This window comes from Pteropus medius, unplaced genomic scaffold (genome assembly GCF_902729225.1).
Source record: "Pteropus medius unplaced genomic scaffold, Ma_sr-lr_union100, whole genome shotgun sequence".
Taxonomy (NCBI): Eukaryota; Metazoa; Chordata; class Mammalia; order Chiroptera; family Pteropodidae; genus Pteropus; species Pteropus medius.
Genome location: NW_024355205.1, coordinates 29,581,160 through 29,653,248, shown reverse-complemented (window position 1 = coordinate 29,653,248; position 72,089 = coordinate 29,581,160). Strand labels below are relative to the sequence as shown.

General features: G+C 36.8%; 3 protein-coding genes across 3 annotated transcripts; all 3 read left to right on the top strand.

Annotated features, from left to right (window-relative positions):
• The first annotated feature begins 3,903 nt into the window (after positions 1-3,903).
• Positions 3,904-4,350, top strand: KRTAP11-1 (keratin associated protein 11-1). The gene has a single exon (XM_039857922.1). The coding sequence runs from the start codon at positions 3,904-3,906 to the stop codon at positions 4,348-4,350; it is 447 nt and encodes a 148-aa protein (XP_039713856.1).
• A 37,607-nt stretch (positions 4,351-41,957) lies between these two features.
• Positions 41,958-42,329, top strand: KRTAP7-1 (keratin associated protein 7-1). Its single transcript, XM_039858028.1, has one exon. The coding sequence runs from the start codon at positions 41,997-41,999 to the stop codon at positions 42,258-42,260; it is 264 nt and encodes an 87-aa protein (XP_039713962.1). The 5' UTR covers positions 41,958-41,996; the 3' UTR covers positions 42,261-42,329.
• A 14,041-nt stretch (positions 42,330-56,370) lies between these two features.
• Positions 56,371-56,565, top strand: KRTAP8-1 (keratin associated protein 8-1). The gene has a single exon (XM_039858112.1). The coding sequence runs from the start codon at positions 56,371-56,373 to the stop codon at positions 56,563-56,565; it is 195 nt and encodes a 64-aa protein (XP_039714046.1).
• Positions 56,566-72,089: the final 15,524 nt, after the last annotated feature.

Here is a 72,089-nt window from a genome sequence, read left to right as displayed (position 1 = left end):
TATTTTGCTGGTCTTTGCTTTCTTCTTTTACCTTCTGCTTTCTGCACTATAGTTTCCTCCAACTCCAAAGATTCAAACCTTCTTATGATTGATGCTTTTTGAAAAGAGTTTGGAAAATGAATTTTAGTGCAGTTTTGTGGTGCAAATCACTCAGCCTTTGGGGGTTTATGCTGTCTTGGCTAATAAGGATTCTGAAAATTCAACCCAGAGATCTGTGTGAAGTTGGAAGCAGAATAACTCAGCCAAGATTATTTAATTTTTAAAACAATCATTCTGCTCTGTCTTTAAATTTTTTGAATTCCCTCTTTCTGTTTCTTAAGAGATAATGAGTCGCTTAAATTTGAGAGTGTGAGCATCTTGAAAAAGTGCAGAATGACCAAATCTCATTTTATATTTGTTAATTTTTCAGCAGGTTCACTATTCCTCTGTTTGATGAAATTGTTGTTGTTGTTGTTTTTTTGAACTGGCATTGGTCAACAGTGTGCGATGAGAAATATCCTTCTTGCATATCAAAACTTCAGCCTCCCACGCATGTTTAATTCATTTTACTTTCCAACACTTGGCCTTATGATTGCTGCGATTCAGTTTTGAGTGAAACAATTGCTCATTTCCAGTTGGTGATAATTATTGTACAAAGTTAAGATTGTTCTATGCAAACGAGGGCAAATTATCCATCAGTGATGAAGATAATGGACAGTAGTTCTTTAATCTCTCCTTGTCTCCTCTTATCACACCCCGCCCCCCTCACTTCGTGCTCTGCAGACACCAGAATAATTTTCCAAAGCCTTTCACTGAGTTGAAGTTTCATGTTCCATAGAATCACACGGTGATAGCTGCTGGGCCATGAAATTTTTCTTACATTCCAATGAAAGAATGATTTATTGATTTCATTTAGCAATACTGCGGAATTAGTATTGTGAAGGGATTCTTCAAGCTTCATGTGGTTGTCAGTGCAAGTTTCTTCACTTTTATCACTTAGTGAATCCAAATGCAGAGTCTAAACACTTGTATCTAAAAATCGAATGTACCAGCATATTAAATAGCTTTCCTAACTCTATATTGAATAGTGTAAGACACCAGACTCATCCATATTCCAGAGAGCCTGCCATTTTGCAGACATTAAATAGAAAGCAATCCATTGAGTAGATCCCCTAGATCTAATTACCTAAAGAATCTATTTGTTTAGCTTCTTTTGTGACTAGAAGAGCACTGTTTATAAAATGTCATCTTAACCTGATTTCAGAATCTGTGAACCCTGTTCTTTCAGAAAGGTCTTGCCACCTAGACCTGAAAAATCAATTCACTTCTCTGTTGTTCTCTAGCAATTAGTTGTATGCATTACTATTATAAATAATTGCAATTTCAAATTATAGCTTCGAGCTATGAAGGCTCTTTTTCTCTTCCTGCTTTGTATGAAGCGACCTTACATTTTATTTTAATGAGTAACAATTTTTAAATGTATATAGAATGAAAAAAACGTAAAGCATAAGGATAGCAGTGCTTGTAACTTACTATTTTAAAATCTTATTTTTATTTCTGTTGCGAGTCAATTGATAAAACAAGAAGAGAAATAAAGACTACATCCTTTGTAGTGTCATCCGTGGAACATTGATTGATTGCTTTTTAAAAATAAAAGTTTTGCTCTAACTTTAATGAAGGAATCTCATCATATTTAAATATCCCCAATGAAGCTTGACAGTTCATGGCTTTGTTTTATTTTAATCTCAACTTGGTCAAATATAAACAGTATCACCTTGGTGAACCATTCAACTTCCCTGAACTTTGGCTCTTTCATGTGACATGAAACCTACCTACCCCATAGAGTTGCTGGAAGCACACATTGTGATGGATATATGTGAAGCCTCTCAATGTCTGGAAGAGAGTCATGTGATCAAAAAAACTATGTTCATTTCTTTTTCTCCTGAAGATGATGGAAGATATTTTCTAGGATCCTTCTGTATGTAATTTTTAATATTCAGTGGAAAAGAGAAATCAAGACCGAGTAATGACTTATAAAAATCTCTGCCATTCCAGAAATGTGGTGATGGGTTTTGAAAACTTCCTCTGTAACTTTACTACTGACTTTGCTTTTTTCTTCAGTCACTTGATTAATTTACAAGATTCAGTATTTTTCTGCAGTAGCCTATGAGTTCATGGCTGGTGGAAGCCTGTAAACTACTTATCCATTTTAAAACAAACAAGCCAGCTCCTGTGGCCAGGGACTCTGACCTTTAAGTGCCAACTGGGACATTTCCCATGGTGGGAAGAGCATAGTTACAACATTGTAGAAAGCAGTCATCTTGTTAATTTCTCCCTGTACCTAAGAACATGCTTCGAGTCACTGAGTGAGAGACTGGTCTGATCCCTGGGAATTATAATACAGCTCACAACATAGCATCATCTTGTTTGGGTATGTTATTAGCTTCCAATTAGAGACTTGGGGAATTCCCAACGTGGCTTCAGTAGAAAGAATAGAGATGAATGAAGCATTTTGCAAAGGGACTTCTGATGAGTTCTAACATAAAGCTATTTGCTTTGTGGATGTTTAAAATGTAGTCTCCCTTTAGTTCTTAAATATATGGAAATCGATTTTTGTCTATCTTTCCTACCCCACGTAAGATAGTTTATGAAGTGAGTCAGATTTTATGGTGGTTTTGATGTGTAAATATCATTGACCCCTTAAATAATATTGAGTGACTTATTTTGCTAGAGTTGAACTGCTTGTGTATAGGTGGACAAAAAGGATCAGTCATTTTGATGTCTAGAATTGACTATATTGTAGTGAGATGACATAAAGGATAATGATATCCTTTATCTGGTTTTTCCAAGAACAAAAACAATAGTTAAATATTATGGTACACTGTTCATATGTTTATTCATTACCAAATATTAAGTGCCTGCTTCCTCCCACCCTTATCCCTGATGGAGATAATGACCTTGAAGAGACTTTGGCTTGTCCATGATAAAAATGCATCATATCTATAAGTATTTTTGTGAAAATAAATATCTTTCGACTATATTGGGCATCTCGAGAGAAAGACATTGCAGCCTTTTAAATTAATGTTATAATAATTTAAAAAATTGACTAAGCCCGTTCCACTGTCATATTAATTCTTATGGGTCATGCTTATCCATTGTTATTAGATTACAGTTATTGGAATAAAGTTTATCGAGTTTATTTAGAAAGAGACTTGGCTACAAAAACTACTTATTAGCTTCTGATTCGCTTTGGTGTTTGAACATAAAGGGTGAGTCCCGTTGTCCTCTGAAGTTCCTTCTGGCATCATGCTCTGGTCACATGGTAACTTTTCTGAGTCAGCTTATACCTTGTATATGCCTTTCTGGCCTTTTTCCTTACAGGCGTTACCATTGTCATCTTAAAGCATGTTCATGTCCCGTTAGCTATGGGAGAGTGACTGGTTAAGTTCTGCTTAAAACATTAAATGCCAACAAAAAACCAAACAGAGCATGGGTTAGTAATGAGTCCTGGTCAGAAGGGAGAGTGTGTGATGGTAGGATGGTGGTATTTTTGGTGCTACTGTCAGATCAACAATCATCTTATCCAAGCAAGATGAGTAAGGGATGAAGTGTGGGCTGGGATGACCAATAGCTTTGAAGCCATCAACTAACCTTCTTAATCCTGGGACTAAGTATGGAAGCCTTATGATTTAGTTACCAAACTACTAAACTTTCTTTATGAGGATGAAGGCTTCTCAAGAGACAATTATCCTGGAGATTCACAAGGTGTTCTGAGGCAAGCTGGTCTGAGCCAAAGAAGCTCCCACCCCAGTTTTCTCAGCCCCACCCACCAGCAAGGATGTATAAAAGCTCAGTAGCCTGAAGTGACATTCACAACTCAGGAACTAGCTTCAGCAGCTTACCCACAGCTCTCTGTCTGGTACCATGTCCTACAACTGCTCCATGAGGAACTGCTCTTCCAGGCCAATTGGAGGACACTACACTGTCCCAGTGGCCCCAGTTGCCACAGCTTCTACTCATGATGCCGACTGCCTGAGTGGCATCTGTTTGCCCAGTTCCTTCCAAACTGGCTCCTGGCTCCTGGACCACTGTGGTCAGGAGACCTGCTGTGAGCCTCCTGTCTGCCAGCCAACATGTTACCAGCAAACTTCTTGCAGCTCTAGCCCGGGAAAGGTGACCTGTGTCTCCAACCCCTGCTCAGCTACCTGCAGCCGGCCACTCACCTTTGTCTCCAGCAGCTGTCGGCCCGTGGCCGGCACCTCTGCTGCATGCCAACCAGCGGGAGGAGTTTCCTCTGTCTGTCAGCCAGCCTGCAGTGTCTCCAGGACATACAAGCGGTCCTGTGTGTCCAGCTGCCGAAGAAATTGCTAACTGTAGGAGCCAGTGAGTGAATCAAGACTCCATGACCTGCCAGCTGTGTTTCCAGGATCTTCCAGCTTGCTGCCTGTCCCTGAATAGCTCTTCGTTGCTGACACCTATTCTGACTGCCTGATTGCTGGCTAATAGCCCTAAATAGCTGCCTTTGGCAATCTGTGATTTTTCTGGCCACCACCAAGCTTATTTTAAGTGTTTATCACTGGTGGCGCATATGCTTCTGGATGTTTCCAGAAACTTTACAACCCGCGTCCCGGTCTCTGGTGGTTTTGGCATGTTTTGACCTTGTTGTGTCTCTGGGCTTCTGATTTTTTTTTTTCCTCTATAAAGGGAAACTTGTCTTGCTCTGTATTTTTCAATAAACCTGTATCAGTTGGCATGGCACTTATATGTCTCAATAGAGTTCTTTATTTGTGAGGGTTTTTGCTGTCATCAATCATCCTTTGCTGGTTGGGGTCTGAAAATTCTCTTCTGAGAGTAGAGTATGAGTTCAGTTATTGTGTTTCATGAGAAACAGAAGATTATTTCATATTTTACTTGGTTAGAGAGTCCTTGGCCATGTAGTGAGGCAGAGTGACTTGTCTGCCATATTTCCTCCAATTTGTAGAACATAGAAAAGCTACTTGTGAAGACAGGCAGTTTGGGGAATGATACGGCGAAGGGGGCAGTGGAGTTATTTAGAGGTTCGGAGTCTTACTTCACCAAAGGAGCACAGTGGAAAACTAAGAAGATCCCATGCGATCAGACAAAATGAGGGGAGAGGAGGGAGAATGATAACTCAGTTTTCTGGCCCTGAGACTCATGGCATCAAAAGGATGGCTCCAGCTTTATCTTCTTGCTGCGGCATGCTCAGAGTAAATTAAAGCTTTGTGTTTTTGTAAATCTTGGCAGGAGAGACTTAAAAGTAAGTTTCCAAAGCCTGTCGGTTTATTTTAAGACTTATGGTCTTATTTTGTGCTTGTTCCCCCCTGGAACCCATATACTGATAAAACAAACCATCTCAATTGGTGACTGACATGCTAACTCCCTTTGTCTTTTTTAAAAAGTGAGAACTGGCTATCGATTGTTTTGCTTTTGTCTGTATCCTCTCCTGTATCCAGAAATACATCTTTGTATTTCCTTTTCAGAATTGCTCAGGAAGAAACAGAAGAAGTAGCTTTTTAAAGAAAATGGAGGCAGAGGAGGTATATATGCCACAGGCAATGGTGCCTTTTCTCATAATGGAGGTGCTTAGTGCCTTGTGGAGAATGATCATTTACCTCAGTTGTCAGCACAAAATAGTTTTCCTATTTCACTAATGGCTTTTCAGAGAGGCAAAATGTATAGGTGATTTTCAGACAGATGGAATAGCTAATTTTTTTCTATTGTTGACTCTACTCTTAGAATAAAGAGTCTCTCTAATCAAAGAAATGTTAGTGTGTGTGACTCACATTAACGTCTCTTTAAAAGCAAGACCTGCATTTTATCATACTTTCGTTCCATGCCCCTTCTTTTTAGAAGTAATACACTGGCTTTCAGAAATGCTCTGCTTTATTCTAAAATACAAATCACTAGATGACCCATTCAAAACTGTTGTTTACACGACTCTCACTTACTGTTCATTTCGCTCATTTCATGTATGATTTGGAAAATTCAAAGTTTTTCAGAGGTTGACAGATTATTAAAATTTTTTCCATTTATTATTCTTTAGCTTTCTAGGTTACAATTAAAAATTGTAAGGACAGATACCTTCTTTTTATTTAGATGACTAATCATCTAATATATAAGATTATATATTAGTAACATATAATATAGGTTTTGTGGGCTGATACAAATAAACTTTTGCTCAGACTACTTATTGTCATGGTGTGAACATATGAGTGTGTCATAGCTATCCTGCCGTGCTATTTCCTTGCCTTTATTTCCGTTTGGGATATCATCTATTTTGCTATTAGATCTCTTTTACTTGTACTTGAACTTTGAAAGTTTTCTTCATTCTTGGTTTGATTTCATAATAAATGATCAAGTTTCAAAGTTTGTGTTGAGAACAATCCTTTAAAACATAGGGCAGTGACGATTTCTTTTCTTGGTCCAGGGCCTAGAAATTCTTCTTGTGTGTAATAGCCTGTGGTGGTAAGGAAGCAGCCTGAGGGCCTTTAGTTAGTTAGTTAGCTTATTTATTATTTTTCATGGTAACATTGGTTAACAAAATCCAATGTTTCAGCTGTATACTTTAACAGTAAGGCATATATATATTTACACTGTGTGTTCATCTCCTATAGTTAGATTTCTTTCTGTCACCACATATTTGACACCCTTTACCCCATCTACCTCTCCCTCGCACCCCGCTCTGGTAACCACTAGTCTGTAGTCCATGTCCATGAGTCTCTGTTTGTCTTGCTCATTTGTTGCTTTTAGGTTTATATCCCACATAGAAGTGACATCATGCAATTTTCAACTTTTTCTGGCTTATTTTACTTAGCATGATTATCTCAAGGTCCATTTGTGTTGACGCAAATGGCAGTATTTCATCTCTTCTTATGGCTGAGTAATATTCCATTGTATATATGTACCACAGCTTCTTTATTCAATTATCTATTGTAAATACTGGTTCTGCTACTTGACTGCATGTGTGCTAAGTCCTCTAAACTTTAGCTCATTTGTAAAATGAAGATGATGATAGTATCTTATGCCTCTGTTTTCAGAAATAAACTCCAATAACATGTGTGTATCTCAGGTATCAGCCGAGGTGTCCTGTCACTTGATATTAACGTGCAGTTGACTTTTTCCAGTTCCTTTCCCTGTTTGGTGGGTCCTGGCATCTCTGAGGAATTTGAGAGTGGCTAGGTTGAAGAAAAGAGACTTACTGTTTTCTTTCCTAAACTTTTCTGGCTCTGAACTTTTACTTTAGAATTAGGTCATCACCTGGATCTTCTTATGCTATAGTCTGTTTCTGTTAAAACTGTAATGCTTCAGACAGCTCAGCACCTCTTTCTTCCCTTGATTTTCACAGAATCCACTAATACAGGCATTCGTGTGTCTAACAGACTTTACAGAAACTTTGGAGACATAGATGACATATATACTCGAGTGATGAAAACAACTTAAAATTGAATTTTAGACATTAAAAATTTCCTTGGCTATCGTCTTTGGAAAATTCCTTCCTTCCTTCCTTCCTTCCTTCCTTCCTTCCTTCCTTCCTTCCTTCCTTCTTCCTTTTCCTTCTTCTTCCTCTTCCTTCTTTCCTTCCTTTCCTTCTTCCTTCCTTTCTTTCCTTCCTTTTCCTTTTCCATTCTCCTTTCTTCTTCCTTCTGCAAATACTAGAGTACCTTTAATGTCCCAGTTTCTAGCTGGGTGCTGGTTATGAGGTGGTAAACAAAGCCATTATGATTTGTTCCCTCATGAAGCTCATAGCTTAGTTATGAGGAGCAATTTTTCTGGATCTTTTATATTTTCTTCTCTATCTTCCCCTTAAGGATTCAACATGCCTACCTTTACCCTACGCTTATAAGTGCTTGGCAAGGTGCTATATCACATAAGTTTTCTGAAAATGGTAGATTTTTTTTTTACACTTTTGCTTATATTGTGCTTTTTGTAATATAACTATGAAAAAAGCTGAGAATATGACCAAACTCTGGAACATTTGACTTTAAATCTTGGAGATATAAAGCTTTAAAAACTCAAGGGAGTATACTAATAATAAATTGAATGGCAAGAATGAACGGTTGACACACTAGGGTATAGACCCAGACCAGTGCCCTCTAGAATTGTACTCTGCCTTCAGAGAAGGTGGGTTTTGCCACTTGACCTTAGCCTTGATAAACATCTACTTGGTCTCTTTGGGTTTATAGGAAACTACAATTTGTACTTAGGAATTTATAAATGTCTCCATGCCTGAAGGCTCTGTGTCAGCTTTTATGAATTTCAGATCTTTATTGATTAGGATGTCTAACTCCAACTTACATATACTCCCCTTTCCTACATAAAACTGTCCAATCGGCATTTCTACAAAGATGACTTACAATAAAATTTTAAAAAATTTCAAAACTCAAATTATTCATAATGTAATTTGTTAATCAGGGATATGATTTGTATTGCATGCTTCAGATTATAAAACAATTATGACCAGGAACCAGCTCCCATTACACAGGCAGAAAGCTATTATAAGCAAATGCAATTTCTTTGCATAAGTTGTTCTGTGCTTTATTATAAAAATGAATGATGAAAGTGACAGTATAGTGTAAGAATTGTGTTAATGATAGTGCTAGTACCTGTTACAGAGGGCTCTGATTACCCCTGAGCAGGAGCTGAATGTAGTCGAGGGGAGGATTTATTTAGAGGTGTGCAGGTTTCATGGCCACATACTTACTACCATAAAATAGTTTATTAGTGAAAGTCCTTCATAAAAAGTGACTTTATCACTTTGGGCCTGAGAGTCGAGTCCCTTGAACCACTTTTCCTCTCCATTAACTATTTTAATGCACGTTTTCTGAGGAATACATCAATTGTATAATGACAAAGAAGACTTTCACAGAAATGAAATATTCTTTTGCTAAAACGTCTCATTGTACTGATTTTTACCTCTTGGTTAATGCTGCCGCTATCTTCCAAGACACCTAGGCTTGAAATTCTGTCATCATTTTTTACTCCTCTTCCCTCTAATTTCACACACTTAATTCCTCAGTAATGTAGCAATTTTTTCTGTGTTTTTCTTAGTATTTCCTCTATCCCTACCTACTCTGGAGAATTATTGCCTTACAGAGTTATTGCAATAAGTTCCTGAATTTTCTCAGTGTTTTCCTTTTCTTTCTGCATGGCACTATCAGATCTCTGAGTTAACCTGCCAGGGCCGCCATGACAAAGTATCACAAACCAGGTGGCTTCAACAACAGAACTTTATTGTCCCACAGTTTTGAAGGCTGGAAGTCTGAGATAAAAGAGTCGTTCCTTCTGAGGAATATGAGAAAGAATTTCTTCCATGCCCCACCTGGAGCTTCCGGTGGTCAGCTGGCAATCTTTGGCATTCTTTGGCTTTTAGAAGCATCACCGTGATATTAGCCTTCATCTTCACAAGACATTCTCCTGTGTGTGTGTGTGTGTGTGTGTAGGGAAGAAGAAAAGGAGAGAGACAGAGACAGAGACAGAGAGAAGACAGAGAGATAGAGAGAGAGAGTTTAAAGAGTTAGCTCATATGGTTATGGAGGCTGGCACATCTAAAATCTGCAGGAAGAGCCATTATACTGGATTCCCAGGGATGAGTTGATGCTACAGTTCAAGTCCAAGATTGTCTGCTTATGGAATTCCCTCTTGTTTGGGAAAGATCAGTCTTTTATTCTCTTTAGGACTTTGAGTGATTGGATGAGACCCACTCATATTATGGAGAGCAATCTGCTTTATTTATAGTTAACCAATTTAAATGTTAATTTTATCTAAAACACCTTCACAGAAACAACCAGAATAATGTTTGACCAAATATCTAGGAACCATGCCCCAGCCAAGTTGACACATAAAATTAACCATCACATGCACCTTAAAATCTATTGGGGAAAAAAACCTAGGTATAAATCTTAAAGAAAAAAAAGATTTAAAAAAAATTGTGATATTCTCACAGAAAAGTTGTAACCAAACTATTTTGAATTTTTTGTGAAGGAAGGTATTGAAACATATTACCTGTTATGGATTTGGGGGAGCTTAACTGAGTTAACTGCAAGAAAAACTCTATTTATAACTATGCATTGCCATAATTCTCCTGTTGAGAAAAACGGATTTGATGAACTGAGGTGTGGTCATGGTCTGTGTTTCTGCATCTTTTTACTGATCAGATTCAGGCAACTATACATTTAAAAAAAGGTAAAAAATTTCTGAGAACAGATATCATATTAATAAATAATATATTCAATAATCTGTGCATCCTTTTTAGAAAAAATTATTGAGGTAATATTGGTTAATAACATCATATAAATTTCAAGTGTACAATATTATAATTTGATATTTGTATATTGTTTCATGCTCACCTCCAAATTTTTAGTTTCTTTTCATTATCATATATTTGACCCTCAGAAATATAAATACCCCCACTAATTTGAAAAGATATATGTACATTCTTTTTTTCCTCCCCTGGTAAATGATGAAATATGGAAATAAACCTCACTAGAAAGTGAAGGGACTTTACCTTAAAACAGATCCATCCCCTGGACAAAAGTTACAGTATAAATCCTGGGGTTAAGGATTTCATTCTTTCAAATTGATTTGATTAAAATGAGGAAGAACTCCATGTCTCTGAAAGCTGTTGCCAAGATATTCATTGATTCTTCTCCTATCTCTGCAATATAATTCTAGAGTTTGAAAACTGTTACTTTAAAAGGCCACAAATGGTTTGAAAAACATATACAGTGTTTTTCCAAAAATCAGGAGATTTGGGAGAGAGGCGGGGTTGTTTTGGAAAGGTCACAGGGCTTAGAGTTATGTCTGGTATTGAATTCAGTTTTACCACACTGACAGGAAGGTAAATTGCCTGATGTCTCTCGTGTGTAAAATGGGTCAAATCACGCTAACTTCAAGTATTAACTAAAGTGACGATCACTGTCGTAAAAGATAAACCACGTAGTCTCAGCAGCTTGACAAAACAGGAGTTTGTTTCCTTCTCATGCCCAACCTTGAATGGGTTTTCCCCAGTGGCAAGGAGCTCTCCACAAGAGAAGATCTGGGGACATAGGCACTTTCTATCTTCAACACATGGCTTCCAATATGGCTGCAGAGAGATGACAAGTGTGGGAGATTACATGTGGGAAGTTGTGACAAGACAGCCTTGGAAATGTCTGCTTCTGCTCTCATCCAAGGCTGTCTTGTCACAACTTCCCACATGTAAGAGTGAAGGAGGAAGAAAAAAATGGGTTTGGAGAACAGCAAGCCTGTGTGTGCCACACTTCATAAAGTGGCTGTAAGAATGGAAGAGCATAATGTAAAAGTCTGGCTCATAGTGGGCACTCTGAAAGTGAGGGGGATGACTCTGAATTGGATTTCCATTTCCATCTGTCCACTAAAGAAGCTCTGCTTTGGGAAACTGAACATAAGGGGAGGGATCCACTTGCTAAATAATTGAATGTTATATTAGAGGTTGCTTACAACATTTAAGGATCTATCTTTCTGGGAGGTGTAATTTTTTAAAACCCAAGGAAAATACTTCTTGACAAATATTGAGATATAAGTTACTAATGCTTACATAAAAGGAGCTGATTCTGGTAATGGCTACAATGCTTAAGAAAACTTTAGATATTTCTAACATGAGATAAAACAGGAATTGATCTGGTAACACTCCATAGATGGAATTGAGGCACACATTTGCTAAATTTCCCTCTAGTAAGTGTTAGACACATAATATTTTAAATTATTCAGTCTTTCATTGTGGCCCCTATTCTTTTTTGTATAATAACTTTTGTAAGATATTAGTGCTGGAAGAGAGGCTAGAGATTAATTATATACCTCCCTTATTGAACAGATGAGGAAATTGAGAGAGAGTCACTTGCTCGTCCAATAAAGGTAGTTACGGTAGTGATGGACTCACTAATGGCTTCTAATGGAGTCATTTTTATACAAACATGCAGGCAACACTATTCAGATTATGTAATTCCTTATTCATTCTCATTTCTTGATGAGTTACTCTGCCAGTAGACGGTCCTGGGTTATCGTATGTTATGTTGCTACGATTAGATTCTATATTCTTTGACAAGAATATACCTTTTTTGTGTAACAAAAAATAATGTCATTTTTCTGAAATTCAAGTGTAAATGGGAGTAATCTTTTTTAATAGTTTCAAGTACTCAGTACATTGGTTAGACATTTATATAGTTTATGAAATGATCCCTCTGATTACTCTCTCTTCTTTCTGGCCCTACCTCTAGTCATTACATTACTGCTGACTGCATTCTCTATGCCGTGCTTCTCATCCCTGTGACCCTCTATCAACTACTAATTTGTACTTCTTTAACCCTTTGCTACTTTCTCCCAGGCACCCTTCTCTGACCTCCCTCCCCTCTGGCTGTCACCGGATTGTCTTCTATATTTGTAAGACTGTTTTCAATTAGTTTGTTCTTTTCGTTCTGTAGATTCCTCATGTAAGTGAAATCATATGGTATTCACCTTTCTCTGACTTATTTCGCTCAGCGTAATCAGCAAATGATAGGATTTTTTTTTACATGGCTGAGTAATATTCCATTGTATATATGAACCATAATTTCTTTATCCAATTGTCTGTTGATGGGCATTTAGGTTGCTTCCATATCTTAGCTATTGTAAACTGTACTGCATGAACATAGGAGTACATGTATCTTTATTCCTGTTTTAGTTTCTTTAGATAAATACCCAGAAGTGCAGTTGCTGGGTCAAAGGGTATATCCATTTTTAATTTTTTGAGAAACCTCCAGATTATTTTCCATAGTGGCTGTACCAATTTGCAATCCCATCAACAGTGTACGAGGGTTCCCGTTTCTCCACATCCTCGCCGACACTTGTTTTTTGATTTATTGATGACAGCCATTCTGACAGGAGTGAGGTGATATCTTATTGTGGTTTTAATTTGCATTTCTGTGATAATTAGTGATGTTGACCATCTTTTCATATGTCTATTAGCTATCTGTATTCCCTCTTTGGAGAAATATCTGTTCAGGTCTTCTGGCCATTTTTTAATTGGATTGTTTTTGTCATTGTTGTTGTTGAGTTTTATGAGTTCTTTATATATTTTGAATTAACCCCTTATCTGATGTATCATAAGCAAATATCTTCTCTCATTCAGCAGGTTGTCTATCTGTTTTGTAGATGGTTTCCTTTGCTGTATGAAAACTTTTTAGTTTGATGTAGTCCCATTTGTTTATTTTTTTCTTTTGTTTCCCTTGCCCGAGGAGATATATCTGTAAAGAAATTACTAATGGCAGTATTGGAGAGATTACTGCCTATGTTTTCTTCTAAAAGTGTAATGGTTTCAGGTCTTACATTTAAGTCTTTAATCCATTGTGAGTCTATTCTTGTATACAGTGTCATATATTTTTATTTGCTAAATCTGGCAATACTATGTAGGATACACTTAGGAATCTGCTCTTCACTCTAGAGGATTTAGTTGGCTATTTAATCACAGAGGCCTGACCAACTCCTCCTCGTGTTTGTCCTGTCCTGTTTGACATGATCTCCAGCTGTCCTCAGAGGCATACAATGATACAGGGAGGCTAAGCTGGCATTTAACTGACCACCTGCAAGCTGATAGGCTGTTCTAGGTGAAGACTCTCCCATGTCACAATCAATCACTTGTCTTTATCACCTCAGGACATCTTCACTGCAGTAGTCCCCATTTATCCTAAGGGGATACATTCCAAGACCCCCCAGAGGGTGCCTGAAACTGGATAGTACTGAACCTTCTATATACTATGTTTGTTCCTATACATATGTACCTCCGATAAAGTTTATTTAGGCCCAGTAAATGATTAACAACTAACAATAAAATAGAACAGTTGTAACAATCAAACAAGGGTTATTTGAACACAAGCACTGCAATACTGGGCCAATGAATCTGATGACTGAGCCTGCTACTAAGTGACTAACAGGCGGGGAGCATCTATAGTGTGATGCACTGGACAAAGTGTTGATTCTCATTTTGGGTGGGATGGAGTGGAATGGCTTGAGGTTTCATTGCACTAGTAAGAACAGCATGGAATTTAGAACTTATGAATTGTTAATTTCTGGAATTTCCATTTAATATTTTCAGATCATGGTTAACTGTGGATAACTGAAGCCATGGAAACAAAACCGCAGATAAAGGGGGCTGACTGCATCCTCCTCACTCTTTGCTGTGTCTAATTCTCACTATTGCTAGCTCTCTTTAAATATATATATATATATGTATTATATATTATATGTATAATATATGTGTTATATGTATTATATATATGTATATGTATTATATATATGCATATATATATATTAGTATAAGTATGTCCTATTTGGGACAAGTATTTGGGATGTACTTATACTGACATTTTGTTGTTTATATGCAATTCAGATGTAATTGGGGTCCTGTATTTTATCTTTAAAATTCTGCAGACTTGTTTGATGCGATATTAATTTTGGAATGAAAAAAAGAGTTCTGTGGGGCAAATATTTGAGAAGTTCAGATCCAATTAGTTTAACATGACTTATTTCCTCATTTCTCTCAGATTTTTAATATCGCTACTATGTATCGTGAATTTCTGCTGGAAATATGTTATTCAGATGTCCATCTATTTATCTATCATCTATCAGTCACCTATCTCTTCTATCTATCTATCTATCTAATCTATTATTTTAACCATAAAACTTTTTCTTTTTATCTCAAAGCATGTATTGAGACTATAATTTTGGGAAAGGCATTTTAGAAAGCACTGATAGAGAGCAGTGCCGGGTAACTCAGAGAAACAAGCGCATGACATGAACTTCACTCTCTAATGTAAGAAGGGGGTGAAAAGGCCAAGGCGGTGACATGAATCTTAAGAAGAAAAGTAGAAATATCCATACGTGTTACACAAGAGCAAATATAGCATAAGTTTTATAGATTTCTAAATTATTTTACCTTCTACATTCTGTAATAGGAAAGGTCATATAAGCTGGCTGATCAAATTCTTCTCTGATTCAAAGTTAAGGCGGCCGATCTCCAGTGTTCCGTATGTACTGTTAAATGAACATGCCTAGACCATGTTTTATATGAGTGGCTTTCAATAAAATTATTCAAAACTTCCCATATCTCTGGCGCAGAGGTAATTGAAAAGCCAAACTACATTTATGAGCAAATAGTGCTGACTGAGCTGTGTAATATTTTGATGAGTAGTTTGGGCCTTTCGAAGTACGATGTGACATTTGAATGCCAAATAAACCCACTGCGAACAACCAAAAACTTCTGGCATTTTAGAATAACTTTATGATTTTTTCCCCCAGAGACATTATTTCTGTGCAGAAACTACGAAGGGAATGATTTTTCAAAGCTGCTGACTGATCTCTTCAAGGTCATGGGGGAAAACTGATGGTTCAGAATTATGATTAGATTATCTTCCTATGCCTTTCCTTCTTTTGTTTCTTGCTCGATACCTTTGTTTTCTCATTTTATCTCCTGACTTTGCATGCATCCCTGAAATATAAGATAGCCTCAGGAGATATATTGAAAAGGGAGTTTCTAGTAACTCCGAAGTGTCATTTACACATTTAAAATCAGGGGACACTAGAATGACTTTATAGTTTAAAACAATTGTTCAGCTAATTGTTCATTCTTTCCTCTAATATTTTCTGAACACCTAAGGATAATTGGACAGTCTCTCCCTCATGAGAATTCTAATGCAGTAGGCTATAGAAACATCTGGCTAACATGAAATAATTATAAGGAAACGTATATAAAGTGCTATTGAACTGTAGGATCAGTAGGATCAATTTTTCTGTGGGGTGAAGACATATGAGAGAGTTTTCAGAAGAAAATAATTTGAACTGGGTCTTAGAGAACTGATGAGTTCACAAGTCCCCATTAGTTAAGGGAGAGTAATGGGGTTGGGTGGGATAAAATGAAGAAAGAAAAGGGAGGGTAGCTCCCTATGGATTAAACAGTAAGGCCCAAATGATGACTGCATGACAGCTTACAATGGGTTCAGAAAACAGAGAGTTCCAGTATGGCTCCAAAAATGCTTATTGTAGGTGAATTATGGGTGAAAGTATAAATCGAGAATCTTTTTGTCGAGTATTTTGTCTTGTGATGAGTTTAGATTTTTCATATAAGTAATTAAGAACCACAGAAGGATTGTAAGAGTTCTCCTTACTTGATAACCAAGGAAACTATTGACCGGGATGCTTTGAGATGAGCTCCAATATACTTGGTGCTCCAAGATGACTTTGAAGTTTTTATTCTGGAAGATTGGGTGGAGAGGGAACATGGTAGAAGGATAAATGAGGTGGTCTACAGGCAATGATTTTCATTTAGAGAATATTGCATTTGAGCATCTGCAGAACATCCAGGTAGGTATGATCATGTGGCAATTAGGTCTTCAGGTATAGGTTGTGCTATTTCAACATGAATTTTTCTGTGGGTGAAGGGACAGATTTGATTAAACTCATTGAAATTTATGTGGAGACTGTCTTATGACCAAGTCCTATATATTTTTATTGATCACTTGCTGTATCTAGAAAGAAATGTACATGATTTCTCTCATAAATCATTGGAATATTTTGGATACTGTGGATAATATAAAGCATTAGGTTGACAATGGCTTGGCAGTAATGCACGTACAAGGAATAAACTAAGTCATATAAACAAAGTGTGACTCCTTGAGAAATATTAAAGGTATATGAGTTTAATAGCTATCTGCTGACTTTGAAAATATCATACATGTTTTATATTATTTGTTGAGAGTGCTTTAATTCCTCTGCAAAGCAAGTAAGTTTCTCAACAAGCCAGGAAATATTAAGATTAGAAAGAAGGATTTTCCGAGCAATTAGTATGCATGATGAGAAGGAAGATCCTTGGGTGAGGTCACACTATTTAATGAAAGGAAGGATATAGATGTTCCTAGCCAGAAGGTGACATCAAACTCCAGGGATTTGTTCGTCCCTTCATCCCTTATCCTTCTCTCTTGACACACAGAGTTACAACTTTTTCTCTGGGAACTTGCTCTCGGAGTCTTAAAGGAACTGTAACCCATAAGGAGCTGGGGCTTTGGAGTTCTGCTGTAGGAGAAAGTGTGGGTACAGTATCTTTCATTGGTTTTGAGTTTGGATGCTCAGCTTCTGAGAATTATGGCTTTTGTTCAGGAAGTTATGGATCAGAGATCACAATTACAGTCGTGTCTTTGGGCTGTGTCAGTTTCTTCATGAAATCAATGACTATTGAACAGTTTGCAAATAGATTCTGAATCTTCACAATCTTCTTTGTTTAGACCTTGAAATCTAGATTTCTGCAATGTTGTTTCATGTATCTTTGTGCTTTAGTGCCAAGAATCCAGTGATATTCATGCAGAATATAGTCTGCATAATATTGAAAGACAAAACTATTTCCCAAATGTTTAAAAAATTAGTATCTTTCTTTTCTCTTTTCATCTTTTTTGCTTTCTTAGTTTCTGTGCATATTTTTATATTTCTTGATAAAAGTAATGACTCCAGTTGACGTGGTTGGCACATCCCGTAATTTATTTGAATCATTTCACATAATGTACCCAGTGACTGCTGCTTGTTCAAAGAAACTCTTTTTCTTTAAAAAAAAGTAAGCTCAGAATAGTTATTTCACAGAGGGAATGTTTACTCAACATGTTAGAACAGTGCTATGTGGAGCTCTAGTTCCATGGATTATCAAAAAGAAATAACTGTTCTCTTCCCCATGGAAAGCAAAACAAAACAAAACAAGCAAGCAAACAAAAAGCATCCAGGTAAGATAAATTTGAAAAATGCTGGGCGAGTGAAAGTAAAGTTGGTTTCTTTACTATAGATTTTATCTAAGCTTTTAATATGTTAATATGCATTGTGATTCTCTGAGTATGACTATAACCTGAAATGTATACCAAACATTTGTCCCCTTGAATATCTTGAAGAACCAGTGTCCCCTTAAGCACATTCTCTAAAGCCATGTATTAGGATATGTATACCTAGTTGGACATGGATAATTTTTGTTAAAAATGTAGCTTTCTATGTTATCTTTTTTTTTGTTTTCAAGATGTATCCAATATCAATATTTAAAATATTATTGTATAAGAAAGCAAGTTTCCCAAATTTCTGGGTTTAAAATCTTAGCCTATCCTCTCCATCACTCTGCTATATCAATAAATTTCCTACAGTCTCTTATAATATATATGGTATGGGTCATCAAGGTATTTTATCTGAGCTCATTTAAATACAATAGGTAGAGGTGATTGACATAAATGTGTGTGTGGTGTATGGGTGTGTGTGTGTGTGTGTGTGTGTGAATGTAACCAATTTTAATCCTAGGATCTTTTTGTTAGATTTCATATAGGCTAACTCCTGCCTCATGCGAACGTGAGGAGTTATTGCAAGTTCCTTAGGGGAAAAAAGATATACTATATTGTCTAGAAAATTATGCTAAATAGATAAGCAGGAAGAAGCATACTATAATTTAGTAGACACAAAGGCAATTAATGTTTGCCTTTTAAGTGCCTTTTAAAAATCCAAAATGGGAAAAGATTTAAGATGAGATGACAAAATTTGAGCAGCCATGGTAGGCACTATTGAAAATGTGTTGGCTCTTTCTTAAAATTTCTCTTTTGTGCTCTGTGTACTTGCATCTGCATTGACACCACCTTGCCTTAGACTCTTATTATACCATACCTGACCGTTACAATAGCTGGCTAATAGATTTCCCTAATTATAACCTCTTCTGCAAAGTAATATTCGTATAGGGCCATTATAATCTCATAATCAAATTTATTGTTACTAATCATTTATTAAAATCATCAAGGTGTAATGAACAGGATATTGGATTTGGAGTGAAAAAGTTACGTTTTTGAGAGCCACTCATGGGCTATTCAATCTTGAGCAGGTTACTTAACATCTAGAGGTGAAGCTATTTCTACCTATAATAATACCCTTGCTGCTTAATTCATAAATTTGCTATAAGATTTAAATAATATGTAAAGGGTCTTTGAAACAAAACAGTCATGTAAAGCACTGTCCTAGGCTAGCAGTCAAGGCCTTACCAGGCCACAAATACCTTTCCAAGTCTATGTCGACCACGTGCTTGTACGAATGGGATAATTCATTCAAAATAGAAAGTTATCTGTGAATGCCTTGGGCTTTCATATTTAAACATCGTTACTAATTTCTTGTCCTTCTCCTGCTGAATTTTCTTCCATCCTTCAAAGCGGCACTGAGATGTTATATTTCCATGACACCTTCTCTATTAGTTTCCTGGGACCACTGTAACAGATATACTGGAAGGCTCAAAACAACAGAAATTTATTCTCTCACATTCGTGGGGGCCAGAAGTCTGAAATCACAGTTCTAGCAGGGCTGCATTCCCTCGAAAGCCTCAGAGAAGACTCTTTCCTCGGCTTTTCCAGCTTCTGAGGGCTCCTGGCTTTCCTTAGCTCGTGGCAGCATCGTTTCCAGTCTCCGCCTCAGCCTTCACATGGCTTTCTCCTGTGTCTCTGTGACTTCTCCTTTTCTGTCACTTCTATAGGAATATTTGTTATTGGATTTAGGGTCCACCCTAAATCAAGGATGACCTCATCTCAAGCTCTTAATTACATTGGCAAAGATCCTATTTCCAATTAAGGCCACCTTTAAGGGTACCAGGGCTCAAGACTTGGATATATTTTGGGGGCCACAATTCAACTTGTTTCGCCTTCCTAGGCCATTCCAATCTGATTTGTTTGGCTAGCATTACATCTGCAGTTATGCAACCTTGAAATAGCTGAGAGAATTGCACTGAGAATGAACCAATTAAATGAGCAAATTGCAAGGATCACCTATGAAGAATTTAGCATCTTTAATTTAATTGTTTTTCAACCATAACTACATTTCACATAAAGAAGCAGCACTGTTTAACTTTCTGTCCAAAAAATTGAATTATTTCACTACTTTTTACAAGTTCGGAAACTGGGAAGAAATTTTCTCATTTTTAAAACACATAAATGGTAAAATGAAACTATATTGTAGATTAGAAACCATTTAAAAGCATTTTGGCTTAGCAGCTTAATTATTAGAAAAAAAAATAATGCTGTTACACTCACCAAATTATCTCTGAACTGGGTGTAGATGAAAAGCCAAACCTTGACACTGAACTCCTGTGGGGATAACACAAGACTGCATTAGCTCAGCACACGGCAGATTCATGTTATATTCTGTGAGCTTAGACGCAATGCAGTGTTGGCTAGAGCCTCTCTCTCCCTTTTATCTGTCCTCATCCCTCTCATGGTTTTATTCCTCTGTGGTGGCATTAAATGTCACAGAGGGCAATCATGGCAACAAGTTACCAAATTTTTCACATTCCAAGCCAATTTACGAAGCTCATAGGAGTTTTTCCTGGTATCATACAAAGATCATACCAGGTGGAAAAGGGTGTTCGTGAATGTTTATTTACGTGGACAATGCCCAAATTCTAGAATTTGCTGATCCACTGCAATTCTTTTTATTTACGATCCAGATTCATGATCTCACTCTTTGCTACTTCATAAACCCGTCCCCAGTTTCTTTTCCATCCTCTCTCAAGGTAGAGCTAGTTAGGCAACGTGTCTCAAGAGAACGAGGCGGTTTTTCTTATTATGGTAATTTTAATGTTGGATGTTGCCTTCATTACACTTCATCACGTTCATATTTCTTTCACACACAAGAATGAAAACACACAGCAGCTTGTCTTTCTCCAGGTCTAGTTAAATAATAGAGAATCTTCTGGATTTGCTCACCTATTTCTACTAATGTACTTCTGAGTGCTTTCCCAACTGTGCATGGACATATGATTTTTAACTTTAAAAATCCTCTAACTAAACGCTAATTGCTCTATTTACTCTAATTAAAGTTCCCTCTGTCCAATAATAGCAGTCCTTTTTGACCTCTTTTTTTCCCCCCTGCTGAAACATAGTGAGATGTTGGCCAGAGGTAGAGAGATGAAGAAGGGTGTCTGACCATTTGTGTGAATGGCACCCATAATAATATTTCCAGTTTGTTTGTTTGTTTGTTTGTTTGTTTGTGAGGAGTGGGTGACTAGAAAAGAGAGGTCAGCGAATATGAACCAGGTTTGTCTTCATCTGTGTGAGCCACAATAAAACTATGCCGAATCCCCAACTGGAGAACTGTGTGGAGTTTTATTCACATACCTTGAAAATAAGACATTATGTTAGTTTAACTTTGGGTTTCTAATTTTTGAACATTTACTTACCTTTATTATTGTGTTTTAAGATGTAACAGGATAGAAAAATAAAAGGCAACTAAAGTAGTCAAGGGATTGGAAAAATTTGCTTCTGAGGAAGGGCAGAAAAAAGCATTGTGGGTATTCTTCCTGGAAAGATGAAGTGTAGTAAGAGATACCAGCAAAGACTACAAGCACTGAAGGAAGAAAGACCAGAAACCATCTCAGTTTTTTCATGGAATCCTCAAATAGTAGAAACAAGGGTCAACATTTGAAATATTGAAAAATACGATTTAGTGACAAAAGCACCTTAAGACTCACTAAAGGAAGTTTGTAATAAAGTCTGTTGTGGAATCTGTTGGCGCAAAGAGTAGAACAAGCTGAAAATAAAAGTAATACCTTCATCTTTCAGAACGGTTGTCGTGAGGATGATGTATACATTCTCCTTCACGTTTCCTGGTGTTGCTATCTCTGACCATTTTCACCAACGGGACTGTCAACCTGGACAAAACACTGCTGTGAGCTCTTTCTGTTAAATTTTATCTTTCTACAGGTGTATGATATTGGAAATAAAAAAGAAAAAAAATGTCTGCTTTCGTATGTTGTGAATTTCATTTTATAAAAGGAAGATAAGATTTTTATTTCTTTTAAATCAAAGTTGCAGGGCGCAGACCATTGTCCATTGTAGCTATGGTGACGCAGCATAGGGAGACATGTCTGCCGGACACACCGTAGCCTTTCTAGACCCTACCGTTTAATTATTTACTCTCTCACAATTTATTTAAAAATAATATAATTACTACATATTCAAAAGAGGCACCCCTAAGTATTGGCATGTCTCTGTTTTTTTTGCACAAATAAAATACTCAGCAAGAAGTACAATTTTTAATGCCAGATCAGTTGTAATCTCTTCAAAAAGAGAATTTAATCCTCACTTTTCCTGGACGGTGCCTTGTACATCTTAGGTTCCCAATGAGTAGTCTATGTCATAGCACAATGATAATGCCAGTGTTTTAGCTTTTGATGTATCTTTCTTTTTTTTTTTTTTTTTGCCTTTCTCACATTTTCTTAGAGGGATGTTTGATTTTATACACTTTTGATATTTAAAAACTTTAAAAAATATATCAAATATATTAAACCTTAGTTATACACGTTGCAAATATTTATTCTACGTTGTGTTTCACTCTTTTAAATGTTATGATTTTTTGATATATGGAAGGTAAAATTTTTAAGTAAGTCCAACTTTGCTGTTGATATTTTCAGTTGGTTTTATCTATAAAAAGCATTTTAAAGTTTTCTTCTTATTTTTTCTTTTTTCGATAGCGTGAAATTTTTATTTAACTTTATGTTGATTTATAATTTAATGTGGTTTATGGTATAAGATTCTTTCCTTTGCGTGTCAACCTGTTATCTTGGCACCATGATTTAAGTAACACCCTCCTTTTCTTACTGATTTACAATTCCACATTTGTAATATATTAAACTTTTAAATGAGAGTAGAGTTGTGTGTTCTGAGGCTCATAATCTTCATTCATGCAACAATTGATTCTGTCTCTGTCTTCTACTGCTCTTCAACATTATAATACGATAATCAGCATTTTAAAAATCAGTAAAACTTTTACTCTCATTAAAATATGCAAACTGAACAATTAAATAGTACAGGGTGGCTTTTATTATAACGCAAAGATTCTATTCCCTACTCCTCCCCAGTCTTATTTCTTATGTCATTTTAGATAATTTCTTAAATAGTTACTACTATGTCCTTAATATAGTAGGCTGCTTTATGATGAATGAAGATTTAGCTCTCATACACAACCCACTCCCTGATAACTCCATCAACATGTTCTTCCTATTTGTTATCTAAATATTATTTGGTGAATCAGTAATCATTTTTATATTATTAAGACTTTACAGTTATTTTGTAGAGCCAACTAGCTCACCATGATTCTATTGCCTTTCTGAAATAGCTTTCTACTTTTCCTATGCTTTTTAATGATGTTGTTTTCCTGCACTATTAGCCTTTATTCTATCTTCGTTATTTTTAGTGTGTCTCTTCTCCCCAGAAACTTCATTGAGTTGCCCGGTTCTCATTGTTTACTTCTAGCAAACCACTTTCTTTATTCTATCTCTCTGCTCAAACCAAACTGATGCTTGGATGTCATTCTCTGTTGTTCTGGGTGGAGCTGTAGTTTGACTGATCCCATGTCTCCTGCTCTTTGGTTAAGTCCTTTGTTTAGTTGGAGAATATTTTCAAGGTTATCTCTAAAAGAGTGTGTACAGGATAAACATTCTGAACCATTGGATATATCTGAAAATGTCTTATTATACCTCGTGCTTGAATGATAGATTAGATATCAAATACTAGGTTGAAAATAAATTTTTATAACAACACAAATAATTTTCCTTCATTATCTTTAGGTCTTTGGATTTTTGATGCAATATCTGCTGTCAGGCTGATTGTGCTTACCAAGTTCAAAGTCATTATCAATTTTTTTCTCTGAAAGCATTTAGATCTTCCTTTTAGCATCGACATTATAACATTTCACAGTGATGTCTGCAGGAGTTCTAAATTTAAAGCATGGTCCCCAAATTTATTGACAGTTTTCTTATTGAGAGATTGGGTTTCATGTCCCATCTTCTTGAATCTGGATAGGCTTGTGATGGCCTTGACAAATAAAGTCTATAGGTGATACAAGACATTGACACTTCGCCCTGGCTCTCTTGGAACTCTTGATACTCAGAAACTCTATCTTGGGATTCTCCTTCTCAGAACCTAGCTTCCTGGTTGTAAAAAGCCAAGACCATGTGGATAAGTCACCTGTGGGTGGTCTATTAATAGCGTGAGCTTAGATCTGTCTTTAAGTCATTCCTGCCCAAGTGAGGAGCCTTCAGATGATTCCACCCTCTAGCTGTTTGGCTCACTCCCTGCCACTCAAGTCCTCCCGGTTGAGGTCCTGGACATTGTGCCATATCATCCAGCCATCTGTCCATGCTCTATCTGAATTCCTGACCCACGAACCATGAACTTGATAAAGCAGCCCTCATTTTATGTCACTGACTTTTGAGTGGTCTGTTACATAGCAACAGATAACTGAAACACTAGGTATGATTCTTTCCTTATTCACCATCTGAAAGCTTCCCCACTCATTACTCCAACAGTTACGCCATCTTCCAGAAATGTGTTGAAACATTTTGTCCTTTGATTGGTCCCTAAGAACTTGTTCTGCATTATTGAAGATCCATTGTTGCAATCTATTATAATGAATCATAGCTGTTTTATTTCTTTAATAGAATTTTAATGAACTCTTATGAGAGGATATAAATTTATATGGTACATCCAGTATTTCGGATCTTTTGAAGACTGCATAACAGAGAGCACCATGTTGGAAATTATGGCAGACTTTTAGTTGGTTATCAATATCCATTCTTTACTTTTCCCAACATAATAGAGTTTTAGCTGGCATGTGGCTGCCCCACTAAAGCCTGCATCTTCCAGCTTCTCTTGCAGCTAGGTGTGGCCAAGTGGCTAAGTACTGACCAGTAGAATGTGAGTAAAAGTAATGTGCTCTCTGACTCTAATTCTTAAAAGAGTTGGGAGTGTGTTTCTTTGGCAAATTTCTTTTTTGCTGAGAGGTGGAAAAAGTAAGGAGCAGCTGACTAGGACCACCATGTGGAATCTATCTTTTGAGGATGGCAGAACTGTTTACTAACATTGCCTACCATTTTACTGTTATATGAGAGAAGAATAAACTTCTGCCTTTTAAATTCATACTCATTTGTCCTCTGTTATAGCAGCTGAAAGAATATATTATATAAATATAAAACTTACTAATACACTGTTTTGTGCCCAGAATTTAGGGGGAACATTTAGGATAATAATTACAATATCTATAGTAGTGATGATAGCCAGTGCTTATTTAGAAATGACCATAAGTCGGCACTGTTCTAAGAGCTTTAATGAATCAGCTAACTTAATCTGCACAATAACCTTACCCCAGGAAGAAACACTACAATTCTTCCTACAATGTAGATTTAAACAATTGCGGAGATGGTTAAACAACTTGCTCAAACCTACACAACTAGTACTGGGAGAGTTAGGTTCAACATAGGCAGTTTGGCTCCAGAACCCATATTCTCAATCACCTTCATCAACTGCTGGTTCTTTGTGCAATGTTCTGTGTTACCTGGCCTTTATAGTTTGGAAATATATGTGATTAGGAGTCATTTTACCACATATCGTGATCAGATGCTAATTTGAAACCACTAGTGATAAGGAAAGATTTAAGTTTAGGGAGATATATCCCAAATATATTAAATAAGTGCTGTTAGAAGTTAATGAATAAGAATGTTCTTGATCCAACAAAATTTCTCCAGTGAGGAATGAGTTCTAATGACTTTTGAAATGTAGATTTCATTGAAATATAACATGAAAACAAAAATGTACACATAAGTATGGCGACATAATTGATAATTGATTTTTACAACACGAACACGTCCATGTAATCTGCACGCAGACCAAGACACAGTGCATAACCAGTCCCCAAAGGACCCCCATGTCCCTTTTCACTTACTACACATTGCATTTTGAAGGGACAGTCTTAATTTATTCTGTCAGTTTTAGGAATTCTATCATTTTGTGTATGTGTATAATCTCTTCTTGTATATGTGTATTTTTGCTTCTTTAAACAGATGTATCTTTCAAATAAACAGATGTAGATATTGGGAGAGAATGACCATAGGTGAAATCACAGTCTCCAGTGCTTGAGAGAAAAACTCTGACAATCTTCTGGCTCAACAAACCTCATTTCCAGCTCCTGACATAACGAGCCAATCCTCATATTCTAGAATCTCACAGCTTTTATGGCCCTGTTCTCTCTTTGGTTCTTCCATCTTGGGTTTTCTCTGTGTTGATGCTGATGGGCCTGAGCATGTCAATTTTGTGAGTTTTTGACTATTCTTCCCTGGGCTATTGTTTTGAGTTTGGCAGCTTTAGCACCAATGGCTATGGCTTCAGCTTAGTGAATTATGGTTCCAGAAAAAGTAGAAATTATGGCAGTATTATATGAAGGGGGATTTGGCTCTGGCGGAGAGCGTGGCAGTCACTGAAGACTGAAGAGTCAGCTGAATTTGAGCCAGCGGCATATACCAAGCCCCACATGGGATTCTGGGGACTACCAACATATACAGATTTATACTATCGTTTCATGTTTTTCAAACTTCAAGAATCATTTCTTAGCTAATGACAAACTGTTGTCTTGGTCTGCTCAATGCAATAGATACCATCTGTAGCTGTCAAAAATCTAGATTTTATTTACTCATGGCTGAGCTCCATTGATTAATGAGTTCACTTTTGTAGAAGGAAATTCTGCACATTGTTTTTTAAAAAACCCAGTCTTTCCCTCCCGTGTGTCTCCTTTTCTACTCACACAGAAAACTTCACTTCTGATACTTCTGGTTACCAAACGTGTGGGGTTTTTACCCCACCAACTAATACCATGATACCAGCTAAGTGTCTTGCAATTTTACTCAATTCTAACATTATCTACCTGGAAATAGCTTCAGAGCCCACAGGTTAAGGGCTCAGTCCCAGGAGAATGCCCCCCACTTAAGATGCCACTGCAAGTAGTAGGTCCCCAGGTGACCCACAGCTTCTGTCTGACTTGGCTACAAATCGAAGTTTCCCATGACCCCCACCTGAGGTTTGATTAATTTGCTCGATCGACTCAAAGAACTCAGGGAAACACATTTACCAGTTTATTAAGGGCTGTCATAAAGAATACAGATGAACAGCCAGAGGAAGAGATAAATAGGATGCAATTTGGGAGAGTCCTGAGCACAGAAGCTTCTGTCCCTCTGGAGCTGAGGGGCGTCACCCTCCTGGTATGTGGATATGTTCACCAACCTGAAAGCTCTCTGAACCGCGTGCTAACAAGGATGCAGTTCTGGACGCTTCCTCACATAGGTATGCTCAGTCTTTAACTCTATTTCTAACCCCTCTTCCTTTTCAAGAGAATTGGGGACTGGGCTGAAAATTCCAAGCTTCTAATTGTGGCTTTGTTTTTCTACTGATGAATCCTCATCCAGGGGCCCACCCAGAGTCCCCACTTTAGAACAAAAGACAGTGTGGTGAGGTTGCAACAAAGTTTCTCAGACTAGCTGTGTTTCATCCATCTATTTATAGTAAATTCACAGTAAACTTCCTGCCCCAAGTTTATGCAACAGCTACCATATGTAACTTTTCAAAATCCAAATTTTATTTATATAAAGAACAAAATTCACTATATGTCGAATAGGGTTTGTTTTTTCCTTTTTAAATTTAGCATGTGTCTATTTTCTCCTTCCTGTTTTTTTTTTTGTTTTTTTTTTGAGTTTTGTTAAGTGTTTCTGTTTCCTAAATAAGCATGCTTATTCCAACATTGCCACCCTGGGTTTGCATATAACGTGATGTATTCCTGTCATTTGGGCAAAACTTATGCGAGTTTTGGAAGCAGATGATTAATCATAGTTCTTTTTCCCATCACACTTTTTAGAGCTAATTTCAGAAAATAAACATGGGTTGCCGACAGATGGCGATTCAAACAAAAAAATCGCTTTGTTGCTTATAAGTGGAATTAGAAAATGCAGCCTAGCCACATCTGACTCTAATGCATCTCTCTAGTCACACACCCCTCCACCCCCGCCCAAATAATGCTCTGGCAGGGCCACAGGTAAGCGCTAGACAGGTACAAGTCACCGCATGGGAACAGGTGGAAGAGCTCGTGACAAAAGAGAAGGCTATCTATGTGTTCTAAAACAGAACTCAGAAAGAATTGAGCTTCCTCTGTAAAGGTTTTTCTCCCAGTCTCATCAATAAGATTATCAAAGGAAATGAACGGGGCTGGAAGTGTTATTCCTACACCTGTCCCTTCCAAGAAGTGAAACTTTTATTGCTCCTAAGGAAATAGGAGGATTAGGGGATAATTGCTCTCTCTCATAGCACAATGAATCATTTATTTTTAATTAGCAATGAGGATGTCGAGTGATGCTCCACAGCAGGGAAAGCCTGCAAGGGACCTCTGCACAAATCTCATGACAGGATACAGAGGTGCATGTGTGTGTGCGTGTGTGCGTGTGTGTGTGCGCGCGCATGCATGAATATGACATAATTTTTTTCATATTTCCATTTTGTAAGAGGTCAATTTTTTGAATGATTTTTTTTTCTTCCAGCTCCAAAGCTCAATTTCACTTCTAATTGTAGAGCTACCATAGTAAAAAAATGCAAACAAAGACCATGTAAAATCGTTGCTACATTTCAGCTGAATATATTGTTTTACACTGAGATATAAAGGAAACAAAAGTTACAGAACCACCGAATCTAGTTGTGAGGGACCTCGGATATGAGATAGCGTAACTCTTTCCACTCCGCCCCTTTAATATTTGTGTCCCTATAACAACATTTGTTGTGCTGCCTCTTCTTTAGTATCATTTACAACTCTCAGAAAAAAAAGATGATACCTATTTGCCTGTACCTGCTTTCAATTATTTCTAATTCTATTGTCTGGGAGTAATTATGTCTATTCAAATATTTGGAGGTAAATGTTATTTTTTCCTTGTTTTAAAAACCTAATCTCAACTGCCCAAGTCCTTTTAATATTCCTGCACGTAATGTGCTTTCAAGCCCCTGTCCTTCTGCAGACATTAATGTTGATTAATTTTCCTCTTGAAGTGTAATTCCAAGAACTCACTACAGTGTTACAGCTATTATCTGGCAAAAGCATAGTAAAATTTTGTACATTGTGACTTTATTAATAAAACCGGAGAGAAATAACAAAAACTCTAAAGACCATTTCTTTTTTTACTCTCTTCATATTATAAACTCTATTATTAACACCTACCTAACTAAATACAAATTTTCCCTTATTTTGTTTTTTGTCATTTGCATTATAAATATTATTATAATTTTATCCGATGATCAAACTATAATGTATTTTATAATGATAAAGTTTAGAATTTGTTTTGCTTTGTTTTGTTTTTTAGATTCCACGTATAAGTGAAATCATACAGTATTTGTCTTTCTCTGTCTGACTCATTTCACTTAGCATAATAGCATAATACCCTGTAGGTTCTTTCATGTTGTCACAAATGGAAAGATTTTATTCTTTTTTATGGCTGAGTAATATTCCACTGGTTATAACATATTCTTTATCCATTTAACTATATATGGATGCTTAGGTTGTTTTCATATCTTAGCTATTGTAAATAATGCTACAGTAAACATAAGGGTGCATATATCTTTTCAAGTTAGTGTTTTCGATTTCTTTGGATGAGCACCCAGAAGGGAATTGCTGGATCATATGGTAGTTCTATTTTTAATTTTTTGAGGAACTTCCATACTGTTTTTCATAGTGGCTATAACAATTTACATTACCACCACCAGTGTACGAAGGTCCCTTTTCCCCCACAATTTGTCCAACACTTGTTATTATTTGTCTTGTTGATAATAGCCATTCTAACAGGTGTGAGGTGGTATCTCATTATGGTTTTGATTTGCGTTTCCCTCATAGCTAGTGAAGTTTAGCATTTTTCATCTGTTCGTCATTTGTGCGTCTTCTCGGGAGAAGTGTCTGTTCAGATCCTTTGTCTATTTTTTAATTGGATTGTTTTTTGTTGTTGAATTGTATGAGTTCTTTATATATTTTGGATATTAGCCTCTTATTGGAGGCATCGTCTGCAAATATCTTCTCCCATTCAGTTGGTTGCCTCTTTGTTTTGCCGATGGTTTCTTTTACTGTGCATGAGCTTTTTAGTCTCTGCCCATTTTTAAAAATCAAATTGTTCATTTTTTTTGATATCAAGTTGTAGAATTCTTAATTTTGAATAATTTATATCTAATTTAATACGATGAGAATTTAACAGAGAATAACTCTTTAGGTTATGCCCTATCTCATTTTCTAAAATCTTTAATATGAGATTTCAAGACTTTTTTAAATCCTTGGAGTTTATATACATAATGCAAAGGAAATTTTATTCACTGGATTATAGAACTCACTCTTAGTCGTAGGAGTGTTCACATTAATTATAAGTACTTGACAACAAATTATGCCTTACTGTTAATGAAGCATATTTCATTCCTATTGTCTCATTTAAATGCCAATGTTTTTTTATATCAGAGTTGAGCAAACAGTGGCTAGTAACTGTCCTGGTTAAGAAGACTTTGATTCCCTGGTCACCTAGTTCAGATCCCGTGCTTTTTCTTCTGCCACTGAGACCTCTTCGAACCACTAATTTGATTTCATCAATCCATTAGTAATATCTTCAGTGGGAGGTCCATGCTGTTGGCTGCTAGTCATGAGGTCCTTCCTGGGCTAACGTAAGTTCTGTTGACCTCGAGTCCCAGGTACCAGGAAGGCTCTTCCTTGACTAGCTGCTGTGCTTTGGCTGTGTGTTCTCTGCAGCAGCATTTCCTAAATTGGCTGTGTTTTGAGGGTCAATTTTTAGTGGATGGTGGCAGTCAGCACATTAGCTGCAAGCACAGTTCTTAAGAATGTAGCTTGTCTTTATCCAGAAATTATCTTCTTTAACATCGAAATTATCTAAATTTTCAGAGGTGCCTGTTTATCTATTTTCTCTGCCCTGTTTGAAGAAGGTAAATATTTTCTGTTTTTGTTGTCTAATAACTAGTTGCAGCTGGTAAATCAGCTGTGGCACTCATATAATTTCACGTATTTAAATAGTTTCGAGTGGCGTACCGTGGGCCAGCTCAAGGAACTATTTTCATATTGATTTTCTTCAAAGCAGTTACACTTAGATGACAATAATGAGCAGTATGTTGAAAGTATATACTTTATGTAAATAACTGCTAAAATATGGTGGTGCATATTAATCCTCAACTCCATTTGGTGAGATCTTGGATTTATTATCTCATACTAGGTTTCGGTCTGAAGATTTTTTAATCTTTAAAGTGTAGAGGCAAGTGTGCCATTTTAAGTGTCGGCATTCTCTATGAGCCGAGATGTACCAGGCTCTTTCTGTTTCTGCTGCAAGTAGAGCATGAGAGAGAATGGAGAAATTTGCAGATTTCTCTCCCACATGGCCAAAGTCGACTTTACTGCTGTGGATTTGGACCTAGGATGAGATTTATGGCCCTCTTAAGAGTTCCTTGAAAAAAAATTTCCGCCCAGTCAAATTCTTCCCTTCTTTTGCGACTGAAATTTCACCAATTAAAGATTGATAGTCACATAAATTAGTTTAATATAATTGATGTATTCAGGTGTTTCCACCTATTCCTCAAATCCCACATCCTGCTATTCATACCTAAATGGTATTGTTTGGCCCTAAGAGAATGGAAATTTTATGAGAAAAGAGGGAGGCAATTTCATACTTAACATAGCGTTAAGTATTAAAAAAGATTGGCTGTGGGGGACTCACTGTGCCCTGAAGTATTCTTGGCAGACAAAATATAAATTTATTAACATAGTAATGAAAAAACTCACCAACTTAAATTTCCAATAATCTCAATTAGGATTCTGACTAGATGTAGAAAAATTTATTTTACTCATTTTCTTATTTCTCACTGAGCCAAAAAGTAACGCCCTTTGTTAGGATAAAGTATAGACCACCCAGATAGAGCTAGACCTGGTCCCCGCCCCATTCTGCAAAGAGAGCCTGCTTCTCAGAATTTCAAATATGAGATGGAACATTAGCTCAACTGTTAATTAGTTCCTGAAGTTGAGGTACTGCCTTTGTCTTTCTTTAATAATACCTGATGAGTTTCATTTTATATAGGAATCTTATAAAGAAAATGCAATTAAGAGTAGAGACTGAGTGAATCAAAACTTCATCTGATGTTTGCTAAAATCAAGCTTTAGCAGAATCTCTATGTGTACCCAAACTAGCAAATAGATATGGTATGATTCTGGGATTAACTGTAACACATTGTATGACTTCCTTGTATCAACTCTGTTCTTACCCGAAGCTGACCTAATGTCCACCTTGTAACATGTCCTATCTAAAAAACAACATCAAGGCTTTGATGGAGAAAAAGGAGGAAAGGATTATATTGCATACCTTGAAATCCCTAAAATTCCTCTTTTAATTTCTCTCTCCTTCTCCAAAGTTCCTTTCCCCTTGGAATTGCCATGCGATTTTTTCTCGTTGCCAGTGTTTTTATCGTTTTACCTGTTACTCAGTGTCCTTCTCCGCTCCCACCTTGTCCTCTCTCCAGCCACGATTGCTCTAATCTTCCTTTCATCCTTCTGGCTCTTTCCTCCATGACACCTCTTGTTATCCCTGTTGTTAGGTAAGTTAATTTGCAATTCTCTCAGTTTCCCAAAGTTTCACACAAATATCTCCCCCACCTCGGTAAAGCAGCAATCATTCAGAGGTATCTACTCTACCTTTTTTTTTTTTTGTCTGCCAGAGAGGGTTGCTTTTTTCCTGTTACATAACCCTCCTTCACTGGTGCTTAGCTGGGCCTGAGCAAAATGTCTGCAATCCTTCCTTTAAGGAGCCTGTGGTCTAATTTGGGTAAAGAAAAACCATAAGGGGTACAGTGGTTCTAATGGTGGTTCAAAGAGCTAAGCATTTAACTGGCTCATGATTTCAGTGAAGGTACCTCAAAGGCAGAGATGATTTCGGAGAAGAGACCATTCGATAAGCGGAGTAGGAACTAAAACTTTAGGGATCAGCAATACAGATATGGGAAATGGCGATAATTCTCGCTGATAGTGGATGATGTGCTTGGAAAGCCTGGCTGTGGGCAAACTGTGAAGGACCTCAGCAGCTAATAAGAAGTTTGAACTTTAATAGCAATGGGGAGCCAATGATAACTGTTGAACAGGCAAATAACATAATGCATGAATTTCCAAAGACGCATCTAAAGAATTGCAAAATGAGTAGGAGGAGGAGAGAGTCTGGAAGCAGAGAGATAGAAGGAGCCATTGTGATACTGCAGAAAGGACCTAAGATGTTTAAATCATTTCTGACTTTGGTATTTGTTTTTTCTTCACTGAAAGTGGAGAAGATTGATTTGCTGTTTTCTTTCAAATTGATTTAGAGCTCACAAATGTTGGCTTCCTGTTTGGACAGATGTGGTGGTTCATTTGTTAACATCCCCTTGAAGTTCAGTCATTCACTTGGAAAGAAGTTTTTGAAGATTCACATTCCCTCGAAATAAAAAAGGATAACATTGCTGTATTTCTAGAATAGTATTTTGAAAGTGAATGAATGACTTAAATAGTATATGCCAAATATATAAAAAGTATAACCTATTATTTTGTTGTCAACAGCTTAATCAGGTTTTCTATTAAGAGACAATATCTGGGAAAGTGTTTCTGAGAATATTAGAAAATTAAATGAACAATCTTTCCCCTTTATTAAAATGTTACAAATACCATGTCACACTATTATGTCTACATAAGTCCCCTAAGAGTAGTAAAATATTTAATGTGGAAGGCAGGCTTCTCCAGTTCAGAGGCTCTGATAACTCTGGGGGATTGTTCATTAGATTAACTTTTCTTGCTATCGTCATGAATGAAAGCCATCGTAAAATAAACTTTGTTAAACTTTAAAACATTTCTCATAAAATTTATTATTCATTGTTAGACGTGAACATATTTTAAGAAAATAAAATCTTCCATGTGACAGTGAACTGCTGATTTGAATTTCTCACATTCCATACAGGATATTCCATAAAACAGATTCTCTTCATTGATGCAGGGGTTTAACTGCTCTCTCTTACAGCCACAGAACCACCATTTTGTCTTAACTTTCCAAAGAGAAGCTATGGATGCTAAAAATTAACCAGGAATTATAAAATTCTCCTTTTGGTGTCTAATATTCTAAGTTTTCTTCTGAACTATTTTATTTTCTCTCCCAAGTTATAAACATAAAGGTACCTTTCTCTATTTGGTTTTTCCTTTTTTTGAGAGTTCTGTCTTCATCTATATTTGCATTAGCTTAAATATTTTCATAACAGTTCTATATTTAGGTTGGGTCAGAGCAAAATTATTTATTTCAATTCGTTTCAAACCCTGTGTATACCATGAAAATGTAGAATTATGTAATTTTCATCTGTTATTTTATAGATGGTGAGGAAAGTAAAGTAATGGAAATTTGTGAAGTCTCAATACTTAGGGCACGTGAAAGAGAAGAGATGGAATTCTCAGAAGCCAAGGAGTTCTTGTAATAATATACAATATAATGACAGTGCTATTATTATTATTACTAAATTTTATTATGAAAAATTTCAAACTTGCACAAAACTAGAGACTAATAATATAAACTCTCCAGTTTCAATAATAATCAACACTTGCATAGATGATTTTGCTTATCTTCCCTCACTTTTTTTTTTTTTCCTCTGCTTAAGTGTTTTAAAACAAATCTCAAGCCTCATTTCACTTTAGATAACAGTTGTCGTCTCTCCAACATGTCGCTGGCTACCAGTGTCTGGAGTCTCTGTGTCTGAGTGCTAACCCTGGGACTGTGAGGAGCTTTTGGGCTCTTGCATGGGGAAGGCTGGAGGTGCCAAGGGATCTACAAGGTGAGGCACAGTCCCTAATCAATGACACGAGGAAGCTGCCATGTAACAACCCCGCTTCCTCAAACTCTCTGAGAGTTAATTCTTAGGTTTGCGTTTCGGACTATTTCCTAGGTTGTTTAGCAGTGTTCCATTTATTGGCTTCTTTCCCTTCTTCCTATCAATATTATCCACACTTCCCAAATGAGCTTCTTGCACTCCAGCTTTATCTTATTTATTGCCTCTGGAGTAACCCTAAGACATTTGGGACAGGAAAGAGTCCTAGGAAGCAGGTCTCTTCACCAAGATTCTGGATCACTAACCGTCAGATGGCAAAAGAGCTCTACTTCTGATGGGAAATGGTATGGTGATAACCCATTCGGGATTTGCCTGATTGCTTCCTCGTGTTTCATCCACCTTGTTCCTGTAATATCCTGTATTTACTCTAAAGTGGTACTTAGCTCTAAAGTAGTGGATCTAAACTCGGATGATTTGACCCCTATGGGACATTAGACCAAGTCTGGTGATAGTTTTGAATACCACAACTTGAAGAGGGGTGTGTTACTGGTATCTTGTATGTAGGGGCTGGGGATGCTGCTAAATATACATCCTACAGTGCAGCTTCCACGCAAAGAATAATTTGGCCCCAAATGTCAATAGTGCCAAGATAGAGAAATCCTGATCTAGCGACCTGGTTAGATCCCGGCTGTTCTTTTCTTTTTTTTTCTTTCTTTTCCCTTGCATCCTGATCTCCTTGCCACCGTTGGTAACTATTTTTATGAGTTTTTAATTTGTTTCCACTGTTTCTTTTAAAAAATTTAAGCAAATGTGGATAAATATTTCTTTATTCCATTTCTTACCCTAAATGTAGCATAATGCAAACACTCTGTACTGTGTCTTTTTTGCTTAATAAATTCTGGATATACTTCCCTATGAATACATAGAGATCTGTCCCATTCACTTTAGCGTTGCCTACCACCAAACGTATGGATATACCATCATTTATTCAACCTGTCTACTATTGGTAGGTATGTGGGTAGTTTCCAAATTTTTACCTTTACAAATAACGATGCAGTGAATAGCTTTGTGCATGCATCATTTCTAATTTTGTCATTGCATGACTTAGAAGAAACCTCTGAGTCAAAAAGTAAATTTATATGTGATTTTGCAAGCTAGTGTCAAATTGCCCTCCATGGGACTTGTGCCATTTTGCTTTTCCAATGGGGAAATTATTTGTAATTCACAGTACGAAACAGGTGCTTCTATGATGAAAGCTGTACAATGAAAAAAGTCTGTCTTTGTCTTCCTTATGTGCTTTCCTGTCAATTCAGGTTTATGTAGATGCCGTTGTTAGTCAATTTAATTTGACTTTTTGAGGTATCCCAGCATCTCTTTCAACCCTTAACTGCTTTCTTGGCTATTAGAACCCTGCCTTTGGGGGACCCGCCAATCCCTATCTTCTACTCCCTCATTCTGAACTACTGTTTACTGTTAAAAAGTACAATAAAATTGTAAGAGCGAACTACAGACTCATGTATTCTTATTACAACTTTAACACTGATTTTGTTTTAAAATATTATTTTATCAGATTTTTTTTTTTTTAAATATCATCCTTTACTCTTATCATTTACTCAGATGACTCGAGTTCAATTTCTGGCTCTGACACTTAAGAGCCATGTCATTCTGGGCAAGTTACTGCCCCTCTCTCTGCTCCTCGGTGTCCTTGCCTGTCATGTGAGAATAATAATAGTAGATGTCTCATAGGGATTTTGTGAAGAACAGAATAAACAACGTATGTAGAGCACTTAAAGGGGTGCCAGACATATTAAGGACTCAATAAATGATTAATTTTGTTGTCATTGTTATTGATGCCAATTATAATATTAGGAGATCCAGTCCGTTTGAACAATCCTTCTTGGGTCTCTGCTAATGTTCTAAATGTAGTGGAAGGTATTTGAGTCCAGAAGGAAAAGTATAATTTTTAAAAGTTACAAAATCCAGGGCTTAATTTTGACTACTGGTCACTGTTAGCTTTTTTAACTTGTATTTACTTCTTTCCTTCCTGCCCAAAGAAATAGTGATATTAAGAGTTTTCATTTTCTTGCTTAGAGGAATTATCTGAATTTTTAGGCTCTTAGGAGATGCCTCAAAGGGTTTTAAAATATTAATCCAATGCTCAGACTCTTCGCGTAGGAATAGTTCTATTTTCTATCTATGTCATAAGAGAGTGCTCAGAAAAGAAAAGATGAAAATAGCCTATATCTGAAAAAACATTTGGGCAACTCGCCTGGGATTAGTTAAAAACAAGTATGGTTTATTGGTGAAATGTCTCAGTTTTCTGTTAGACTTGGGAAGGCAGCTTGGTTCTCTAGGCTTAATGTTAATGGTCTGATACTCACCGGGTTCATTGATCCAAATATTCATGTTACTTCCAAAATAAAGCTTTTTAATGCTCACAGCTGGATTCACTGTTTGTATAATATTTTATTTACAATAAAATACGTTTTATTGTTATTTGTATCATGGTTATTTTCATGACCTCCTTCACCACGGCTGCTATAAAAATGCTGCATTGTTGATTTTACTTGGAACCATTTTTCTTTTGGATTTATTAATTAGTCAATAAGCACTAATTTATTAATGTATTTAAAAAAATATTTATGGAGCCCTGTGTGCCCGGCTTTGTGATATCAGTGTCTCCAAGCCTAAACTTTGCAATGCTTTTTCTCATCTCCTTCCTTTTCCTCCATTGATCCCTTGATCTCTTGGGTCCTCTGCTCACCTGTAAGAATCACCTCACTGCTGTTCCACCCCAGGGCTCGCTTTCCCTCTCTACTTCTCTGTTTCTCTCAGTCTCTTTGGGTTTTTCCAAGGTTTGTCCTTAGCTCCCTTCTCTGTTTTCTTATGGATATCATTTATTAGTAAGGCTTACCATCTTGCCTCAAGGAAGACGAAGGACTAAGTATACAGTTCTTATACTTCCTTATTACTTATCATTATAGTGTGAACATTTGGCAATGCCATTAAATATTCTTCATAAATATAATTTGTAGTAGCTGCATAGTACTTCCGCGAACCATTATAAAAAGTCCCTGCCAGAATTCAGTTCCAGGAAAAATGTCTAGAAATGAATTTTGGGGGAGGCAGCATAATACAGCAAAAATTACTCTGGGAAGGGTATTGTATCAAAATGACAGACTAAACACAGGCACCTACCTCCGACTCCTCTATATCCCTAGAAATGACAGAAAAAAAAATGTCCTTTTTTTTTTTATTTTTAAAAGCCGAGTCATAATAACCCCGGAAAATAGAGAGATTGCCATTGGAAGAGAGGAGAATACAGAATCCCTTAGAGACAGAAAACAAGACTGGCCGTGTGCAGGGCTGCTGAAACAGATCGGAGCAATTTTGATAGCCCGATGCAATCTCGAAGGCAGTTGTTTAAGCACAGGCAGGTGAGCTGTCCTGTACTATTTTTTCCTTGCACAAGGCAGTGTGCAGAAGAGTAGTTTGCATCAAGTGTGAAGCAGTAAGTAGAAGGTAGAGGTAAAGTCTGTTGATGGCTGGTGACAGTGGAGATGAAATGTAAACAGATTTGGGATAAATTTTGGAGCCTATTGAATTAGTGATAGTATGTGTGTGTATGTGTGTGTGTGTGTGTGTGTGCACACACGCAGGCTAAATTAGCTTAGCCTTCCTGTATAACAATATTACCAGAAGCTGAGGGGTTTAAAACAGCACATGTTTATTATCCCAGTTTCTGTGAGTCAGGCTTCAGAGCACAGCTTTGCTGGGGTCTGTGTTTCAGGATCTCATCTGAAAGCTGCAAACAGGGTGACTCCTGGGGCTGCAGTCTCATCTCCAGGCTCTAGTGGGGAAGGATTTACTTTCAAATTCACATGGTGGTTGGCAAACTTCAATTCCTTGAAGGCTCTTGGATTGAAGCCCTCAGTCTCTGTTGTTGGCTGCTGGCTGGGTGCTGACTCCAGTTTCCTGCCATGTGGGGTGTCCACAACATGGTACTCGCTTAGTCAAAACTGGAAAGGGAGACATTCTGTCAGCAAGACAGATGCTACTCTTATGTAATGTATTCACATAAGTGACATCCTGTCATTGTCATCATTTTCTATTTAGTAGAATCAAGTCACAGGTTCCACACACACACACCCAGGAAAAGTGTTTCTCGAGAGTGTGGACATCAAGAAGTAGGGGTCATGGAGGCCACCTTAGGTCTGTCCAGCATAGGAGGTAAGGTGCAGAAAAGAAATCTAAAAAAAAAATATTTTTGAGTAATTGGATGGAATCAAGTCTTATAAGGGACAGACTTCTTGATTTTAGGTTCAACAATATCAATGCAATGTTGGATATGTCACTTTCTTCCCTGAATCTAACTTTCCTCATGTATAAAATAAAAAAAGAAGTTGGATTAATGTTTATTCCAGTCTAACTATACTTAAGATAACGAAAGCTTTCACAGCTTATGTCTGTGTATGAGAATGACGTCCACAAAGACACCCACCGACCTGAGAAGGGTGTGTAATGTGAACGTGGAATACAACTCTGACCTTTCCAAGCATCGAGACTTTGGGTCATTTGCTAGAGCACCAAAAACTAGCTTTTCCTTACTGAGATGTTCTGCAAGAAAATAACAAAGCGATCTGATGTACTTTATAAATCGAAGTCCTTTAAACTATTAAAAACATCAAAGGCAGTGTGACAGAGTAGTTAGAAGCATGGCTTTGGAGCTAGATTGGATGGATTTGGAGCTTGATCCTACTGATTTTAATCATGTGACATTGGGAAATCTACTTAAACTCTCTGGCCTCAGTTTTTTTTATTAAAAAAATCATAATACCCGCATCATACGATCGTTATAAAAATTAAATTAACACTTGCTAAGCGTTTGGAAAAATGCACAGTAAGCTCTCCAGCTACATATATTGGTAAACTATATAGATGAATAGTACATGTAAAGTGTTTAGAACAAAACCTAGCACAGTGTAAGCCCTCCATGAATATTTATTATTACTAATATTTAAAATAAAAAAATATTGAATGACAATCAAATTCTTGGATGAGAATTTTCTCTGGGAAAGTCTAAAAGGAGACAGGAAAATAAAAACAAGCAAAAGAGAGCGAGAGAAAAAAATTTAAATGAATTTATTAAAATCTGGGCGTAACACACTCATAGGCCAGCGCAGGGAAGCTGCTTGGTCACATTGCTGTCACCTCTCTTTCTAGTCACTTGTCTCTTGAGAAAAGAAATAGAGCACAGGGGAATGGAAAAGACAAACTAAGGTTTTTTTCCTTCAGTTACCTCTATCACCCAAAGTGAAAGGAACTAGACCACCCGTGACTGATGCCAAACCTGCCCGTCACTGAGAAGAAAGCAGCTCAGGGCTATTTGTTTGCACTGTCAAGCAAAGACAAATTCCTTGAAATCTCATGAAAGACTCACCTGGAATTTATCAGGTCATTTATTCACGAGAATCACTGAGATACTCATTCAAAATATAGATGTTCAGAATTTCATGGTGATGGTCAGAGAGGAGAGCTCTGGGAATCTGAATTTCAAACATGTTCTTTAGGGAAGTTCTGCCTGCTTTCCATTGGTGGACCAGTCCTAAAGTTCAAACTGAATAACTGAGTTCTACTGCCACCTCGTGGCCACAGTTCCAAATTACAGGTTCTAATGGCAGCGTGGTGGCATCAGCAGTTGAAATTTTCAAGTAACCATCCAATAGTCACGATTAAATGGGAGCAGTCACCTCAGCCCTCTCCTGCTCACGGACATCTTTTTGAGTTTCCTGGATTAGCTGATGTAGAATTGGTAAAATTTGGACCCTTGAAAACATAACCTCTCATAATCTTAATTCATCCTTTTTGTTAAAAACCGAATTTGAAAATAGACCTTATCTTTTGATTCTCTTCAACTATAAACTCTCATAACAAGCGATCAGTTCGTAGAATAAAATAAACTATATCCACTTATGAAAAATGATTGGTAGGAAGCTCTCCTGTCAGAGAAGCTGAGAGAGGTAGAATCTTAACAAAGAGACAGATGTCTGACTGGAGTAATTAATTTTGCCTGTTGGGCTCTGCGATTTTTCATCAAGTGGGGAATAAGCAAAAGGAATTGGTATCCGGAAAGTTTTATTTTTCTCCTTTCAGAGAATCCAGATGCTTATTCACCTATAGAAAAGGTTCTTTTTTGAACATTTGAATTGGAATAGACGTAGCTTTGCTGAGCTCAACTTCTTCCTGGTTTACCTTTGTGATGAGAAATGGCCATACAGAGCAAAATGGGAGCAGAAGTAAGTGCTACATTCTTAAATATAACTGGTATTTCATAATGAATCATGGCATCCAGCTTGTTTTACTAGGAGTCGATAAGAAACAAGCATGGTATAACATGACTTTGAAATAAGGCATCATTCCATTCAGCCCCAGTGTGCCAAGTCCACAACAAGACAGCTTGGCAATGTTCAAGATCGTTAACACCCAAAGATCGTATGTTCTCCATGAAAAAGAAAATACATGCTAACAAGAAGAAAGCTCATAAATGAAATATATGAAAATTACTAGTTGGATATTCACAGCCATCTTATAATTTGGTGTTCTTGCAGCTTCTGCAAAAAGATGTGACGAATTTGTGTAGCAACGCTTTAAGAATTAAAAAAAAAAACCATTGAGGTGAAATTTACAAAACATAGAGGGAACCATTTTAAAGTGAACGATGGAACAGTATTTAATACATTCACATTTTGCAACCACCAGCTCTAGTTCCCAATCATTTGTAGTGGAGATATTTTTACTATAAAAGAAACTTTATACTCATTAAGCAGTGAGAATATCAGTGCTTTTGAATGACATATGAAGAGGATTTCAAGAAGCTGAGGAAGTGTTTACATTGTTGCCGAAGCTTTTTAGTCTAGCTATGTCAGTTGGGGGGAGTTTATAATCAGAGGATTTAGAGCCTCATATGATGCATTCAGAATAGTAGTTAAACTATGGGAACCCTGATGAAAGAATTCAATTGTGTGTCAGGGAGGGCCACTGGCTTTGATGATATGGCACATTCCTTTGCTCACAGAAAAGCCAGCAAAAATGTGGGCAAAGAGTCTGTGGGTTCCTTTATGTGCATTTTATTAGCAAATAATATAGCTATTTATGCAACTTAATGGGACTATGTCTAGGCAAGTGTGTCATGCCCACCAGCTTGAGGTATAAAAAGCCCTGCGCAGGAGGAGGCCTTCATTCCCACTTGGGTCACTTGCTCTTCGCGATCTGTCCAAACCCTTCTCCACTCCTGCCACCATGACTCGTTTCTTCTGCTGCGGAAGCTACTTCCCAGGCTATCCTTGCTACGGAACCAACTTCCACAGGACCTTCCGAGCCACCCCCCTGAACTGCGTCGTGCCCCTGGGCTCTCCCCTGAACTATGGTTATGGATGCAATGGCTACGGCTCCCTGGGCTACAGCTTCGGGGGTAGCAACGCCAGCAACCTGTGCTGCGGCTATGGCGGCAGCTGCTGCAGGCCGTGGGGCTCTGGCTCTGGCTTTGGCTACAGCACCTACTGAAGAAGCAACGGCGCCAGGAGACTATAGGACTCTCAATCAATCCTCTGTGCACAGAGCCACCTGAAGAACAACGACCGTCTTCCTGCTTACGGATGTGCTTGGGAGATACATCTTCCGTCTTCTTGCTGACTTCTTACTGAGATCCTGGTCCTTAATGATGCTGACGAACAAGTCACCCAGGCGTCAGATGCTGGACTGATACTTATTTACAGTCGAAGAAAGCGAGACGTATTTCTCCGACATACCTGAATTTTAGCAGCGAAGTAGTTTGCTTCTTACGGTGGTTCTGCTCATGTATTATTAAATTCTATACCAACATCAATGTGTGACAAATTGGGTGTGGGTTGGAAGGGGTTCTGCTGTCAGTCTCTTAATAAATATATTTATTCAGCATGAATATTTTCGTTCTTGTTGTTTCTTTTACTATGCTTTCGTGCTTTCGAATTCATCAACCAGTTTCAACCTGTAATCGTTGACTTTAACCAGATCTGACTTCAGACTGTACATAAGGATAAGGTGATGCCTAACATTTTGTCCTTTTATGTTGAATTTTCAATTTAAAAAAATTTTAAAACCTTCTAAATTTCATTCGAATACATTGCAATTATTAGTGCTTCTCTATACTGATTACAAACAGGAACATTTCTTAGCTATTGAATGCCAAAAACATTTCTTTCCTACTTTCATTAATGACACAATTCCACTTGGGTTCTTTTCCCATTTCATATTGTTCACAAAACTCAGATCTAGAGAGATTTGAACTCCACAGATTGTTGGAAGAATTTCAACTAAATGGACTTAGTTATAAATCTCTGTTTTTAGGGGTTTCTAAGATTTGGTCAATAAAGCAAAGCCAACAGCTAGAATCACAGTTTTCTTTCCTTTTTTGATAGATGTGTTTTATTTTTCTCACCTTCTTCACCTCTGATTATATACATAGAGCCATATTAAAAACGAATCTTTTATTCTATAGATGCCATCAAAAACACTTAAAATGTTAAATGGTCTGGACATAGAAAACACTTCTTGTCTTGCTGACTAAGAAATCTCTTCTTTATCAAAGCAAAACGCTTTATGTTAGAATTAAAGCTCATTCATTCATATATTAAGGATTTATTGCACCCCTGCCCATCTCAGAGAAAATGCTCAGTAATTGTTCATTGACTTAACTTGATAACACTCTGCTTTATGGATGTGAAAGACTGTATAGTCCAAAGTAAAGTTCATTCATGTATATATGAAGTATCATTGGGCTCTGGCCACTATTTTAAGAAACTAGGGCATGCAAAAACCTGTGACAGAGACTCTGGCTTGAGAAACTAAGTATTTTCATTCAACAGACACTCACCAACTCACCAAGTGGCTACAACACTTAACATTGTCCTAAAGTTTGGAGACAGAGAGATAAATAAAACACAATCTTTGCCCTCAAAAGTTAAATACGTTTTATTCAATATTTAAAGGACATTTAATAGTCATCTAGTTTATGCCAATTAAAGTGTCATAAATGATTATCCAAAGATAGATATTCCTTATTCAAAATAAGAGATAGCCTATAATGAGATATATATGTAATATACATATATATGATTTATGAAATAAGATACACATACATATGATCCCATTTACCCTAAGAACAAGTAAAGTATGATTATTGCAATAAGGACACTTAATATTGTTGTAATCTTATTGCCTGATCTACGTTGCATACTTTAATCTTGTCAATTATCCCAACAACATCTCTCATAGTTATTTTTCTCTGTGGTCCATATATGCATAGTATAAAGTGTGGGGACTTGCATAGAAGGGGCATTTGGGTATGTAAACATGACCTTGAGAGGGTTGAGTTACCTATCAGGACGAATGCGACTGTGCAAAAGGGAAAGCTTAGAAGGCTATCTGAAGACAAAGGCTGTTACCCCTGACGAAGACCCGACACATGGGTAGGATGGCCTATTTGTGGGGAGATCCAGGGCCATCAAGTGCTGGGATCTCTACCAACCACCCGAGTCTAGATTCTGTCATCATGGCTAACATTTGCTTTCTGTTCTAAAGCCATAATTGTTTTTGTTGTCAATTAGATCATCTTTTTATTCTGAAATAATTTCAAATGGGCATAAAAGTTGCTATAATAGTGCAAAGAAATCCTGCATGCCCAATTTATTAAATGTTTACATTTCCCCCCTTTATTTTTATATATTATATATGCAACACTATCTATGTAGTAGCGTCATACATATGTATATAGTATTTGCATATTGTCAAATCCACTTCAGAATAAACTGAAGATATATGGCCATTTAAGAGCAACCACAAGATAGTTATGAAAATTAGAAAATTTCATACTGATGTAATACTGATGTAACACTAGTCTCTAATCCCAATAATGTCCCTGTAGTTGTTTCCAGGGACAAGATCTCATCCAGTATCATGTATGTCTCTCATCCAGTATCATGTATGTGTCTCTAGTGTCTTTTAATCTAAATCAGTTCCTTAGCCTTTCTCTTTCTTGACCTCATCCAGTTCGAAGAATGTAGCCAATTATTTTACAGAATGTCCCTTGATTTGGGTTCATCTGACTTTCCTCATGATTGAATTCATATTGAGCATTTTTTTGGTAGAAATGCCATAGCAAGGATGCTGTGTCCTTCTCGGTGCATCATATCAGGCAGTACATTGTGCTGGTTTATGCAAATTTGGTTAGTGTTAACTTTGAGCACTTGATGAAAGTGGTGGTTTTCAAGTTTCTTCATTGTGAAATTGCTATTTCTGTCTTTATAGTTAATAATTGTGTTGTGTTTTGATACTTTGACACTATATAAATATCTTACTCTTTATCAAATTTTCACCCACAAATTTTAGGATCCACTCACAATTTTCTAATTTCATAAATTCTTCTACATTTATTAGTTGCCATTCTATTGTAAAAATAACTTCTTTTCCTCATCTATTTTTTTGTGTGCACATTTATGTATATCAGTATTTAAATCAACATGGGCTTGTGGATTCTTATTTTCCTCAATATGTTATATCCATTAATATTATTAATTTTGATGTTCGAATTGTCCCAGATTTGGACAGTGGGAAGGAACATCTTCATGCTGGGTCATATGTCCTTTAGAAGTAGCTATTTAATTGATTTCTTACTTTCTGGCTCAATAAGGTATTTCAGGCTTACCTTGAACATCTCTTCTTCAATCATGGGATCTGTGATTTCTTCCAGGAGCCCTAAATCCCTTAAGTGAAGACTGGTATTTAGAAACTAAGATATGGGTTCTAAATATGCTCATTGCTATAGTATCACTGCTTTATATGCTCATTTCTATCCTACCATATGGCGTAACAATCATTGCTATGATTGTCAATAGTCCTTTCACATTTAATACTGACATGCTAAGAAGCCAAACAGGAGTTCTATGTATGGGGGAAATGTTGATTGACAGGACAGACTTCACTTTAGGGTAAGAGAAGGGCTGGGGGACCTTTAGGCTGTGGGGAATCCCCCAAGTACCAGAGCGTAACATTCATTTGCTCTGAAGTTCAAGTGACTACACCAGTTGCCCTAGTTGCCCCTGTTCTTCAAATAGATTTTTATTTAGCCACCATATCGCTGTCTCAGCCCCAATCCTGGTGTTATTCTTGGTGTCGTGAGTCCTGCTTCTGTCAATTCTGAAGGGAAGCTGGGCTTACTCGTTGCTCATAGCCCCCTCCTCTCATCGTTTCTGCCCCGGCTTCCTCCTCCTTTCTCTTCTCCCTCCGTTGTCTTTTCATCAGCCAGCAATTTAGTTAATCTCTCCTCAGTTGGTATCATCCCCACAATTCTCTCTGCTACTGTTGGCTTCTACCTTTCACTATAATTTAATGGGTTCTGGGGAGGGGGAGGGAAAAATTTGCTTGGTGCTTCTGCCATCTTGAACTTAAAAAATATAAATATTTTAAAGAGGAACAGGGAGAGATTAAGTAGAACAATAACGTGTCTTCTCTTGTAGTAGCTGTGTGACACGTACACTGGTAATTTCACTATTTGTTTGCCTAACGGTTTATTTTGAGGTAGATTTTATTTTTCTATCATATCACTGAAGAGGACACCAATATTGAAATGTTAAATAATTTGCTTGAGGCTGTAGCATTTTATTTGTACAGAAAAATGCCAAGATATAGCTAGCCAAGGACACTCTGACTATAAATCCACCACTCCACTCTAAAACAAGTTACACAGCACTTTTAAAAGTTATGGAACTCTTTCCTGGAAATTTCTCTGCTTAATGTCACCTCCTATGCTGTTAGTAATTATATCATATATTTACATAGTGATCTACAGTTTACAACATACTTTCATAGAATTTCCACAAACTACATGGCTTAAAACAACATACATTTATTCTCTTACAGTTTTGGAGGTCAGTTCAAAATGAGTTTCACTGGGCTCAAATCAAGGCGTTGGTAGGATTGTACTCGTTAAAGAGGCTCTAGAGGAGAATCCACTTCCTTGACTCTTCCAGACTCTAGAGGCTGCCCCAATTCTCTGGATTGTGTCTCCTTCCTTCATCTGCAAAGACTGCAGCATAGCGTCTCCAAATCTCGCTCCCTGATTCTGACTCAACCTTCTCCCTTCCTCTTTCACTTTAAGTATCCTTTGATTACACTGGATAATCTCCCCGCCGTAAAGCCAGTGGGTTAGCAACCTTAATATCCCCTTGCCATGTCATATGACATATCCACAAGTTCTGAAGCTTAGGATTGTGACATCTTTTGTGGGGGGAAGGAAGTGGGTCTAATTCTGTGATTGGGTGTTTTAACAATTTTTTTTTTTTTTTGGAAGATGGGACAAAGCTAAAGCTGTTATTGGTACAGAGCAGTCACTGATGACAGAGTTTAGTCATTTTTGTGGTTTGTATAGTGTTCTTTTCATCTGTTCTCAGATTTGATTACACGTGGTCTTGTTTTTGCCTCACTCCATCATTGTCACAGACTGACCTCGTCTGATTGGATGTTCTGGAGATTGTGTACGGGATGCAAGGGATGCTCTGGCCTGCCATTCATGCTGTCAGCGCTGTTTATCCTTTTTGCCATCGTTAATCGACAGGTCTCCCTCCCTCACTATAGCTTCTATGCTATAAGTTCCTTTAGGACAGGCACCAAGCTTTATTCAATGTTATTACACCAGTGCTGTATCCCAAACTCCTGATCAATATTTGTTGAATGGATAGAATTATTTAAAACCTAAGAGAAAAGCCTACTCCCTTGCTACTTAAAATATGGCCGGCAAACAAAAACATTGGCATCACTGGGAGCATGTTCGAATGCAGAATCTTGGGCTCCTCCTTACTAAATTATACTCTGACAAAACTCTCAGGTGGTTTGTGTGCACATAAAGTTTGAGCATCAGCCCAATGCTGTTGATTCTTATCCCAAAGGAAGGAGACGGGGAGCTATATCTCACTCTTGATTTTTAAAGTGTTGATGAAATGGTGTTATTTTCAGCAAAAAAAAAGAGAAAAGGTTTTTTAAAAATTGTTTTCCTTATACTTTTATTCTATTTTTTATTGCTATTTACAGGAAAACCAGTTTGTGTTTTTTCATTTCCATTGAGGATAGAAGGAAAGCACTTAAAATTGTAGTGGGGGAGATTTCTATTAGATAAATGGAAATATTTCTTGCTTCTGAATCCTGCCAGGCAGAGATGTCTTAGAATCTTCTATAAAACTCTTGAATGCACTGATTATAGTTGTTTCTAAAAATACCCTGTTATTTCTCAGACACCAATTCCTTTTCAGTGACTTTCCTCTGAGGCTTCTGCCATTGTCTTTGACAATGATATTTGCACTACTGTGTCCTGTTCTTTTTTCTTCCCTTTTTGATCATCCTCCCCTCTTAGTAACCTTCTTTACAAGTATGCCTCATTATGTCCATTTTGAAGCTTCTATGTCTAAGGCACGCAGTGGCAACTTCGCAGAATTTTCAAGAATTTCCTAATGAACAACCTAAATTTTAAAACAATGAAATCTGGAAGACACAAGTCCTAATTTTTAAATTTAAATTTATTTATTTTTATGTTCATAGTCAGCAAAGACTTTGAAGACAGGATGCTTTTGGTAGGTTGAGCTCGCCCTCTTTTGTTATATGAAACATCCCTTTTGAGGTCGTCAGGAGGACATGACCTCAGGCCTTCCAAAGGGCAGTTAAAGAGTAAATAATTTGAAGTGTCACCCTTCCACTTGGCGAAAACATCTGTCTTTGCACTGAGGTAGCACGAGAGACCATCAGGTCTTATTCTTTACCCTTGCAACTGACTCAGCTTGCAGGTTGGAACTGTGCTTTCAATTTATAGACATTTTCGGTGTCTGGTTCTAACTCTCTCTTTGTGTCACGAGAAGTAAACCTCAGCTCCTCCATGTTGCCTCACCAAGAATACAGGGTAGATTCTAAAAATAACTTTCATATCAACCAATGATGAAAAGCTTGCGGCAGAAAACACACCTTCCTTGGAATTACTTTTTCATGTTGGCTGTGAAACACACATGAGGTGACTCTGACAAGAATCAGTGAGCCTGTTATGCATCCAGGCATCACAGTGGCGTCATATTATTTTTTTAAGAAAACCACATGGGTTCTACATCAAATAGTCGACTTCAGTAATTAGGTGCTTGCTTTGATAATTAACCAAGTCACCTCACAAATGTGGCTTAGCCCAAGGAGTGCTGAGAAAGCAAGTTATTGAAATCGTGTCTTACATTAGCCCCAAGACTTGGTCAGCAAGTTTTGTTTCTGTCATGTGATGCTTTTGGAGTATAGTGCCTGGCAATCATAATTGAATGCGCGTGCTCTTGACTTTAGACAAGCATTTTTCTGACCTTGGCTCTACTGACATTTTGGGCTAGATAGAGTTGTGTGTGTGGGCAGGTTGTCCTATGTATTATAGGATGTTTGTTGCATCCCTGGCCTGTACCCATTAGATGACAAACAGCATCTCCCCAGTCATGACCAACAAAAATGTCTCCAGATATTGCCAAATGTCCCCTGGTCGGCAAAATTGCCCATGATATAATAAATCACATCAACTCTGGTTATTAAGCCTGGCTAAGAAGACGTCTCCTTTCCTTCAGGATTTTAAACTCATCTCATTTTAAGTTGTATGTTTCATTTAAGAGGAGGCCTTTTCAGATAGTTTACCACAGAACAAAGCAGATTTCTCAAGGTGTGATCAAAGCATCACCTTTATTGGAATCCTTGGGCTGCTTGTATAAAATGCAGATTCCTTGGCCCCTCCCCAGACCCAGTGAATCAGAATCTGAACCTCAGAAATATGCACTTTAAACAAGTATACAGAACAATTCTTGCACAGACTAAAGCTTTGAAACTATAATGGGGGAACCTCTTGTAGCGTTTCAACATTTCTGTGATTCCATCGCTGCCTTTTGTCTTTTAAGGAATGGCTATTGAGAGCTCACTAGTGTGTCTTAGCAGAGGTGGGTATACAATGAGCCAAAGAGTTCTCTGGATACCATGCTTAACTGGTATCTGGAGTTGCACGATTAACTGACTGACTTCCAATGAGAGAGAGCTGAATCGTAATCTTGGCTCATCAGTGATTTTGGTGTTAGACTCATCATGGTTAAGGTGATGAGACCCGGGAAGTCAATACACTTCATTCGAATAACTGGGAACCCAGAAAATTGATTTGTTCAAATCTCACAGTAAGTGAGTGGCCAAGTTAGGTTTAGAATATTTATCCATTCATTCATTTATTCATTCATTGATTCAGTTATTATTTATTGAAAACCTACATTATGCTCAGTAGGCACCGAGGAAACAAGACTGATGAAAAGCATCGTTTTCGATCTCATAGACACAGGCATGTTAGTGAGGCTGGAACCAAACACATACATAACGGTGGAAGGATAACTGTGAAAAGTGCTATAAATGTGAGGGCGCTGGGGGCCTGCCCTGAGGCTGTAGGTGGACTTTAGCTAATGGGAGCGGGGTGGAAAGACCTCCCAGGGGAAGTGATTGAACTGGTATCTGTAGGTTGGTGAGCATGGAGGAGAAGAGGAGAAAGCTCATTTCATGCAGAGCAAACAGGATATGGCGAGACTTGAGAGTGAGAAGAAGCATGATTCATTTGGAGAGCTAAATGTCAATGGAGCTTAAGCAGACTGAGTTGAGGGCTTCTGGGTCAGTTGAAAGATTAAAAAAATTCTATCCCACAAGCAATGAGAAGCTATTGGAATGATTTTAACTTGTGTGTTTGTGTGCGTGTATGTGTCTGTGTGAGCGTGTGTGTGTGTGTATCATAACCAGATCTGTGTTTAGTAAACACTTTGGATGTGGGGAATCAGATGGTAAGGAGGGAAATGTCACTTGATTAGTTTTGAGGCCACTGTGGCGGTGTAGGTATATAAATCGGTAGCTTGGATTAGATAGCATAGCAGACTGGGTAAGAAGACTCTCTAGATTGTCCACTCTGAATCTCTGCAACCTGTAAATGTATTATTACCTTACGTGGTAAAAGGGACTTGGCAGAAGTTGTTAAAGATCTTGATGTGGGGAGATTGTCCTGGATCACTCAGGTGGGCCCAGTGTCATCACAAGGATCCTTCTGAGAGGAAGACAGGAGGGTCCAAGTCAGTAGTAGGAGATATGATGACAGAAGCAAGAGATTGGAATGATGCTAGGAAGTGGCCACAGGCCAAAGAATGCAGGCCACCTCTAGAAGCTGAAAAAGGCCAGAAAACAGATTGTTCCTTCGAAGCCTGCCGAAGGAACCAGCCACACTGACACCCTGATTTCAGACTTCCGATCTCTGGAATATTAAGGTAATTGGCATTGTTTAAAGTTACCAAGTTTGTGGTTGTTTATAGCATGAGGAAACAGTGAGAAACAAATACAGGTAGTAAAGTGGAGATTGACAGAAATTAATGGATTCAAGAGATTTTAAAAGGTAAAATTGACAGCGCTTTTTGACGGATTGGATTTGCCAATGTGGCAGTGCCCAGGTCATAACTCTTAGGTATTGGTTATTATTATTCAGATGGTGTCATCTCATAGGGTGGATGTGAACCTTGATTTCATATCGAAAAACAGAAGCGACTTTTGACTATGAGGCCATAGACAACAATAATTAAAATTTGTACGCAAGTTAGTAATTTAACCGAAAGGAAGTCATATTTTGAGGTCACAGTATTTGATTACCAGACACCAAAATTGAAAGTTACTGCCTATTAGTAACCGAAAGGCAATGGTTAAAAAGATTTTAAATCAAGGGTCTAAGTGAACACCTTCCTTGGGATAGCTTTACATTTAGGAAGCATAAAGGTCTTCTTTACATGCTTCCTGTAGCAATGATTAGATTTCATCTTCATAGGCTATTTTGTTATCTCTAATTGTCCCAAATACTTTATAGAGCTTTCCAGTTGGTAGACCTCAGTGGTATAGGTGTGCCGGAGTGCCCCCGTTCTCAGTTCCCACCTGGTCTGGGCAGAATCTGGGGTGCCAGAACTCCTGGGATGGCTATCTCCTCCCAGTGAGTCTTGTCAGATTTCCCCACTATAGCATAAAAATGTGGAATGCACTCTGTGTGCCGTGATGGGAAGACGATTGGGAAGCACTGCCCCGTGGCAGTCCTTCCCACAGTGTCTTCCGTGGACGTCTTGCGTCTGGATCCCTGGTGGGGACAAGATCCCGAGAGATGGCTGTTAACCCCCGTTTCTTAAATCTGCCTCCCTAACAGTTCTTAGATTCACCCGCTTGCTAATACTGCACCTTAGAGGATGGCTTTTGTGTAACTCTATTGATTATCAATCCAATGACCATTCCTCTCCATCTTTCTATGCTGGCAGAGCCTGCTTCCCACTATACAGGCAGAAAATGCCCAATACACACTTTTAAGCTTCCTGTATAGTTCAATCTTGAGATGTGATTCAATTCTAGACAATGGGACCTGAAAGAAATCCATTGGAAGGCAAATGCGAAATGAATTCCTTCAGGATAGATATTGAAAAGGATCTGTGGGAGAAGTCTCGCATTATGCTTCCTGGTTATGGATGTTGATGAATAAGAAGGTGAAGTAAGGACCTGCTGCAGCCCTCTTGCAGCCATGAAGAGAGAGGACTGGGAAGTTCACAGTGCAGGCAGCCTCAACTCTAACGTTGTCAAGCCCGGAGTTGCATGTTTTCACTTACTATTATTTATGAAAAAAAATCAACGTTTTCAAGTGGGGTTTTTTTTACTGATAGCCAATAGCATTCCTGCCAGATACAGTTTTAAATCTGGTCTTCATACCTACATGGGTTCCCAATTCTAATCCATCCTCCACTCTGTCAGAGTAGTGATCTTTCTAAAATACGAAATTGATTATGCCATCCCTAGCTTACTGTATGAGTAGCTCCTTTTGCCTCCACAGAATACACAGTCTCATATGCCTCTTGACTACCTGTTCAGCTCCAGCTTCCATTAATTCTCCTGTTATATCCAATGCTATGGCCCCACTGAATTATCTGTGACTCCTGAAAGGCACTGGACTATTAACACCGTTGGGACTTTGCTTGAAACCACTTTTTCTTTCTTGAATATTCTTTAAATCCACTACTACCCAAAACTAATGTCTACCAGTAAAATATCTATTTTTCAAGACTCAGCTCAAATATCTATCCCTTTCATGGTGAAGCTTTCCATGACCTACATCAGGTAGAATTGTCCACACTCTGCTTCACCCCTAATGTCTACAGAGGGCGGTGTGGACTTCCAGGGTAGAACATACAACATTGTATTTTTATTTATTTATCATTTTACATTTAATTACCATTTCTCATTCATCTTTAGATTTTTAGCACCTAACAAAAATGCCTGGAACATAATAGATGCTCAATAAATGTCTGTATAAATAAATAATCGAAAAGATGAATAGAAGATAATTTTCGTTTTATAGAGTCACCACTGATACATATTCTAAAACTCATTTAAAATTTTCCCTATAATTTCTCTTTAATTTTTAATGAATGATAATATTTTGATGATGAAAACTTTATATATGAAGCTGATGAGACAAGAACTGTTTTATTTGCATACTAGAATGGACTATGTTTCTAAAATCTGTACACAATACAATTCTTACTCCTTTGCAGAAAATCAAAAAACAAGAGTTTTTCCTATCTTTCGTGTCAAAACTTATTTGAAATCAAAGAAATGTGAAAGTCAAATTATTTGTATATATGAAATAACATCTTAAGATTGTTATTAAAAAAGAAAAAGGTCATGAATTTTATCCAAACTAATAAACATCCAGCAATGGTTAGTCCAATACTACATTATTTCATATATGAGAATATTTTTCTTTTTTTTAAACCTCCATGTCATATGACTCTATGTTTTAGAGAAGCTCACAAAAGTAAGATATTTTAATTGCAATTGGTTTGCTGTTGCTTTCCACCTGGGGTTCCCTACAATCATACGTCTCCTTGTGTCAGGTGTCATCAGAGCCACAGACATTTCTGGGATGTGGTTAAGAGGTTGTATTGGACATACATTTAATTTGGGTATAGTGGGGTAGATATATGTGGTTTGCAATCACTAGGCATCTAATTAAGCTATTCTAGCCATCGTGTGTGGGGATGGCCTCCAGGAATTCTCTACTACCCACTCTTCCAATTCACCCAGGATTTGTGACCTGAAGGTGCAGGACCAGGTGTCATATCTCAGCATGAATTTGCTGCATGGCACTCAGCACAGGATAAATAGTAGAGGAGAAAACAATTTGAAATGATGGAGCCAGAATCTAGTCCATGGGAAAAAAATATTACAGAAGTGTATCAGGCAGTTAAGTGGTAAAAATATTTTTTTTTCAGACTTTGTAATAGTTTTGATTTTTGTTAGTGTTTGTTTTTGTGTGTGCGTAATTTCTTAAAGATTTTAACACATGTTTTTATTTTAATATTTAATTTCACATTTTTATGTTGTATTCTTTTTCATAAAGGGGGTTGGTTCTCAACATTGTGTAAACTTCAGGCTCTACAAAATCTGGATCCTCTTATGATAAACCTATATCAGATTAAAGCTTTTATAGGCCCAGTGTAGGATTAAGCTAGCTATTAATTTTGTTTTTAAATAACTTGTCAATAATGTTTTTCCCTTAAATATTCTTGTGTAGGTGTTTTCTATAGAATTTCTGGACAAAATTTAGGATATTCCCTGTAAATAGGGTTTAAGTTTTTAAAATACATATTTTAATTTTTATTCACCATTACTACTCAGATTCAGAGCTGGATATTGTGTTCCAGAGAGCAAAGCTAGCATCTTAGATTGGGTAGGTAGCTAGGAGAGACACTTATTTCAAAAGAACCCCATAATTGAATGTTGGCATTAGTTCAAATCTTTTTCCTTTACAGTTTACAATGCTATTGTTTCTGTTTAATTTTTCTTTTCTCCAAATGTTACTCGTTTTTTGTTTACAGAGCAAAGCAATGTAACAACAGTAGAAATATAATACAAATCATTCTATGATTTTGGGGGGAAGAGCTGCTGTTGAATTCCTTTGTATTTCATGAATGAAGTTAAATTGATTCCCTGGCATTATTTAGCTAAGTCACATGAAGTGTTTGAATTTTAAATGCTGAATCACCCTAGGTTGCCATACAGCTTTGTTATAAAGAAGGATGGTGGGGCAACATTGTTTTTTCAAAATATGCCTCTGCTATAATTAACCAATTAGTGGTTAGAATGCTGGCATACTTTTGTATTTTTCCAAGCGTCTCACCTTGTCCTTGGGTTCAGCCTATGATCCCTATGCACTCCCAGAAATTTATGTCTTAGCTGCTGGTAACAGGGAGGAAAGTTACCTCTGAGATCTAAAGTACAATTTGGGGGTTAGTGTGTAATACATATCCATTTTTTGGTCTTCAAGAATGATTCCTTGTAGCTCTGTGCCTTTCTATTTCTATGTCTTGTGTCCTCTTTTGTTGAATTTTCTGTAAGTTTTCTAAGTGCCATTCCAGGGAATCTCAATGCAGATATCTAGGAATAATTTATTAAGTCTTGTGTTACCCAAGATAGTTTTGATCAGTCTTGTCCCTCCTTTAATTCATATTTAGAACTAAATTTCTATTTAAATTTCTATCTTGGGGTGCATGATCATTCTAAGAGTGAAATAATATTGATTTAATATTCTTACCTGGCCCCTTCACAAGATCATCATATTTGACAGATAATCTGGTTTATTAGTCTAATGGAAAAAATATTATACATTTTAGGGTAAGATTTCCCATTAAATTTTTTTTCTTTTACCTTGTTATTACTTTCAACTTTACTTCAAAAAGTATTTTCAGACCAACAAATCGTGATTGTTTGACAATTCGTTTCTAGGATCAATTCACAAATTCTTTTTTTTTTTTTTTACAATTACAAGATTATTAGTTTAGGTGGGAGTCTAGACACGTGATGTTAGAGATAATTCAGGTGAGGACTATAATTAAGATGTTTAATCAGTTTTCTAAACAGGTAAACTGTAAGTAGAGAAAAAAAAATCAAAGGAATCCTGTGGTATTTGTCTTGCTAACAAGAGAATTCTTTAATCAAGTGAATATTAAGAAATATCTCAATTTTGAGATGGACTCACTATGTATTGATTATATTATTTATTAATTTATTCAACACGTATTTACTGAATTCCAGCTGTGTGTCATCGTGGAAATTCAGAGAGGAACAGGACTGAGTAACAGTTAACAACTTCAGAATATTTCTTGGTATATTTTGCTTACGGAACATCTTTATCTCTCTCTATATTTATATCTAGGGTCTATAAGACCGAGTGGTTTGAAGTCACTGCAATACTTTTTTAGGGAAGGGACATAATTTGTTCCAGAGAACCCTACCAGTGCCTTCTCTCACAGGAGAGCTTACTTAAGCAACTGTAAAGACATCTTAAGCAAGAATAAAACAAGTTAATGAGCTTTTTTTTTGTGTGTGATACAAATTGGTGTCAAGAATGAAAATGAGGGCCCTGAGCTTTTCACCACACCCCTGAGCCAGGGTATATAAAGAAGGCTGGGAGCCGAGGGACTCCATCACACTGAGGCAAGGCACTCTCCTGCTCCCTGCACCCTCCACTCCTGACACCATGTACTGCAACAACTACTCTGGGACTGTCTTCCCAGGCTGCTACTGGGGCAGCTACGGCTACCCCCTGGGGTACAGCGTGGGCTGTGGCTACGGCAGCACCTACTCCCCCGTGGGCTACGGCTGTGGCTATGGCTACAACGGCTGCGGCGGCGCTTACAGCTACAGAAGATACTGGCCATATGCTCTCTACTGATTGGCGGACGATCCAAGGCGGAGCATCTTCTTCCCCAAGGCCGAGAGGCACACGTCCTTACTTCTTTAGTCGGTCCTTGTTTGCTCATCAATCTCCCAGTCGCTGGTTTCAGACCTGGCCCCAGACTCCTGAAGGAAGAAAATGAAAAACCGCATGACGCCTCCAGCTGCCTTCCCTGGATGATGTTTATTGGGATGTTTTCAGAAACTTGACACCCAAATGTGTATTACTTTTGGATTTTTCACCATCCTCATTACTCTTGTCTTGATAGAGTTGTGAAAGTGTCTGTCAAATTCTCAATAAACGTGTTTCAACCAGCATAAAATTCTCGTCTGAGCTGAGTTTCTTTTCTTGGTGGGTGCATATTTTCTGTTACATTGAGTGGGGGAGGTAAGTGGATTTATTTTTCTCACATGGGTGTTAGAAGCAGTGAGAAAGCAAACAATCCTTGATTTTGTGTGATAAGCAGGCAAGACGGTGCTGCTTGGGATGGAAAAACAAATGCCTATCATGACTTCGCCTAACCGTTTAACACCCACCTCCAGTTCTTGTGCCAAGGGAATGCCTTCATTGCGAGGTGTCCCCCAGATCTCACTGCTCCGGCGCCTCCTCAGGAAAACCTGACACCGAAGGACTTTTTCACTTATTTCCATATTAGTGCAAATGACACCCACTATGTTCCCTCTCTACGGCTAATTATTGTAGAATAAAATACCTTGTCTCCTATTTCAAGAGTCTGGAGAATCAAGTGATAGAATAACATTAGACATATTTTAGGAGTCTGAGAGTCTTTTGGTGGAAGGGATAAATCCTCTATATCAAACCAACTAAGATATTTGCTTTACAGCTTAGTTTAGAAACAATGGCGGAAAGCTTCTTAATCTTTGTAGAATCGATATCAGGTAGTGAGTTTCATTCTTAAAAGACATGAGCGCCTGTTCATAGACCTGAAAAACAAAGAAAACATAATGAAGAAGTATTTCTGAAGCTGTATCAGCCTTTCTGTGTTCCTGTAGAGAAGAGCAATATTTCTTTTATAAACCAAATAAAAAATGTCTCAAGCCTCCTGTTGAAACATTTTTTGTATAGTACAAATATTCTTGGTGACAGCAGGATTTGGCTTAATGCTGCTTTTTATTGACTATCTGCATGTGGTTATATTGCATACAATTCACCTGGTAGCTAGAAATGTAAACTATATGGGGAGTTTATTTTGAAAGAGAGTATTTTCTCCACCATATTTCATTCAATGAATATCTTAAAAAAAAAAATCTTGTTCAAGGCTCTATTTAGTAGATTCTTTTCTAGTAGACTATTGTTACAGGCAATAAAATCTCTGGTTTGAAACTTTCTAGCATGTTAACTCATGCTGAGAATTGTTATTTAATCATTCATGCAGGTTAGAATAGAATAGGAAAAGAAAAGAGAGATTTGTCAGGAATTAGAGGGTAAGATTGGAATTAGAAGTGTCTCTTTGACTGTTCTGGAATGGTGACTGAGTTATATAAAATTTGTGTTTGAAGAGACCTCAGAGAGCATTTAATCCAGTGTTCCTGAAATTGTGGGATACAGGGGAATCACCTGTGTATCTGGCTTAAAATGTAAATTCTTGTGCCTCATCCGCAGGAATTTTGACTTGGGACGTCTGAGGTGTGGTTCAGAAATCTAAACGTCTTTCCAGCTTAACTAAGGTATAATTGACAAATAAAAATTGTATGTATTAAAGCTGTACCACAGGATGTTTTGTACAGCTAATTAACATGCCCATAATCTCATATAGTTACCTTTTTTTCAGGTACATGAAATAATGCTCAACATCATTAATCATCAGGGAAATACAAATCAAAATCACAATGAGTTATTGCCTCACATCTGTTAAAATGGCTATCATTCCAAAAGACAAGACACAGTAAATGTTGGCAAGGGTATGGAGAAAAGGTAACCCTTATATGCTGTTGGTGGGAATGTAAATTGGTTCAGCCACTTACAGAAAACAGTATGGAGGTATCGCAAAGATTTAAAAATAGATCTACCATATGATCCAGCAATTCTTCTTCTGGATATCTACCTAAAAGAAACGAAATTACAATCTCAAAGAGAAATCTGCACTCCCATGTTCACTGCAGCATTATTAACAATAGCTGAGATATGAAGACAATTTAAGTGTCTGGTGACAGATGAATGGATAAAGAAAATAGACCATGATATATTATTAAATTATAAGAACTTTTAAACTAAAAAATTTGAAACTTTTAATTATAATAATTGTAATAATTTAATATATAACATTAATAATAAAATATTATTAAAAATAAGAAAATTTTGTCATTTGCAATGAAATGGAAGAATCGGAAATCTAAAGTTTTTCAAAGTATCTCAGGGATTCTAGCTCAAGAACTGTTTCAGGCCACACACACACACACACACACACACACACACACACACACACACACATTTATTCATTCATTCATTCATTCATTCATTCATTTACTTCAGGAAACTGAGTCCTGATAAAGAAAAATTGTTTACATCTCAACAAGACAAGACAGAGAAAGAAATATTCTCTACATCCCCAAAGATGTACAAGATGTGTTTTGAGGTACAATGTCTGTGCTTGTCACCTTTCAACCATAGTACTTGAGCTGAAGGTTTTGATGCCATGCATTGCTTCAAAGAAAAAGTATATTATTATAAACTCATATTTTCCTATGTAATATGAAAATGTTCCACATTATTTGGTGTCATTCAGTGATTTTTAACTGGAATTCATGTCTGTATGTTTTTAAAACAATACGTATACTCACACCTCGCCCTTGAAAATTCTGATGTGAAGATAGAATGGGGTCTGGGATTTGTATTAAACCAATCTATTAAAAAAAAAAAGAAAAAATCTCTATAAGACATTTGCTTTTGTGCCTCCTGTTTGGAACAATGACAGGATCCCTTATTCATGGCTTTTTCAGTTCCCATCCTTTTTGGCTTCCTCCATTTATTTTGAATCCAGAAACAAAGAGATTCATCTATATTTATGTAGGATTCCTAAAAATAAACACAGAATAAATACGTCTTTGGATAAGTGAAAAGACAGAGGAGGAAGAACACTTGATGCTGTATTCAGGCTCAGCTGTGGTCTGTAGAGAGTGAAGTTAGGTATTTGTTTCTAATTGTAGGTCAGTTTTGATATTGAGGTGAGCCAGGTTTAGTGCTCTGCACATAGGAAAATCTCAATCCATCTAGACTGGACTGTATGACAAATTTCCTCAAGAAACATGAAAAAATGTTAAACATCTATTTGCTAACATCTTGTAACTATTCTTTAATTCATAGCCATTGTGGACTGGAACCCAGATATCTGAACATTTTGACTTGGATTCATCTCAGAAGGTCACGCGTGAAGAAAAGCATTATTTTTTTCTTCCTACTTTCTCATTAATTGTTTATTCCTCCTAGTTAAAAAATTAAGCTCTGTATGTTTAAGATTTCCCTGCTGAAAAGAGCCTGTAGAACTATTGAAAAAGATGATTTGAATATTAAAAGCATCCTATTCTTATCTACAGAAGAACCTTGTGAGAGAGAGAGAGAGAGAGAGAGAGAGAGTTTCTTCCTACCTTTTAAGATGGTTTATAGTAACTCTTCCTAGAAGAAAGGCATAGCTAGAGAATATTCTGAAGTACTTTCTTGAGTTATGAGTCTGTGACTAAGTGTTGCACTGACAGAATCACATTGTATAACCCTTACTTGAATCCAGAGTGCAATATTATTTCTACTCTGCTTACTATTTTCGTAATTGTTTCCATAACAAATTTATTTCCATAAAGGAGGAATCTTGAATGACAAATTCCTTAAAAATTTATTTTTAACATGTTCACATTCTGTGTATCAAAAATGTACTCTGTGTCCTTCATTGGTGTTTATCACCTGGTCTCAGCCTGTTTGTCTACTCTCATAAGCCCTCTGCGCTAATCATTAGGCATCCCAATTCCTTGATTATTCAGAAGTAATGATTTATTAGTCACAGTGGAATATATGAATGTTAATTTACAGTTGACCATTTGCTTTACAGGAGAAGTTTAAAGACCAGAAGAATTTTTCAAGGCTACCTTGGATAGAAAATCTGTTATGTGCTATTCTGTTAAACATTTCTCAAGTATTCTTTAAAGCCTATGTTGAAGGCATCTGACATCTGCCCTCTGTTACAAGGTTACTTAAAGTGTTCTCCAAAGGGCACTTCTTATGTCACCAGGTGTTTGATGACATAATCTAATAAAAATTTTGGCCATGAAATTATGGCGATCAAGAATGTGAATATGGTAGAGCCATAGACAGTCTAATATATTTAGATCTTAGACCATATTTACACTGTTATCGCATATGAGATGACCAAATAATTTTTCCTCCTTTCCATTTGTCTTTGCCTGCATTTGTTTTCTCTTTTGTCCTCAAGTTCTAACTTAATAGAGTACCACAGGATTCCTTTCTATTCACGTAGATGTTGTTAAGGCAGGGTCAATTCCTGAGTAGATCTATGAGTAGTTTTGCAGCAAGATGAGAGATTAAGAGAAGCACCTTCCCAGCACAGAGAGATTTCACAGTTACAATAAGCCATTTTTTTCCCCCAAAGATTCATACTGGCCCTGCCTTCCAGACCTGAAAGAAAAGCTTTCAGCTATAATGGAAAAAAGACATTTTTTTCCTCAACTAAGGAAGGTTCTGCTTGCTCTTTCATCAATAATTTTAGACACAAGAAGCAAAACAGAACTGAAAATGCTTCACACTCACATGGGTGTGATTTTTGACTCCCCATAATTCTTCTTCAGCCAAGGAATGGATTTTCTCAGAGCCATCTGAAGTGTGATAGCTGATGCCCACTAGAGATGATCAATTCATGGCTTTCTAGTGGCATATTTCCTAGTAAGTCAACCAATGAACCAATGAACTAATCAACCAATCTTGTGTACATCTCTATAATAGCATAATTACATTGAGTTAAATGTTTGGTTAGCATATGTTTTCATCCATTGATCTTTTATAACACTGAAAACTTTCTGAAGTTGGTTTATTTGAGATTTTAAGTGAGGCTATCATTTCAATCATATTCTAGCATGATTTTCAATCATTTTAATGATAAAAATAGTTATGCGAAAGAACTAATATTTAATATGTTTCTGGGCTTGTAAGTAGGTCATTATTCCTCTTTATGACCACATGAGGTTGGTTTTATTCCAGGTTCTATTATGCTCATTTTACACATGAAGAAGCTGGAATTCAGAAAGTTCAAAGATGTGTCATGTGTCAAAGCTGAAGAGTGGCAGAGCAGGGTTTACTAATTTGGGTGTGTTCGATGCTGAGCCTTGCTGCTTGCCTCCTGCTAACCAGAGTTGACTCCAATTGAATCCAATAGAACTGTGTGCTGCTTGAGGGAACTCATCTGTCTCGTTCACCACTGTATCCCTAAAATAAAGTACAGCATTGGGCTCACATTGAGCCCCCAATAAATATTTCATAAATAAAAAGACAGAATGTTATTTTTTTCAAATTAAGGAATTCCTAATCATGGCAATGTGATCCTCTTAAGGTCATTTGGTCAAATCTAAAAATGACACTATATTGTTTTTTTGTTTTTGTTTTTGTTTTTTGTTTTGGTAACACCCAGGAGAGATTTTATGAAAGAGTGGACTCTGAGATCCAAAAACATACTCGTGAGATGGAGGATCTACTGAGGAGATGAGGCAATAACATCATACAGCAATCTCAATTTCCTCAGTTCTCACAGTGACAAGTGTCTCTTAGAATTTTAGAGGTATTGACTATAGAGTATTTTCAGTACGATTCTTCATTAGTGTTAAAAATGATTTGATGTTTTGCTTTAGAATGATGAGATGACTAAGCTATTCAAACTTAGTCCAGAGATAGAAGGCCAGTGAATAAGGAAGAAAAAGGAAGGGAAAGAAGCATGCTCATCGCAGGAAGATTTTCTCCTTGACCAAACTTTAGTCAGGCTCTCCTGAACTGGCTTCTCTAGGCTCTGACTTCCGTGTTTGTCTCCACATTGCCTGATTTTAGTTAGAAACCCGCTAAGTTAGTTAAACTAAAACCTCCCACCCTCAATAGCTGATCAGGTTTTTTATACTCCATTGTCTCCTGGGAGACATCTGAAAACTCTGGCTTGCCATCAGCAGGAATTCTGTTAGGCTGGTTTAGCCTAAAACCAACCCCTTTTCCCTTTCTCTCTGATGTTTTCCCAGTAATTTTCCATCCACTGACTCTCACCTTGTTCCCTGGCTATGAATTCCCACTTTTCCTAGTATTCGGAATTGAGCCCAATCTCTCTGCACTATTACAAAGCTCATGTTACTACATTGTTGTAGATCCCCTTAATAGTCAGCCTTTCATCTTTAAGAAGTGTCAAATAATTTTTTAACACATCTCAGCTCTCAGTGTTCCTTCTTTACTTTCAAATTTTGTTTTTGTAATGTATTATAGAAAGAGAGACTTTCTTTTGTCACTTGAGTGCCATGCTACACTCTCCTTGGTCTTAACATCAATCTTAAATTACAATTCATCTGTACCACTTTATATATATGCTCCTGCTGTAAACCCTGCCCCATTGCATCCACTCAACATTTTATAATTATGGTATTTAGCTGCATGTATTTATGCTGATTGTAGGCTTGTTTTGCTTTTGCTGCTAGTTTTAAAGGGTTGTTAGATCTATGAGCTCTTTAATATCTATACTTCAAATCCTGGTATAGACCTTTATGAAGCATAAAAATGTTCAGTAAATTCATGGTTAGGTGTTGCAACCAGTAAGGTTTTTGTTGTGGAGAAGTCTGAAAATTGGAAGATTAAACTTGGAGTCTGATTTAACCAAAGACTTTGAAGGCATGGTGATAACTTCTAAGTACAGTGACAAAACCCATAAAGAAGAATCCTTCTTTGACTTTGGTAGTTAATCAAGCTCAAACTTCTTTCAATCAAGTTGAGGATTTCTTCTGTTTTTCAATAAGATCTAGGAGATTAGTGAGAATATTAATTCCTTGATTTAAAGAATGAAGGAGGTACATTTCTTTATTACAGCCCTCTCCTGAATTTATATAAGAATTACACGGGAAGAAGGACTCGATTACATGCTACAGCCATTGAACCTGCTGCCTGATCAAATTTTATCTCCTGGCTAATGTGTTATAACTTCTTCCTTAACAACTTCAACCCAAATGGCTACTGGGGAAGTTACGGGTCTTCCCTAGGCCATAGTAGTGACTGTGGATATGGCAGCACCTTCTCTGTGGACAACAGCCTGAGCTATTACGGTAGAAGTTACTGATCACTTGCCCATAAATGATACTGGGCAACAGGACTCTAGTGATTGATCTGCATATCTGATGCTTTGGTACTTCTGGGACATTTTTTTTTTTTTTTTGCTTCTATTCTGATTCCACTCTTCTTTGAGTCCTAAGATGCTGCTTGACCACATCCAGCTTCTGTACACACTGAATCAGGTTCAGTTCAAGACATACCCCTTTCAGTCTTTGAACTTCCCCAGAAGTTCATAATTTAGATTTGTGATTCTTATTTGAAATACGTTTTTCTCTGGCAGATTTGTCAGCGAGTTTTCATCTCGAGGGCACCTCTGTTTTCTCCTCAAAAATTTGTCTGAGTTGACTTAGGACATATGGTTTGAATATCCTTTTAACTCTTTGGTTTAAATATCTTTATGGTGGTCATATTTTCAGTTACATTGTACAATAAAAACAATGTTTTGAATCCAGTAAAATAAAGATTGATTTTTATATAAATTACCAAAAGATGTTAGCCTTAATATCTAGGATAATTGAAATAGGAATTTAGTGATGTTCACTAAATTCTGATTTACATATTAATATTCGAAGTCCTGTAATAAAATCAAACCAATTTACATTGTATCCTAAATTATACAAAATGACTGTTTATATCGAAGTATATATCATATACTAGCTCAGTTTAAAATTCAATTAAAAGTTATTTAAATATATTAATATGTGTGGTTATAAACATATCCTCGTGTATCCTACTAGTCTTTTAAATTTTCTCTTATCTCTAGAAACTTATTTTTCAATGTATGGTTTCTGGACCAGCAGCATCAGCGTCAACTGGGAATATTTTAGAAAGGCAAACTCAAGGCTTCTGACTCCTGCACCCAAGACCTACAGAGTCAGCAGTGTGTGTTTTAACAAGCTGTCTAGGAGATGCCAACACAGGCTTTGTCTGCTAAATACGGCTCTAGAATGTTAAATGCATTAGTTCACTGAGTTAATACAGAATAGTTTGGTTGACCACTTTTAAGAATTAGATTTAAAATAAACAACAGCAGTAAAAAACCCCACAACGCTTTAAACATGTTTGTATTATACCTTATGATTTCACTGTATATTTATCTACATTATCTTATTAGAGCTTCACAAAACTCTATGAATTAGAAAAGGCAGTTACCTCTTCTTTACAACTTTGCAGCTGAGGCACAGGATGTGGTGTTACTGTCAAAGGTAGGACAAACAATATACAGATCTCAGACCAGGATTCATATCTTCCTATTCCACTGCTGTGGTCTTTTCAGTATATTACATATTGACCAAATTACACTCTAATAAGTGATAATAACGAAAGTATAGGTAAGTGAATGCAAGATTTAGATACATTCTTGGACATTTTATACACATTACTGAAGGAAATAAAGAAATGCATTAGTGCATTCTTAATTTTTAAAGACCACACTTTGTTCTTCCCCCTGATATTAAATATAGCTCCAACAAATTTTTATATGATTCGAATTTCTGTAGAATGATGGATTTAAACATGATCCATCCAGAGTTATGTAGAAATTTGAATATATATTTTTCATTAACCTTTCCAAAACATATACCAAGATGCCATCTTCTGCCACACTTTTCTAAACAATGGAATATTTTAAGGAATTAAATAAAAATTGGAAGAATAGTTTTTGTTTTATTATATTCATACTTTAACAGTATAATCTAGTGGGTTTTTTTTTTTTCAATTTTAGTCTGTCATTGGGTCTTTTTCCAGTAATATTGATCATATCCTACTTGGCTTAATGATTTAAATATACGTAAGATGTAGAGTCTGTTCACAATTTTTTAAAGTTTTTGTTGGAAAGGTAATGTTACAGTTCTGATGTATGTTTTTCTCATTCTGAGCGCAGGCTTATGGTTAGTCATGCAGTCATGTTTCTTAAGGGCAGGTTATTGGGGGAAACAACATCTGTCTACTGTCACCCATGATTGACCCTGTGAAATATTCCATTCTTATCATGTATTTTCTCATGCCTGATAAACTTGGGTTAACATCAATGCTGTTTAACAAACTTAGACTCTAAACATGTCTAATAATTCCATGACAAAAAAGGAATAAGGAAGACATTAAAAATTCACTAAGAAGTTGGTGAAGTTAGTGGCCATCCTCAAAAATGCATTAAATATAAAAACAGATTTTCCCATAATTGATAACTATCAAGTGATCATGGAACATAAAATAATTGCAATTAAATTGTAGAATAGATTCTCTTTTTTTTACTTTTTATTTTATTTATTATTTTAATACCAAATTATTTTATTATTTTACTAAAAAATTTTTTTATTATGGTGATATTGGTTAATGAAATCCAGTATTTCAGGTGTATGATTCAACAGTAAGGCATATATATACATTGCATTATGTATTCACTGTCCATAGTTAGATTTCTTTCTGTCACCAGATATATGACCCCTTTTACCTCAGCTACCTCTCCCTCCCCCTACTTCCCACCCTCTAGTAACCACTAATCTATTGTCTATGTCTATGAGTTTCTGTTTGTCCAGTTTGTTGCTTTTGGGTTTATATTCCACATATATGTGATATCATGTGATTTCCAACTTTTTCTGTCTGGCTTATTTCGCTTAGCATGATTATCTTGAGGTCCATCCATGTTGTCACAAATGGCAGTATTTCATCTCTTCTCATGGCTGAGTAATATTCCATTGTATATATGTACCACAGCTTCTTTATCCAATCATCTATTGTAGGACACTACGATTGCTTCCATGTCCTGGTCACTGTGAATAATGCTGCTATGAATATCAGTGTGCAAATATCTTTTCGGATATGAATTTCCAAGTCTTTGGGGAAATACCCGGCAGAGAGATTGCTGGATCATATGGTGATCAATTCTTAGTTTTTTGTGGAATCTCTATACTGTTTTCCATAGTGGCTGTACCAATTTGCAGTCCCACCAGCAGTGTATGAGGGTTCCTATTTCTCCATATCCTTTCCAACACTTGTTATTACTTGTCCTGTTCATAACAGCTATTCTAACAGGCATGAGATGGTATCTCGTTGTGGTTTTGATTTGCGTTTCCTAAAAGCTAGTGATGTTGAGCATCTTTTTATATCTTTATTGGTCATTTGTATGTCTTCTTGGGAGAAGTGTCCGTTCAGGTCCTCTGCCCATTTATTAAGTGGATTGTTTGGGTTTTTTTGTTGTTGTTGTTATTGAGTCATATGCATTTTTTTGAATATTTAGGATATTGGGTGCTTATCAGAGGTGTTGCTTGCAAATATATTTTCCTATTTAGATGGTTGTCTCTTTATCTTGTTGATGGTTTCTTTTGCTGTACAGAAGCTTTTTAGTTTGATGTAGTCCCATTCATTTATTTTTGCTTTTACTTCTCTTGTCTTTGAGGTCAAATTCATAAAATCCTTTTTAAGTCCAAGGTCCATGAGTTTAGTTCCTGTTCTCTTCTATGCATTTTATTGTTTCTAATATTCAAGTCCTTAATCCATTTGGAGTTAATTTTGGTGTGTGGTGATAGACAACAGCCTAGTTTCGTTCTTTTGCAGGTGGCTTTCCAATTTTCCCAGCACCATTTATTGAAGAGGCTTCTTTCTCCACTCTAAGTTTTTGGCTCTTTTGTCAAAAATTATTTACCCTTATAAACATGGGTTTACTTCTGGACTCTCGATTCTGTTCCACTGGTCTGTGTGTCTGTTTTTCTGCAAATACCACGATGTTTTGATTATTGTCGCTTTGTAGTATAATTTGAAGTTAGGTAGAGTGATGCCTCCAGCCTCATTATTTTTTCTCAGGATGGCTTTGGTGATTTGGGGTCTTTTGTGCTTTCATACAAATCTGATGATTTTTTGTTCCATTTCTTTAAAAAATGCCTATGGAATTTTGATGGGGGTTGCATTAAGTCTGTATAATGCTTTAGATAATAAAGTCATTTTAACTATTGATTTTTCCAATTCAGAAACATGGAATATCTTTCCATTTCTTTGTATCTTCTTCAATTTCTTTTAATAGGGTCCTATAGTTTTCATTATATAGGTCTTTCACATGTTTCGTTAGATTTATTCCTAGGTATTTTATTCTTTTTGTTGCAATTGCAAAAGGAATTATTTTTTTCACTTCTTTTTCTGATGATTCATTATTAGAGTATAGGAATGCTATGGATTTTTGAATATTGATTTTGTATCCAGAAACTTTACTGTATTTGTTTACTTTTTCTAGTGTATTTGTGGAGTCTTTAGGGTTATCTATATAGAAAATCATGTCATTCACAAATAGTGACAGTTTGACTTCTTAGTTTCCTACTTGGATGCCTTTTATATCTTTCTCTTGCCTGATTGCATTTGCTAGGACCTCCAATGTTATATTGAATAACAGTGGCTATAGTGGACAGCCTTGTCTTGTTCCTGATCTTAAAGGGAAGATTTTTAGTTTTTCACCATTAAGTATAATGTTGGCTGAGGGTTGGTTGTATATGGCCTTTATTATGTTTATTACTTTCCTTCTATACCAATTTCGTTAAGTGTTTTGTTCATAAATGGATGCTGTATCTTGTCAAAGGCTTTTTTTGCACCTATTGATATAATCATATGATTCTCATTTTTAAATCTGTTTATAAAGTGTATCACATTAATTGATTCATGTATTTTGAACCATCCCTCTGCTCTTGGAATGAAGCCCACTTGTCATGGGGAATAGATTCTTAATGAGAAATAAACACTGCTGAATCTCATGAGATATGATCAACAGAGGATTTGTATTAGTTTGGAAAACATCTATAATGGGCTCAAACATGTATCAAAAATTTCTTGGAAGAAGAATATTCGGGTATCTTTAACCTCTAGGTTTAAACAGCATTAATATCCTTTTTGTATTACAGAAAATACCGGCAATCTCACAAGCAATGTTGGATAATATAGTAAGAATATTTCTAGGTGTTTAAAAGCCTGATTTTTGATGGTTAAACTGAGAATCTGGTTTTCACAGAGACTTTGATGACATGTCAGTAGCTTTCCTATTATAGGGATAGAAACTATCAAGGGATACTAGGCAGTCAGTCAACCTCAAGCAATTTTAAAGAACAATGAAGATGCCAAGGAACAAGGGTGTTATTTGTTGCATACCCACTAGTGGGTGTGTCTAAAAGACTTTGGACAGAGTGAGCAAGTCATTCTCAGGAAACATGATCTTTGTTACTAAATGCTCAACTCCTAACAAAATGTCCTTTGGCTTCTTCAGTGAGGGCATCTACTCAGGATCAGACTGGGACAGTTGCGGCTACCTACTAGGTCATAGTTTTGGCTGTAGATGTGGCAGCGCATACTCCCCAGTGGGCTAGGCTTTGGATATGGGTATGGCGACTTCTGGTTGTTTGATTACAGAAGATATTGGACATTGACCTTTAAACTTCTGACCATGTGAATTTTATCACAATTAGTGTCCCCAGGAACCAAACTTGAAGTGATGCTTTATTGACAGCTTTCCAGAAGATAAAATATGAACTTCAGATTCTTGAACTGTGCAAAATAGAGTAATCATGAATTTCATGGACTGAACTTTCAATTGAAATCTTAATTTTTCTTGATAGAATACTAAACTTTATTTTAAATTCTCCTAGTGTATTTGATTTTCTTGTTTCCTCCTAAATTCTGGTTCAGTATTTTTTTTCATTGACTTCCCTGCACTCATAATATACTCAGCTTAGTCTGTAAATATGATTTTCATTTTGTTCTTTTCTCTTGATTCATTCTTTGTGGATATATTTTCTTACTGCATTTTGCAGTGAATATAATACTTGGCTATCCTAAGTATTCTATCTACTGAAGGAATATTGATTTCAGGAAAAAGTAAACAATCTATAGAGTATTTACATGGAGTCTCTTTTCATTATTTTGTTTCAATTATACTCTTTTTTAACTATTATTTTTATTTTTCAGTTACAGTTGGCATACAATATTATATATATATTATATATTATATTAGTTTCAGGTGCACCATGGAATAATTAGACATTTACATAACTTACAAAGTGATCACATCCATACAAAGTTAGTACAAAATTATTGACTGTAGTCCTTATGCTATACTTTATCACTCCATAATTATTTTGTAACAACCAATTTGTACTTCTTAATCCCTTCTCCTTTTTACCTCTCCAAACCCCTCCCATCTGGCAACCATGAAAATTTTCTCTGTATCTATGAGTTTGTTTCTGTTTTGTTTGTTTATTTTATTCTTTAGATTCCACATGTAAGTGAAATTATATGGCATTTGCCTTTGTCTGACTTACTCCACTCAGCACAATACCCTTTAGGTCCATCCATCCATGTCGTTGTAGATGGCAAGATTTCATTCTTTTTTATGGCTGAGTAATATTCTATTGGGAATATGTAGCACCTCTTCTTTATCTATTCATCCACTGATGGACACCCATGTTGCTTCCATATCTTGACTAATGTAAATAATGCTGCGATGAACATATAAATTCACATATCCCTTTGGGTTTCTTTGGATAAATACCCAGAAGTGGGATTACTGGGTCCTTCTTTGCCTCTTGTTATGGCCTTTGGTTTAAAGTTAATTTTGTCTGGTACAAGTATTGTTACCCCAGCTTTTTTGTTTGTTTGCTTTTATTTTCATGAAACATCTTTTTCCATCCCTTTACTTTCAGTCTCTGTGTCTTTTGATCTGAAGTGAGTCTCTTGTCTTCTTATCCATTCAGCCACCCTATCTTTTGAACAGAGCATTTAATCCATTTATATTCCAAGTAGTTATTGCTAGATATGTAGTTACTGCCATTTTAAAATTCACATTATTGATATTTTTTTCTTTTATCTTCTTCTTAAAGAAATCCTTCCAACATTTCCTGTAATATTAGTTTGGTGATGATAAGCTCCTCTAGCTTTTTATTTCTGGGAAGCTCTTTATCTGTCCTTCGATTCTAAATGATAGCTTTACTGAGTAGAATAATCTTGGTTGTAGGTCCTTGGTTTTCATCACTGAATATTTTGTGCCAAGACCTTCTCTCCTACAAAGTTTCCTTTGAGAAATCAGCTGCCAGACTTATGGGAGCTCCCTTTTAGGTAACTAAATGCTTTTTTATTACTGGTTTTAAGATTCTTTGTCTTTAAACTTCAGCATTTTAATTATGATGTGTCTTTGTGTGGTCCTCTTTGGTTTCATCTTGTTTGAGACTCTTTGTGCTTTGGGCTTGTATGTCTATTTCTTTCACCAGGTTAGGAAATTTTCCATCATTATATTTTCAAATAGGTTTTCAATTTTTTACTCTCTCTCTTCTTCTGGTATTCCTATGATGCAAATGTTGGTACGCTTGATGTTGTCCCAGAGGCCTCTTAAACTCTCCTCATTTTTTTGGGATTCTTTTTTCTTGTTGCTGATTGGGTGTTTTCTGCTACCTTATCTTCTCAATTGCTGATTTGATCTTCTGCTTAATCTAATCTACTGTTGATTCCTCCTACGGTATACTTCATTTCAGTTATTGTACTCTTCATTTCTGATTTTTTTTTTATGTTTTCTATCTCCATTTCTATGTTTTATATCTCTTTGTTAAAATTCTGACTGAGTTCATCTACTCTCCTTCTGAGTTCATTGAGCATCCTTATAACCAGTGTCTTGAATTTTGCGTCTGAGAGTTTGCTTATCTCCATTTTGTTTAGTATTTTTTTTCTGGAACTTTGTTCTGTTCCTTGATCTGGGACATGTTTCTTTGTCTCCCTGTTTTGGCTGCCTCCCTATGTTTCTGTGTATTAGGTAGAGCTGCTAGGTATCCTGGACTTTGTAGAGTGACTTTATGTAGTAGATGTCCTATGGGGCCCAGTGGTGCAGTCTCCTTGATCACCTGAGCCAGGTGCTCCAGGTGTGTCCCTCGTATGAGTTGTGTGTTCCCTCTTGGTGTAGTTAAGCCTTGGTTGCTGTTTCCATGTCAGTGAGAGGGATTGACCCTTCAGCTGATTGATTGTGAGGACTGGTCAGTGTCTACAGTGGAGGAGCTGTTGTGCGGGGATTGACCCTATGGAGTAGGATTCATTTTAGCAGGGCTCTAGTGCCTGCCCAGTCTATCCTTTGGATGTGTCATTCTTGGATATGGCCTAGGTGGTGATCTGGCTCAGACCAAAGCCAGCCACTGAACATGCAGGTTGGTGCCTCCTCGGAGGTGCCCCACCACAGGCCAAGTTCAGTTGCA

Coding starts and splice junctions, on each gene's coding strand:
- KRTAP11-1 (XM_039857922.1), top strand. CDS start 3,904: ATGTCCTACAACTGCTCCATGAGGAACTGCTCTTCCAGGCCAATTGGA.
- KRTAP7-1 (XM_039858028.1), top strand. CDS start 41,997: ATGACTCGTTTCTTCTGCTGCGGAAGCTACTTCCCAGGCTATCCTTGC.
- KRTAP8-1 (XM_039858112.1), top strand. CDS start 56,371: ATGTACTGCAACAACTACTCTGGGACTGTCTTCCCAGGCTGCTACTGG.